This window comes from Acomys minous (genome assembly GCF_964271855.1).
Source record: "Acomys minous genome assembly, chromosome: 16".
Lineage (NCBI taxonomy): Eukaryota > Metazoa > Chordata > Mammalia > Rodentia > Muridae > Acomys > Acomys minous.
The window spans coordinates 13,136,828-13,199,178 of NC_140498.1; the positions used below are offsets into that span (position 1 = coordinate 13,136,828).

Here is a 62,351-nt window from a genome sequence, read left to right on the forward strand (position 1 = left end):
ACGGGGTCTATCAGTGCTCCATGTTCACACGGGGTCTATCAGTGCTCCGTGTTCACAGAGGGTCTATCAGTGCTCCATGTTCACAGAGGGTCTATCAGTGCTCCATGTTTACACGGGGTCTATCGGTGCTCCATATTCACAGAGGGTCTATCAGTGCTCCATGTTCACACGGGGTCTATCAGTGCTCCATGTTCACAGAGGGTCTATCAGTGCTCCATGTTCACACGGGGTCTATCAGTGCTCCATGCTCACAGGGGGTCTATCAGTGCTCCATGTTCACAGAGGGTCTATCAGTGCTCCATGATCACACGGGGTATATCAGTGCTCCATGTTCACAGAGGGTCTATCAGTGCTCCATGTTCACACGGGGTCTATCAGTGCTCCATGTTCACAGAGGGTCTATCAGTGCTCCATGTTCACACGGGGTCTATCAGTGCTCTGTGTTCACAGAGGGTCTATCAGTGCTCCATGTTCACACAGGGTCTATCAGTGCTCCATGTTCACAGAGGGTCTATCAGTGCTCCATGTTCACACGGGGTCTATCAGTGCTCCATGTTCACAGAGGGTCTATCAGTGCTCCATGTTCACAGAGGGTCTATCAGTGCTCCATGTTTACACGGGGTCTATCGGTGCTCCATATTCACAGAGGGTCTATCGGTGCTCCATATTCACACGGGGTCTATCAGTGCTCCATGTTCACAGAGGGTCTATCAGTGCTCCGTGTTCACAAAGGGTCTATCAGTGCTCCATGTTCACAGAGGGTCTATCAGTGCTCCATGATCACACGGGGTCTATCAGTGCTCCATGTTCACAGAGGGTCTATCAGTGCTCCATGTTCACACGGGGTCTATCAGTGCTCCATGTTCACAGAGGGTCTATCAGTGCTCCATGGTCACACGGGGTCTATCAGTGCTCCATGTTCACAGAGGGTCTATCAGTGCTCCATGTTCACACGGGGTCTATCAGTGCTCCATGTTCACAGAGGGTCTATCAGTGCTCCATGTTCACACGGGGTCTATCAGTGCTCCATGCTCACAGGGGTCAATTAGTGCTCCATGTTCACAGAGGGTCTATCAGTGCTCCATGATCACACGGGGTCTATCAGTGCTCCATGTTCACAGAGGGTCTATCAGTGCTCCATGTTCACACGGGGTCTATCAGTGCTCCATGTTCACAGAGGGTCTATCAGTGCTCCATGGTCACACGGGGTCTATCAGTGCTCCATGTTCACAGAGGGTCTATCAGTGCTCCATGTTCACACGGGGTCTATCAGTGCTCCATGTTCACAGAGGGTCTATCAGTGCTCCATGTTCACAGAGGGTCTATCAGTGCTCCATGTTCACAGAGGGTGTATCAGTGCTCCATGTTCACAGAGGGTCTATCAGTGCTCCGTGTTCACAAAGGGTCTATCAGTGCTCCATGTTCACAGAGGGTCTATCAGTGCTCCATGTTCACACGGGGTCTATCAGTGCTCCATGCTCACAGGGGGTCTATTAGTGCTCCATGTTCACAGAGGGTCTATCAGTGCTCCATGATCACACGGGGTCTATCAGTGCTCCATGTTCACAGAGGGTCTATCAGTGCTCCATGTTCACACGGGGTCTATCAGTGCTCCATGTTCACAGAGGGTCTATCAGTGCTCCATGTTCACACGGGGTCTATCAGTGCTCCGTGTTCACAGAGGGTCTATCAGTGCTCCATGGTCACACGGGGTCTATCAGTGCTCCATGTTCACAGAGGGTCTATCAGTGCTCCATGTTCACACGGGGTCTATCAGCGCTCCGTGTTCACAGGGGGTCTAATAGTGCTCCATGTTCACACGGGGTCTATCAGTGCTCCATGTTCACACGGGGTCTATCAGTGCTCGGTGTTCACAGAGGGTCTATCAGTGCTCCATGGTCACACGGGGTCTATCAGTGCTCCATGTTCACAGAGGGTCTATCAGTGCTCCATGTTCACACGGGGTCTATCAGTGCTCCATGTTCACAGAGGGTCTATCAGTGCTCCATATTCACACCGGGTCTATCAGTGCTCTGTGTTCACAGAGCGTCTATCAGTGCTCCGTGTTCACAGAGGGTCTATCAGTGCTCCATGTTCACAGAGGGTCTATCAGTGACCGTGTTCACAGAGGGTCTATCAGTGCTCCATGTTCACAGAGGGTCTATCAGTGCTCCATGTTCACACGGGGTCTATCAGTGCTCCATGTTCACAGAGGGTCTATCAGTGCTCCATGTTCACAGAGGGTCTATCAGTGCTCCATGTTCACAGAGGGTCTATCAGTGCTCCATGTTCACAGAGGGTCTATCAGTGCTCCATGTTCACAGGGGGTCTATCAGTGCTCCATGTTCACAGAGGGTCTATCAGTGCTCCATGTTCACAGAGGGTCTATCAGTGCTCCATGTTCACACGGGGTCTATCAGTGCTCCATGTTCACAGAGGGTCTATCAGTGCTCCATGTTCACAGAGGGTCTATCAGTGCTCCATGTTCACAGAGGGTCTATCAGTGCTCCATGTTCACAGAGGGTGTATCAGTGCTCCATGTTCACAGAGGGTCTATCAGTGCTCCATGTTCACACGGGGTCTATCAGTGCTCCATGTTCACAGAGGGTCTATCAGTGACCGTGTTCACAGAGGGTCTATCAGTGCTCCATGTTCACAGAGGGTCTATTAGTGCTCCATGTTCACACGGGGTCTATCAGTGTTCCATGTTCACAGAGGGTCTATCAGTGCTCCATGTTCACACGGGGTCTATCAGTGCTCCATGTTCACAGAGGGTCTATCAGTGCTCCATGTTCACAGAGGGTCTATCAGTGCTCCATGTTCACAGAGGGTCTATCAGTGCTCCATGTTCACAGAGGGTCTATCAGTGCTCCATGTTCACAGGGGCTCTATCAGGGCTCTATGTTCACCATGTTCATCAGTGGCCAGTTGCAGACTCTTTACCATGTGTAGGTCTTTGTCTCTCAGACTTCAGCGCAGGGACTCACACTGACCTTCTCTCAGGCTCGGTGCATGAGGAGGCCATCTGCTGCTTGAGGACCTGTGGTGAGGGAGCTCACTCCCAGGAGTGAGGAGAAGCAGGACAGCAATCTTTAGGAGAAGGAGCTAATGCAGCCATCCTGATGTGTGTCTGATTTGTTTCCACTCTCTGTATGTGACACAGCATTTACATGTGAAGTGTTACAGGAATGCTATCCCAGAAGTTGAGTTGGCAAGAATGCGTTAAGGCCGAAGGAATTAAAAGGAGCAAAAGAAAGAAACCTGTTTCTTAATTGACCACAACTAGAACCAGCTTTCAACCAGGTGCCTGTATGCTTCATCTCTGCTCTTCAGTTTAGAATATTTGAAGCAATTTACTTTCTTGTAGCTTTGCTTTCTCTTGGGCAGCCTCACTACTTAGGTGGAATTTTATATGGAGTAGCTAGTCCTAATTTTAGGAACATTTGTTCTTCAGTTTCCTAGTTTTTGTATCTCATATTTATAGGCTGTACCTGTGCTTGGTCTGTTGCGAGTGTGTTACACCAGGCTGCAGTTTGGGTAAATAATTATAAATCCACCTTGTAGATGAAATCAGACTATAAACGTGGTATTATTGCCACTTCCTTCCTAAGAGAATGGCCCTTTCCCCATTTATCAAATATTTCTGGGGCTAAAGATAGAAAATAGAAGCCAAATTCATTGCAAGTCAAAATTCTACAATTATTGGTGACCTATCTAAATCATGTATGCCACAATCAGGAAAACACTGTTTTTTAAAACGATGTTCTCTTCCTTTGTAATGCTCCCCAGCTGAAGACACAGTCATTGCCCCAAAGCTCTTGCTCATAGCAAACTTCACTTCTGAAGGATAATTTCCTGTCTAGAACCCGCCACTGCCACTCTGTTCTGATATTTAACTATTTCATCTTCCAGTATCTTCTGCAAATTCCTTCTGCAAACACTTGACATTTTGATCATACACCTCCTTAACTGGCTGGGTCAGAGTGATGCCAGGATATTTTATATTTCTTCTGACTGCTGTAAAGGGTGCTGTTTCCCTGATTTCTTTCTCAGCCCGTCTATCGTTTATATATCGGAGGGGAGGACTACTGAATTTTTGACTTAGTGTTGTATCCGGCCACTTCACTGACAGTGTTTAACAGATGTCAGAGTTCCCGGGTAGAATTTTTGGGGTCATTTGTGTATTTTACCATATCAACAGCAAATAGCAATACTTTGACGCCTTCCTGTTCCAATCGTATCCTTTTGATCTCCTTCAGTGGTCCTATTGCTCTAACTAGAACTTCAAGTGCTGTACTGAATAGATAGGGAAATAGGACACAGCATGGTCTTCTCCCAGATTTTAGTGGAATTGCCTCCGGTTTTTCTCCATTTAGTTTGACATAAGCTATAGGCTGGCCATAAATTGCCTTTATTATGTCAAAGTATGTCTCTTTAATCCTTAGTCTTTCCAATACTTTTTTCACAAAGGCATGTGTGTAGTTGTCGACTTGGTTCAGTCAATATGCTAAGAGTACCCATTATTTCATTTACTTTTGGGGTAGGGGGAGGGCAAGATGGCACAGGCTTCAGGGTTATTTGCAAGTGGGGGAAGTGTTTACAATGTAAAGTCTGAACACAAGCTTCAGAGTCTACTTCTATGAAAGATAACATGTCACAAAAGCTACAGGAAAGTTATATGAACACACACACACACACACACACACACACACACACACACACACACACACAGGTAGAAAGAGAATTCTCTACAGTGAACAAGGTCCTGGACATGCAGTAACTGACTCATGTTGGACCAGATTGTTACTTATGATGGCAATGTTCAGGCTATTGTGAATACTGGCTGTGATTTCCCATTTTAACAAAACTGAGTAGTAAATCAGGCTGTGGTTGTGCTTTCTGTCAGCATCCCTGGCTCCCTTGGTTACGCTCTTCTTTAAAGTCCCAGAGGGAAACTATTAGCCAAATCTGTATCCAGGAATGAGCAGAGTCCAGCCAGGGATGACGTCACTTGCCTCCTGCTCCTTGTGCACTTAACCAGCTTGTCCCTTGCCCCATGTGGCCCAGGCTGCATCTGCATCTGATGGTGAGTAGGACCTGACAGGAGAGTCTGCGGCACACGGGGTGGTCAGAAGATGGTCGGTGCTTTCTCTATGTGGCCTGTTTCATCCTTTATTGTGTGATTTTCATGTGGAGAAAAGAAATTGGCATCATCTTCATCATCCTTCTCCTCTTCCTCCTCCTTCTTCTTCTTCGTTCATTTGTTTGGGTTGGGTTTTGAGACAAGGTACTCTGTGTAACCCTGGCTGTTCTGGAACCCATCTTGTAGACTCAGAGATTTACGGGACTCTACCTCCTGAGTGGTAAAGGTAACAGCATGTCCACCCCTACCTCTCTTTTCCCTAAAGCTTCCTTTTAGTATTTTCTTACTGAGATTTTTTTTCCTAACAAATGAATGAAGCAATATGTGTTCCAACCTTCACTGATATATTTTTGGTGGTTTGGAAACAAGGTCTCTTAACTAGTAGTCTTCTATACACACACACACACACGCACACACACACACACACACACACACACACACACACACACACACACACACACCGGAGTTGCCTTGATTTTATTGGAGAAAGCAGTGCCTGCCTCAGTTTCACCAGTTCCAGGATTGTGGTAGGCATCTGCCACCATATTCACTCTTCCTTGTACATTTTTAAGTGTTCATAGGACAATGCAAAATGCCTTAATCTTATTTTTGTCTCATCATATGAAGCAAAAAGTAGATAGTCAAAATTCAAACATTCAAAAATATATGTTGCAGGAGACATGGTGTTTCTCATAGAACCCAGGCAGGTGCCCCTCTGCCTACACACAAGTTAAGCACTGATACTGTCAGGTTTTGTGTGATGTGAGGCAGATGCCCTGAGACCCTGAGCTTCTCCTCTGTGAAAGAAGAACACATGGTGCCGCCTATGAAAGGACCAGGGTGGTTCAGGGATGCTGCTGGCTTGGGATGATGCTCTGTCCTTTCTCTACCTTCACTGTTAGTGATACAAAGTGTTAACAATGCACCAAGCTGCTCCCATGAAATCAAATAGCACAGCATGGGTAAAGGCAAGCCGGCTGCTAGTCCCATGCCTTGTGCAGACACCACGTTCCTGGCCTCACTGCTGCTGTTGGCCCTCATTTAACAGAGTGCATTGCCCTTTCCAGCACCCCTCCTGCCCCTCACCTGCCTCCAGGCTTCCACTCCACCAACAAACAGTGTTCAGGGCGTCTCTTAGACTGTGGCTCCCTCTCCAGTCTTTATTCACTGTGTGCCCCCAAGCTGGGTCAGTAGGCAAATATAAGGTCAACTTTGAAGAGCTTACACTTTTAAATGCATGTAAGTTTTCTTTCATGAATAAGTCTTTTAAAATGGTAATCTATCATATTTCTTCATCTCAATCTATTTCCTGTCCATATCTCCGCCCATCTGCTCCTGTAGGTCTCAGATTTGTCTTGCATTTATAGGAAAGTACCATGAAAACTACCATGCTCTCTGCTCCATCAGCAGCCCTATAAGGACTTCAGGTTCAGATTTCTTTTTGCAACTTTCTTTTTAGAATCTTGACATAAATATGAAATGTGCCTGAGACTTGAGATCACTGCCTCAAAAGCCCCTCCATTGTTACTCTTGCAAACATCTCAGACACAGGAGATTTTACATCCTTCCTATTGCTTAGGTCTTTCAAATTGTAATATCCACTAGTTCAGAAACTTTTAACAAGTCGTTTCTCTTTAAAAGTATGTGTAGAAGAGACATTCACTGAACCTCATCAGAAAGGCCAGATACATTCTGTCTACTGCTATTTCTTACTATGTTGTTCCTATGTAAACCTTCACACGTAATTCACATTTATGAACTAGTTTCCCATGATATATAGACATGACCCTTGTTTAATGCAATCAAGGTTAATGTGTCCCAGGTTTCCTGTCAGCATCTATCGCAGAGGCAGGCTGTGAGCATGCAGTGCACATCTCAGGGCTGTGTTCTCTCTGCTTCTCAGACTCTATAAAGAAGAGGCTGGCAGTCCATGGAGACGCTGCTGCCACAACCTGGCCTGGCAGCCGGCAGAGACTGTTGACTCCTCTGCTCCCTGCTTAGCATGAGAGCTAAGTGTGGACCCTGTGAAAAGACGAACTTGGAGAAGCAGACATGAGAAAAGGGTGAGGCATCCCACTAACGCTGTCCAACCCGCATTAGATGAGTAAACACATTATATGTATTTTTCTATCTATGTTTTCATATGAACATGTTCATATGAATGTATATTTAAAGAGCATCTATCTATCAAGACAAACATGTATAGGACACTTCAAAGTCCCTGGACTGTGTGCATTTCTCAACTAAGATCTTTTACCATCTTATTTTAAAAACCAGATTCTTCAATGAATGTTAAACTGGAGCATCCATCTCATGATGTGTTAATATTAGAAGCAGCTCTACAATGGTCATGAAGAGTAACTTGTGCGTTCATCAATTTTCTAATAATGTGTTTGCTTGTGTTCTTGTTTGCATTTCACTTTCTTTGGGTTTTGTTGTTTTGTTTGGTCAGTAATTCACTATCTCTGTTAGTAACAAAAAATAATCTTGCAAATTGGAAGAACTTCTTTTTAGAGGGCACGATTTGTCATCAGAAAAGGTTACAAACATGGAGCTCTAATCTGAAGTGTTGTGGCTCTACTCACAAATGTGACTTCTTACTTTATAAAACATTTTTGAATTATACGTATTTTATTATTCTCAGATCTACAGACCCAGAGAACAGTCTCAGCACAGTAGGCTTGTGCACATATCAGTAAACTTTCACTAACCCCAAAGCTTCTTGGTTGCCAGGGGAAAACCCATGAATATCACTTCCTGGATGAGCAACTACACTGGTCTGTCAGATTTCACGCTGGTGGGATTCTTCAGTCAAGCCAAACATCCTGCCCTGCTTGCTGTGGTCATATTTGTGGTTTTCCTGATGGTCTTGTCAGGGAACGCCATCCTAATCCTTCTGATACTCTCTGACACACACCTCCACACTCCCATGTACTTTTTCATCAGCCAGCTGTCCCTCATGGACATGATGTACATTTCTGTCACTGTGCCCAAGATGCTCATGGACCAGGTCCTGGGGAGCCACAAGATCTCAGCTGCTGCCTGTGGGATGCAGATGTTCCTCTACCTGACACTAGGAGGTTCAGAATTTTTCCTTCTGGCTGCCATGTCTTATGACCGCTATGTGGCCATCTGTCACCCACTCCGTTATCCTGTCCTCATAAACCATAGAGTGTGTCTCCTCCTGACATCTGCCTGTTGGTTCCTGGGATCCTTGGATGGTTTCATATTTGCTCCTGTCACCATGACCTTCCCCTTCTGTGGATCCCAGGAGATCCACCACTTCTTCTGTGAGGTCCCCGCTGTGAGGAAGCTGTCCTGCTCAGACACCTGGCTCTCTGAGACCCTGATGTACCTGTGCTGTGTGCTCATGCTCCTCATCCCTGTGACGGTCATCTCCAGCTCCTACTCATCCATCCTCCTCACTGTCCTCAGGATGAACTCGGCAGAGGGCAGGAAGAAGGCCTTGGCCACCTGCTCCTCCCACATGACTGTGGTCCTCCTCTTCTTTGGGGCTGCTATCTATAACTACATGCTCCCTGCCTCCTTCCACACCCCTGAGAAGGACATGGTGGTGTCTGTGTTTTACACAATACTCACGCCTCTGTTGAACCCACTAATCTATAGCCTTAGGAATAAGAATGTCAAAGATGCTATGAAGAAATTGTTGGGTGGGAAATTCTCTTTCAAGAAGCAGTAAAAATAATTTGGAATGGAAGGTTTCTTTTCTTTGTCTCTACACATCTGTTGTTCCAGGTCTCTTGCTGCTGTCTTATTTCATGTCTTATTTCATATTCATCCAGTTTTGAAGAATTCATTATCTGTTCTGAAATTTTCTTCATTAATATACTTCTTGTTCATTCAAACTCTACATATGTTCTGTTAACATTACATTTTATGAAGTTGATAATGGCTATTCAACTTTGTGTGTCAATAGCCTTAGTATTCAAAATTCGTGTCATATTGAGTAATAAATGACCATGAGGTGTTCAACTGATAAAAGATAGAGTGAGTTGAAAGAAAAGTGGGTATCAAAGTTAATAAGAGGTGAAGTGAGATAAATATTGAAATAATCCTGTTTATTTCTGGATAATTTATGTAAATTTGAAATCAGATAAAATTAAAGAACTAGATACAGATCTTCCTCTGTTCAGCTCCTGTCTTATAATATAGTAAAGATAATGGTTAAAGTGTATTTAAATCTAGATAGTACAAGTGGCCCAGAGGGCTTCAAATTGTCAGTGTGGCTCTATTTTCATATAAATGTATCCCCCAAACAAACACTACTCTCCTTTCACAAGAAATAAGGCATAGTTCATTTTAGCCAAAAGCAAGTGACCATGGAACAGGAAATCATGTTTCCTCCAATGACATATTGAAGTTTCATGGAAAGTTCCAAAGTAAAATCAAGTCATATGTCATAACTCCAGCTATTTTCAAATACACTTGTGGAACCATCAGTATGCAGGTTATAGCAAAGTGACAAAATCTCTGCCATGGTTCTCGGATGCTGTCTGGTGACATGGAACACTTTTAGTGTGGAGTTGACTAGCATACTCATAAGCCAATACACTCCAAATGGTTTCACCTGATGGTCACTGGGATGCTGGCTCGGAAATCAAAGTGGACAATGAACAGCTTCTAAGGATGCTAAAGACAGGCTGGGGTAAGTCTGCCTTGAGTCTGTAATGTTCTCATGCTCCATGCTCACAGAGGGTCTATCAGTGCTCCATGTTCACAGAGGGTCTGTCAGTGCTCCATGTTCATAGAGGGTCTATCAGTGCTCCATGTTCACAGAGGTTCTATCAGTGCTCCATGATCACACGGGGTCTATCAGTGCTCCATGTTCACAGAGGATCTATCAGTGCTACATGTTCACAGAGGGTCTATCAGTGCTCCATGTTCACAGAGGGTCTATCAGTGCTCCATGTTAACAGGGGGTCTATCAGTGCTCCATGTTCACAGAGGGTCTATCAGTGCTCCATGTTCACAGGAAGTCTATCAGTGCTCCACGTTCACAGAGGGTCTATCAGTGCTCCATGTTCACAGAGGGTCTATCAGTGCTCCATGTTCACAGAGGGTCTATCAGTGCTCCATGTTCACAGAGGGTCTATCAGTGCTCCATGATCACAGAGGGTCTATCAGTGCTCCATGATCACACGGGGTCTATCAGTGCTCCATGTTCACAGAGGATCTATCAGTGCTCCATGTTCACAGAGGGTCTATCAGTGCTCCATGTTAACAGGAGGTCTATCAGTGCTCCATGTTCACAGAGGGTGTATCAGTACTCGATGTTCACAGAGGGTCTATCAGTGCTCCATGATCACAGAGGGTCTATCAGTGCTCCATGATCACAGAGGGTCTATCAGTGCTCCATGACACAGAGGGTCTATCAGTGCTCCATGTTCACAGAGGATCTATCAGTGCTCCATGTTCACATGAGGTCTATCAGTGCTCCATGTTCACAGAGGGTCTATCAGTGCTACATGTTCACAGAGGATCTATCAGTGCTCCATGTTCACAGGAAGTCTATCAGTGCTCCATGTTCACAGAGGGTCTATCAGTGCTTCATGTTCACAGAGGATCTATCAGTGCTCCATGCTCACAGAGGATCTATCAGTGCTACATGCTCACAGAGGATCTATCAGTGCTCCATGCTCACAGAGGGTCTATCAGTGCTCCATGTTCACAGAGGGTCTATCAGTGCTCCATGTTCACAGAGGGTCTATCAGTGCTCCATGTTCACAGAGGGTCTATCAGTGCTCCATGTTCACAGAGGGTCTATCAGTGCTCCATGTTCACAGGGGCTCTATCAGGGCTCTATGTTCACCATGTTCATCAGTGGCCAGTTGCAGACTCTTTACCATGTGTAGGTCTTTGTCTCTCAGACTTCAGCGCAGGGACTCACACTGACCTTCTCTCAGGCTCAGTGCGTGAGGAAGCCATCTGCTGCTTGAGGACCTGTGGTGAGGGAGCTCACTCCCAGGAGTGAGGAGAGCCAGGACAGCAATCTTTAGGAGAAGCAGCTAGTGCAGCCATCCTGATCTGGGTCTGGTTTGTTTCCACTCTCTGTATGTGACACAGCATTTACATGTGAAGTGTTATAGGAATGCTATCCCAGAAGTTGAGTTGGCAAGAATGCGGTGAGGCCGAAGGAATTAAAAGGAGCAAAAGAGAGAAACCTGTTTCTTAATTGACCACAACTAGAACCAGCTTTCAACCAGGTGCCTGTATGCTTCATCTCTGCTCTTCAGTTTAGAATATTTGAAGCAATTTACTTTCTTGTAGCTTTGCTTTCTCTTGGGCAGCCTCACTACTTAGGTGGAATTTTATATGGAGTAGCTAGTCCTAATTTTAGGAACATTTGTTCTTCAGTTTCCTAGTTTTTGCATCTCATATTTATAGGCTGTAGCTGTGCTTGGTCTGTTGCGAGTGTGTTACACCAGGCTGCAGTTTGGGTAAATAATTATAAATCCACCTTGTAGATGAAATCAGACTATAAACGTGGTATTATTGCCACTTCCTTCCTAAGAGAACAGCCCTTTCCCCATTTATCAAATGTTTCTGGGGCTAAAGATAGAAAATAGAAGCCAAATTCATTGCAAGTCAAAATTCTACAATTATTGTTGACCTATCTAAATCATGTATGCCACAATCAGGAAAACACTGTTTTTTTAAAACGATGTTCTCTTCCTTTGTAATGCTCCCCAGCTGAAGACCCAGTCATTGCCCCAAAGCTCTTTCTCATAGCAAACTTCATTTCTGAAGGATAATTTCCTGTCTAGAACCCGCCACTGCCACTCTGTTCTGATATTTAACTATTTCATCTTCCAGTATCTTCTGCAAATTCCTTCTGCAAACACTTGACATTTTGATCATACACCTCCTTAACTGGCTGGGTCAGAGTGATGCCAGGATATTTTATATTTCTTCTGACTGCTGTAAAGGGTGCTGTTTCCCTGATTTCTTTCTCAGCCCGTCTATCGTTTATATATAGGTGGGGAGGACTACTGAATTTTTGACTTAATGTTGTATCTGCCCACTTCACTGACTGTGTTTATCAGATGTCAGAGTTCCCGGGTAGAATTTTTGGGGTCATTTGTGTATATTACCATATCAACAGCAAATAGCAATACTTTGACGCCTTCCTGTTCCAATCGTATCCTTTTGATCTCCTTCAGTGGTCCTATTGCTCTAACTAGAACTTCAAGTGCTGTACTGAATAGATAGGGAAATAGGACACAGCATGGTCTTCTCCCAGATTTTAGTGGAATTGCCTCCGGTTTTTCTCCATTTAGTTTGACATAAGCTATAGGCTGGCCATAAATTGCCTTTATTATGTCAAAGTATGTCTCTTTAATCCTTAGTCTTTCCAATACTTTTTTCACAAAGGCATGTGTGTAGTTGTCGACTTGGTTCAGTCAATATGCTAAGAGTACCCATTATTTCATTTACTTTTGGGGTAGGGGGAGGGCAAGATGGCACAGGCTTCAGGGTTATTTGCAAGTGGGGGAAGTGTTTACAATGTAAAGTCTGAACACAAGCTTCAGAGTCCACTTCTATGAAAGATAACATGTCACAAAAGCTACAGGAAAGTTATATGAACACACACACACACACACACACACACACACACACACACTGGTAGAAAGAGAATTCTCTACAGTGAACAAGGTCCTGGACATGCAGTAACTGACTCATGTTGGACCAGATTGTTACTTATGATGGCAATGTTCAGGCTATTGTGAATACTGGCTGTGATTTCCCATTTTAACAAAACTGAGTAGTAAATCAGGCTGTGGTTGTGCTTTCTGTCAGCATCCCTGGCTCCCTTGGTTACGCTCTTCTTTAAAGTCCCAGAGGGAAACTATTAGCCAAATCTGTATCCAGGAATGAGCAGAGTCCAGCCAGGGATGACGTCACTTGCCTCCTGCTCCTTGTGCACTTAACCAGCTTGTCCCTTGCCCCATGTGGCTCAGGCTGCATCTGCATCTGATGGTGAGTAGGACCTGACAGGAGAGTCTGCGGCACACGGGGTGGTCAGAAGATGGTCGGTGCTTTCTCTATGTGGCCTGTTTCATCCTTTATTGTGTGATTTTCATGTGGAGAAAAAAATTGGCATCATCTTCATCATCCTTCTCCTCTTCCTCCTCCTTCTTCTTCTTCGTTCATTTGTTTGGGTTGGGTTTTGAGACAAGGTACTCTGTGTAACCCTGGCTGTTCTGGAACCCATCTTGTAGACTCAGAGATTTACGGGACTCTACCTCCTGAGTGGTAAAGGTAACAGCGTGTCCACCCCTACCTCTCTTTTCCCTAAAGCTTCCTTTTAGTATTTTCTTACTGAGATTTTTTTTCCTAACAAATGAATGAAGCAATATGTGTTCCAACCTTCACTGATATATTTTTGGTGGTTTGGAAACAAGGTCTCTTAACTAGTAGTCTTCTATACACACACACACACACGCGCACACACACACACACACACACACACACACACACACACACCGGAGTTGCCTTGATTTTATTGGAGAAAGCAGTGCCTGCCTCAGTTTCACCAGTTCCAGGATTGTGGTAGGCATCTGCCACCATATTCACTCTTCCTTGTACATTTTTAAGTGTTCATAGGACAATGCAAAATGCCTTAATCTTATTTTTGTCTCATCATATGAAGCAAAAAGTAGATAGTCAAAATTCAAACATTCAAAAATATATGTTGCAGGAGACATGGTGTTTCTCATAGAACCCAGGCAGGTGCCCCTCTGCCTACACACAAGTTAAGCACTGATACTGTCAGGTTTTGTGTGATGTGAGGCAGATGCCCTGAGACCCTGAGCTTCTCCTCTGTGAAAGAAGAACACATGGTGCCGCCTATGAAAGGACCAGGGTGGTTCAGGGATGCTGCTGGCTTGGGATGATGCTCTGTCCTTTCTCTACCTTCACTGTTAGTGATACAAAGTGTTAACAATGCACCAAGCTGCTCCCATGAAATCAAATAGCACAGCATGGGTAAAGGCAAGCCGGCTGCTAGTCCCATGCCTTGTGCAGACACCACGTTCCTGGCCTCACTGCTGCTGTTGGCCCTCATTTAACAGAGTGCATTGCCCTTTCCAGCACCCCTCCTGCCCCTCACCTGCCTCCAGGCTTCCACTCCACCAACAAACAGTGTTCAGGGCGTCTCTTAGACTGTGGCTCCCTCTCCAGTCTTTATTCACTGTGTGCCCCCAAGCTGGGTCAGTAGGCAAATATAAGGTCAACTTAGAAGAGCTTACACTTTTAAATGCATGTAAGTTTTCTTTCATGAATAAGTCTTTTAAAATGGTAATCTATCATATTTCTTCATCTCAATCTATTTCCTGTCCATATCTCCGCCCATCTGCTCCTGTAGGTCTCAGATTTGTCTTGCATTTATAGGAAAGTACCATGAAAACTACCATGCTCTCTGCTCCATCAGCAGCCCTATAAGGACTTCAGGTTCAGATTTCTTTTTGCAACTTTCTTTTTAGAATCTTGACATAAATATGAAATGTGCCTGAGACTTGAGATCACTGCCTCAAAAGCCCCTCCATTGTTACTCTTGCAAACATCTCAGACACAGGAGATTTTACATCCTTCCTATTGCTTAGGTCTTTCAAATTGTAATATCCACTAGTTCAGAAACTTTTAACAAGTCGTTTCTCTTTAAAAGTATGTGTAGAAGAGACATTCACTGAACCTCATCAGAAAGGCCGGATACATTCTGTCTACTGCTATTTCTTACTATGTTGTTCCTATGTAAACCTTCACACGTAATTCACATTTATGAACTAGTTTCCCATGATATATAGACATGACCCTTGTTTAATGCAATCAAGGTTAATGTGTCCCTGGTTTCCTATCAGCATCTATCGCAGAGGCAAGCTGTGAGCATGGAGTGCACATCTCAGGGCTGTGTTCTCTCTGCTTCTCAGACTCTATAAAGAAGAGGCTGGCAGTCCATGGAGACGCTGCTGCCACAGCCTGGCCTGGCAGCCGGCAGAGACTGTTGACTCCTCTGCTCCCTGCTTAGCATGAGAGCTAAGTGTGGACCCTGTGAAAAGACGAACTTGGAGAAGCAGACATGAGAAAAGGGTGAGGCATCCCACTAACGCTGTCCAACCCGCGTTAGATGAGTAAACACATTATATGTATTTTTCTATCTACATTTTCATATGAACATGTTCATATGAGTGTATATTTAAAGAGCATCTATCTACCAAGACAAACATGTATAGGACACCTCAAAGTCCCTGGACTGTGTGCATTTCTCAACTAAGATCTTTTACCATCCTATTTTAAAAACCAGATTCTTCAATGAATGTTAAACTGGAGCATCCATCTCATGATGTGTTAATATTAGAAGCAGCTCTACAATGGTCATGAAGAGTAACTTGTCCGTTCATCAATTTTCTAATAATGTGTTTGCTTGTTTTCTTGTTTGCATTTCACTTTCTTTGGGTTTTGTTGTTTTGTTTGGTCAGTAATTCACTATCTCTGTTAGTAACAAAAAATAATCTTGCAAATTGGAAGAACTTCTTTTTAGAGGGCACGATTTGTCATCAGAAAAGGTTACAAACATGGAGCTCTAATCTGAAGTGTTGTGGCTCTACTCACAAATGTGACTTCTTACTTTATAAAAAATTTTTGAATTATACGTATTTTATTATTCTCAGATCTACAGACCCAGAGAACAGTCTCAGCACAGTAGGCTTGTACACATATCAGTAAACTTTCACTAACCCCAAAGCTTCTTGGTTGCCAGGGGAAAACCCATGAATATCACTTCCTGGATGAGCAACTACACTGGTCTGTCAGATTTCACGCTGGTGGGATTCTTCAGTCAAGCCAAACATCCTGCCCTGCTTGCTGTGGTCATATTTGTGGTTTTCCTGATGGCCTTGTCAGGGAATGCCCTCCTAATCCTTCTGATAGTCTCTGACACACACCTCCACACTCCCATGTACTTTTTCATCAGCCAGCTGTCCCTCATGGACATGATGTACATTTCTGTCACTGTGCCCAAGATGCTCATGGACCAGGTCCTGGGGAGCCACAAGATCTCAGCTGCTGCCTGTGGGATGCAGATGTTCCTCTACCTGACACTAGGAGGTTCAGAATTTTTCCTTCTGGCTGCCATGTCTTATGACCGCTATGTGGCCATCTGTCACCCACTCCGTTATCCTGTCCTCATGAACCGTAGAGTGTGTCTCCTCCTGACATCTGTCTGTTGGTTCCTGGGATCCTTGGATGGCTTTATATTTGCTCCTGTCACCATGACCTTCCCCTTCTGTGGGTCCCGGGAGATCCACCACTTCTTCTGTGAGGTCCCCGCTGTGACAAAGCTGTCCTGCTCAGACACCTGGCTCTCTGAGACCCTGATGTACCTGTGCTGTGTGCTCATGCTCCTCATCCCTGTGACGGTCATCTCCAGCTCCTATTCATCCATCCTCCTCACTGTCCTCAGGATGAATTCAGCAGAGGGCAGGAAGAAGGCCTTGGCCACCTGCTCCTCCCACATGACTGTGGTCCTCCTCTTCTTTGGGGCTGCTATCTATAACTACATGCTCCCTGCCTCCTTCCACACCCCTGAGAAGGACATGGTGGTGTCTGTGTTTTACACAATACTCACCCCTTTGTTGAACCCCCTAATCTATAGCCTTAGGAATAAGAATGTCAAAGATGCTATGAAGAAATTGTTGGGTGGGAAATTCTCTTTCAAGAAGCAGTAAAAATAATTTGGAATGGAAGGTTTCTTTTCTTTGTCTCTACACATCTGTTGTTCCAGGTCTCTTGCTGCTGTCTTATTTCATGTCTTATTTCATATTCATCCAGTTTTGAAGAATTCATTATCTGTTCTGAAATTTTCTTCATTAATATACTTCTTGTTCATTCAAACACTCCATATATTCTGTCAACATTGCATTTTATGACGTTGACAATGGCTATTCAATTTTGTGTGTCAATAGCCTTAGTATTCAAATTTCGTGTCATATTGAGTAATAAATGACCATGAGGTGTTCAACTGATAAAAGATAGAGTGAGTTGAAAGAAAAGTGGATATCAAAGTTAATAAGAGGTGAAGTGAGATAAATATTGAAATAATCATGTGTATTTCATGATAATTTATGTAAATTTGAAATCAGATAAAATTAAAGAACTAGATACAGATCTTCCTCTGTTCAGCTCCTGTCTTATAATATAGTAAAGATAATGGTTAAAGTGTATTTAAATCTAGATAGTACAAGTGGCCCAGAGGGCTTCAAATTGTCAGTGTGGCTCTATTTGCATATAAATGTATCCCCCCAAACAAACACTGCTCTCCTTTGACAAGAAATAAGGCATAGTTCATTTTAGCCAAAAGCAAGTGACCATGGAACAGGAAATCATGTTTCCTCCAATGACATGTTCAAGTTTCATGGAAAGTTCCAAAGTAAAATCAAGTCGTATGTCATAACTCCAGGTATTTTCAAATACACTTGTGGAACCATCAGTATGCAGGTTATAGCAAAGTGACAAAATCTCTGCCATGGTTCTCGGATGCTGTCTGGTGACATGGAACACTTTTAGTGTGGAGTTGACTAGCATACTCATAAGCCAATACACTCCAAATGGTTTCACCTGATGGTCACTGGGATGCTGGCTCGGAAATCAAAGTGGACAGTGAACAGCGTCTAAGGAGGCTAAAGACAGGCTGGGGTAAGTCAGCCTTGAATCTGTAATGTTCTCATGCTCCATGCTCACAGAGCGTCTATCAGTGCTCCATGTTCACAGAGGGTCTGTCAGTGCTCCATGTTCTCAGAGGGTCTATCAGTGCTCCATGTTCACAGAGGGTCTATCAGTGCTCCATGTTCACAGAGGGTCTATCAGTGCTCCATGTTCACAGGGGGTCTATTAGTGCTCCATGTTCACAGAGGGTCTATCAGTGCTCCATGATCACAGAGGGTCTATCAGTGCTCCATGTTCACAGAGGGTCTATCAGTGCTCCATGTTCACAGAGGCTCTATCGGTGCTCCATGTTCACAGGGGGTCTATCAGTGCTCCATGTTCACAGAGGGTCTATCAGTGCTCCATGTTCACAGAGGGTCTATCAGTGCTCCATGTTAACAGGGGGTCTATCAGTGCTCCATGTTCACAGGAAGTCTATCAGTGCTCCATGATCACAGAGGGTCTATCAGTGCTCCATGTTCACAGGGGGTCTATCAGTGCTCCATGGTCAGGGGCTCTATCAGGGCTCTATGTTCACCATGTTCATCAGTGGCCAGTTGCAGACTCTTTACCATGTGTAGGTCTTTGTCTCTGAGACTTCAGTGCAGAGACTCACACTGACCTTCTCTCAGGCTCGGTGCATGAGGAAGCCAGCTGCTGCTTGAGGACCTTGGTGAGGGAGCTCACTCCCAGGAGTGAGGAGAACCAGGACAGCAATCTTTAGGAGAAGGAGCTAGTCCAGCCATCCTGATCTGGGTCTGGTTTGTTTCCACTCTCTGTATGTGACACAGCATTTACATGTGAAGTGTTACAGGAATGCTATCCCAGAAGTTGAGTTGGCAAGAATGCGGTGAGGCTGAAGGAATTAAAAGGAGCAAAAGAGAGAAACCTGTTTCTTAATTGACCACAACTAGAACCAGCTTTCAACCAGGTGCCTGTATGCTTCATCTCTGCTCTTCAGTTTAGAATATTTGAAGCAATTTACTTTCTTGTAGCTTTGCTTTCTCTTGGGCAGCCTCACTACTTAGGTGGAATTTTATATGGAGTAGCTAGTCCTAATTTTAGGAACATTTGTTCTTCAGTTTCCTAGTTTTTGCATCTCATATTTATAGACTGTAGCTGTGCTTGGTCTGTTGCGAGTGTGTTACACCAGGCTGCAGTTTGGGTAAATATTTATAAATCCACCTTGTAGATGAAATCAGATTATAAACGTGGTATTATTGACACTTTCTTCCTAAGAGAACAGCCCTTTCCCCATTTATCAAATATTTCTGGGGCTAAAGATAGAAAATGGAAGCCAAATTCATAGCAAGGCAAAATTCTACAATTATTGGTGACCTATCTAAATCATGTATGTCACAATCAGGAAAACACTGTTTTTTAAAAACGATGTTCTCTTCCTTTGTAATGCTCCCCAGCTGAAGACCCAGTCATTGCCCCAAAGCTCTTTCTCATAGCAAACTTCATTTCTGAAGGATAATTTCCTGTCTAGAACCCGCCACTGCCACTCTGTTCTTATATTTAACTATTTCATCTTCCAGTATCTTCTGCAAATTCCTTCTGCAAACACTTGACATTTTGATCATACACCTCCTTAACTGGTTTGGTCAGAGTAATGCCAAGATATTTTATATTTTTTCTGACTTCTGTAAAGGGTGTTGTTTCCCTGATTTCTTTCTCAGCCCGTTTATTGTTTATATATAGGTGGGGAGGACTACTGAATTTTTGACTTAATGTTGTATCCGCCCACTTCACTGACTGTGTTTATCAGATGTCAGAGTTCCCGGGTAGAATTTTTGGGGTCATTTGTGTATTTTACCATATCAACAGCAAATAGCAATACTTTGACGCCTTCCTGTTCCAATCGTATCCTTTTGATCTCCTTCAGTGGTCCTATTGCTCTAACTAGAACTTCAAGTGCTGTACTGAATAGATAGGGAAATAGGACACAGCATGGTCTTCTCCCAGATTTTAGTGGAAATGCTTCTGCTTTTTCTCCATTTAGTTTGACATAAGCTATAGGTTGGCTACAAATTGCCTTTATTATGTCAAAGTATGTCTTTTAATCCCTAGTCTTTCCAATACTTTTTTCACGAAGGCGTGTGTATAGTTGTCGACGTGGTTCAGTCAATATGCTAAGAGTACCCATTATTTCATTTACTTTTGGGGTAGGGGGAGGGCAAGATGGCACAGGCTTCAGGGTTATTTGCAAGTGGGGGAAGTGTTTACAATGTAAAGTCTGAACACAAGCTTCAGAGTCTACTTCTATGAAAGATAACATGTCACAAAAGCTACAGGAAAGTTATATGAACACACACACACACACACACATACACACACTCATGGGTAGAAAGAGAATTCCCTACAGTGAACAAGGTCCTGGACATGCAGTAACTGACTCATGTTGGACCAGATTGCTACTTATGATGGTGATGTTCAGAATATTGTGAATACTGGCTGTGATTTCCCATTTTAACAAAACTGAGTAGTAAATCAGGCTGTGGTTGCACTTTCTGTCAGCATCCCTGGCTCCCTTGGTTACGCTCTTTTTAAAGTCCCAGAGGGAAACTATTAGCCAAATCTGTATCCAGGAATGAGCAGAGTCCAGCCAGGGATGACGTCACTTGCCTCCTGCTCCTTGTGCACTTAACCAGCTTGTCCCTTGCCCCATGTGGCCCAGGCTGCATCTGCATCTGATGGTGAGTAGGACCTGACAGGAGAGTCTGCGGGGCACGGGGTGGTCAGAAAATGGTCGGTGCTTTCTCTATGTGGCCTGTTTCATCCTTTATTGTGTGATTTTCATGTGGAGAAAAGAAATTGGCATCATCTTCATCATCATCTTTATCCTCTTCCTCCTCCTTCTTCTTCTTCGTTCATTTGTTTGGGTTGGATTTTGAGCCAGGGTACTCTGTGTAGCCCTGGCTGTTCTGGAACTCATTTTGTAGCCTCAGAGATTTACTGGACTCTACCTCCTGAGTGGTAAAGGTAACAGCATGTCCACCCCTACCTCTCTTCTCCCTAAAGCTTCCTTTTAGTATTTTCTTACTGAGATTTTTTTTCCTAACAAATGAATGAAGCAATATGTGTTCCAACCTTCACTGATATATTTTTGGTGGTTTTGAAACAAGGTCTCTTAACTATTAGTCCTCTACACACACACACACACACACACACACACACACACACACACACACACACACACACCAGAGTTGTCTTGATTTCATTGGAGAAAGCAGTGCCTGCCTCAGTTTCACCAGTTCCAGGATTGTGGTAGGCATCTGCCACCATATTCACTCTTCCTTGTACATTTTTAAGTGTTCATAGGACAATGCAAAATACCTTAATCTTATTTTTGTCTCATCAGATGAAGCAAAAAGTAGATAGTCAAAATTCAAACATTCAAAAAGATATGTTGCAGGAGACGTGGTGTTTCTCATAGAACCCAGGCAGGTCCCCCTCTGCCTACACACAAGTTAAGCACTGATACTGTCAGTTTTTGTGTGATGTGAGGCAGATGCCCTGAGACCCTGAGCTTCTCCTCTGTGAAAGAAGAATACATGGTGACACCTATCTAAGGACCAGGGTGGGCTCAGGGATGCTGCTGGCTTGGGATGATGCTCTGTCCTTTCTCTACCTTCACTGTTAGTGATACAAAGTGTTAACAATGCACCAAGCTGCTCCCATGAAATCAAATAGCACAGCATGGGTAAGGGCAAGCCGGCTGCTAGTCCCATGCCTTGTGCAGACGCCATGTTCCTGGTCTCACTGCTGCTGTTGGCCCTCATTTAACAGAGTGCATTGCCCTTTCCAGCACCCCTCCTGCCCCTCACCTGCCTCCAGGCTTCCACTCCACCAACAAACAGTGTTCAGGGCGTCTCTTAGACTGTGGCTCCCTCTCCAGTCTTTATTCACTGTGTGCCCCCAAGCTGGGTCAGTAGGCAAAAATAAGGTCAACTTTGAAGAGCTTACACTTTTAAATACATGTAAGTTTTCTTTTATAAATAAGTCTTTTAAAATGGAAATCTATCATATTCCTTCATCTCAATCTATTTCCTGTCCATATCTCCGCCCATCTGCTCCTGTGGGTCTCAGATTTGTCTTGCATTTATAGGAAAGTACCATGAAAACTACCATGCTCTCTGCTCCATCAGCAGCCCTATAAGGACTTCAGGTTCAGATTTCTTTTTGCAACTTTCTTTTTAGAATCTTGACATAAATATGAAATGTGCCTGAGACTTGAGATCACTGCCTCAAAAGCCCCTCCATTGTAACTCTTGCAAACTTCTCAGAAGCAGGAGATTTTACATCCTTCCTATTGCTTAGGTCTTTCAAATTGTAATATCCACTAGTTCAGAAACTTTTAACAAGTCGTTTCTCTTTAAAAGTATGTGTAGAAGAGACATTCACTGAACCTCATCAGAAAGGCCGGATACATTCTGTCTACTGCTATTTCTTACTATGTTGTTCCTATGTAAACCTTCACACGTAATTCACATTTATGAACTAGTTTCCCATGATATATAGACATGACCCTTGTTTAATGCAATCAAGGTGAATGTGTCCCAGGTTTCCTGTCAGCATCTATCGCAGAGGCAGGCTGTGAGCATGGAGTGCACATCTCAGGGCTGTGTTCTCTCTGCTTCTCAGACTCTATAAAGAAGAGGCTGGCAGTCCATGGAGACGCTGCTGCCACAGCCTGGCCTGGCAGCCGGCAGAGACTGTTGACTCCTCTGCTCCCTGCTTAGCATGAGAGCTAAGTGTGGACCCTGTGAAAAGAGGAACTTGAAGAAGCAGACATGAGAAAAGGGTGAGACATCCCACTAACGCTGTCCAACCCGCGTTAGATGAGTAAACACATTATATGTATTTTTCTATCTACGTTTTCATATGAACATGTTCATATGAATGTATATTTAAAGAGCATCTATCTATCAAGACAAACATGTATAGGACACTTCAAAGTCCCTGGACTGTGTGCATTTCTCAACTAAGATCTTTTACCATCTTATTTTAAAAACCAGATTCTTCAGTGAGTGCTAAACTGGAGCATTCATCTTATGATGTGTTAATATTAGAAGCAGCTCTACAATGGTCGTGAAGAGTAACTTGTGTGTTCATCAATTTTCTAAATAATGTGTTTGCTTGTTTTCTTGTTTGCATTTCACTTTCTTTGGGTTTTGTTGTTTTGTTTTGGTCAGTAATTCACTATCTCTGTTAGTAACAAAAAATAATCTTGCAAATTGGAAGAACTTCTTATTAGAGGGCACAATTTGTCATCAGAAAAGGTTACAAACATGGAGCTCTAATCTGAGGTGTTGTGGCTCTACCCACAGATGTGACTTGTTACTTTTAAAAAATTTTTAAATTATAGATATGTTATTATTCTCAGATCTACAGGCCCAGAGAACATTCTCAGCACAGTAGGCTTGTACACACCCCAAAGCTTCTTGGTTGCCTAGGAAACACCCATGGACATCACCCCCTGGATGAGCAACTACACTGGCCTGTCAGATTTCACCCTCGTGGGATTCTTCAGTCAAGCCAAAAACCCTGCCCTGCTTGTTGTGATCATATTTGTGGTTTTCATGATGGCCTTGTCAGGGAATGCCCTCCTAATCCTTCTGATAGTCTCTGACACACACCTCCACACTCCCATGTACTTTTTCATCAGCCAGCTGTCCCTCATGGACATGATGTACATTTCTGTCACTGTGCCCAAGATGCTCATGGACCAGGTCCTGGGGAGCCACAAGATCTCAACTGCTGCCTGTGGGATGCAGATGTTCCTCTACCTGACACTAGGAGGTTCAGAATTTTTCCTTCTGGCTGCCATGTCTTATGACCGCTATGTGGCCATCTGTCACCCACTCCGTTATCCTGTCCTCATGAACCATAGAGTGTGTCTTCTCCTGACATCTGCCTGTTGGTTCCTGGGATCCTTGGATGGCTTCATGCTGACCCCTGTCACCATGACCTTCCCCTTCTGTGGGTCCCGGGAGATCCACCACTTCTTCTGTGAGGTCCCCGCTGTGACAAAGTTGTCCTGCTCTGACACCTGGCTCTCTGAGACCCTAATGTACCTGTGCTGTGTGCTCATGATTTTCATCCCTGTGACTGTCATCTCCAGCTCCTATTCATCCATCCTCCTCACTGTCCTCAGGATGAACTCGGCAGAGGGCAGGAAGAAGGCCTTGGCCACCTGCTCCTCCCACATGACTGTGGTCATCCTGTTCTATGGCGCTGCTGTCTACACCTACATGCTCCCTGCCTCCTTCCACACCCCTGAGAAGGACATGGTGGTGTCTGTGTTTTACACAATACTCACCCCTTTGTTGAACCCCCTAATCTATAGCCTTAGGAATAAGAATGTCAAAGATGCTATGAAGAAATTGTTGGGTGAGAATTCCTCTTTCAAGAAGCAATAAAAATAATTTGGAAGGGAAAGTTTTTTCTCTTTGTCTCTACACATCTGTTGTTCCAGGTCTCTTGCTGCTGTCTTATTTGATGTCTTATTTTATATTCATCCAGTTTTGAAGTATTCGTTATCTGTTCTGAAAATTTCTTCATTAATATACTTCTTGTTCATTCAAACTCTACATATGTTCTGTCAACATTACATTTTATGAAGTTGATAATGGCTATTCAATTTTGTGTGTCAATAGCCTTAGTATTGAAAATTCATGTCATATTGAGTAATAAATGACCATGATGTCTTCAACTGATAAAAGATAAAGTGAGTTGAAAGAAAACTGGCTATCAAAGTTAATAAGAGGTGAAGTGAGATAAATATTGAAATAATCATGTGTATTTCATGTTAATTTATGTAAATCATAAATCAAATAAAAGTAAAAAGCTAGATACAGATCTTCCTCTGTTCAGCTCCTGTCTTATAATATAGTAAAGATAATAGTTAAAGTGTATTTAAATCTAGATAGTACAAGTGGCCCAGAGGGCTTCAAATTGTCAGTGTGGCTCTATTTGCATATAAATGTATCCCCCCAAAACAAACACTGCTCTCATTTCACAAGAAATAAGGCAAAGTTCCTTTTAAGCCAAAAGCAAGTGACCATGGACCAGGAACTCATGTTTCTCCCAATGACATCTTCAAATTTCATGGGAAGTTATAAAACACAATCAAGTCTTATGTCATAACTCCAGGTATTTTTTCAAATACACTTGTGGAACCATCAGTATGCAGGTTATAGCAAAGTGACAAAATCTCTGCCATGGTTTTCAGATGCTTTCTGGTGACATGGAACACTTTTAGTGTGGGGTAAACTAGCATTCTCATAAGCCAATACACTCCGAATGGTTTCACCTGATGGTCACTAGGATGCTGGCTCAGAAACCATAGTGGACAGTGAACAGCTTCTAAGGATGCTAAAGACAGGCTGGGGTAAGTGTGCCTTGAATCTGTAATGTTCTCATGCTCCATGCTCACAGAGAGTCTATAAGTGCTCCATGTTCACAGAGGGTCTATCAGTGCTCCATGTTCACAGGGGGTCTATCAGTGCTCCATGTTCACAGGGGGTCTATCAGTGCTCCATGTTCACAGAGGGTCTATCAGTGCTCCATGTTCACAGAGGGTCTATCAGTGCTCCATGCTCACAGAGGATCTATCAGTGCTCCATGTTCACAGAGGGTCTATCAGTGCTCCATGTTCACAGAGGGTCTATCAGTGCTCCATGTTTACAGAGGGTCTATCAGGGCTCTATGTTCACCATGTTCATCAGTGGCCAGTTGCAGACTCTTTACCATGTGTAGGTCTTTGTCTCTCAGACTTCAGTGCAGGGACTCACACTGACCTTCTCTCAGGCTCAGTGCATGAGGAAGCCAGCTGCTGCTTGAGGACCTGTGGTGAGGGAGCTCACTCCCAGGAGTGAGGAGAGCCAGGACAGCAATCTTTAGGAGAAGGAGCTAGTGCAGCCATCCTGATCTGTGTCTGATTTGTTTCCACTCTCTGTATGTGACACAGCATTTACATGTGAAGTGTTACAGGAATGCTATCCCAGAAGTTGATTTGGCAAGAATGCAGTGAGGCCGAAGGAATTAAAAGGAGCAAATGGGAGAGACAGGTTTCTTTCTTTCTTTTTTTTTTTTTACTTTTATTATTTTTGAAATTTTATTAGTTGGGTGAAGAGGATGATAGACAACAGCACAGCATGCACATAGAAGTCGGAAGGACAATGTATGAGTCAGTGAGAGACAGGTTTCTTAATTGACCACAAGTAGAACCATCTTTCAACCAGTTACCTGTATGCCATGTTATCCTGCATCCTCAATCAGTTTGGGTCCCACGATTCCCCCTCCTTCTCTTCCACAGGGTTCCCTGAGCTCTGAGGAGAGGGACACAATGCACACCTCTGAACTGGTCTCCCTCTCTCTCTCTATGCCTAATGTTTGGCTGTGGGTCTCTGCTTCTGCTCCCAATCTCTCTGATGCTGACTGAACTAGACACCAATCGATGGATATAGCAGTACATTGTTAGGAATCATTTCATTGATTTTTGTTTGGGGGGGGGCATCATGTTTAGTTCTACACAAGGTCTCTGGGTTATCCAGCTCCTGCTTCCTGGTAGTCCAGGCAGTGGCAATGTCGGGCACAGACTCCCTTTTATGGCATGGGCCTCAAATTAAACCAGTCAATGGTTGGCCACTCTCACAAGTTCTAGAAGCCCTCACTAGAGATGCCTTCATAGGTTCTAGTAAGTTTCCACTGTAGTGGTGTTCCACATTGACGCCCAAATGCCCTTCAATCTCAGCTGTCTCTCCCCATACTCTTTCTTCACACCCCATATGATCCTTCCTCATCCCATTCCCAATCACCCTGAGTCCACCGAAAATCTCTTCTATTTCCCCTTCCCAGGGAGAGCCATGCATCCCACTAGAACCTCCCTTGTTACTTAACCTTGCTGAGTCTGTGGGTCACAGCATGGTTATCATTTACGTAACAGCTACTGTGCACTTATAAGTGAGTACATATCTTGTTTGTCTTCCCAGGTCTGGATTACCTCACTCGGGATGATTTTTTTTTTCTAGTTTCCTCCATTTGCCTGCAAATTTTATGATGCCAATTTTTTTTCTAACAGCCAAGTAATTCTCCATTGTGTAAATGTACCATGGTGTTTTCTTTCTTTTTTTTTTTTAATTAATTTATTCATATTACATCTTGATTGTTAGCCCTTCCCCTGTTTCCTCCCATTCCTCCCTCCCTCCCACTTCCCCCCTTCTCCCCTTCCCTATGTCTGTGATTGAGGGAGACTTCTTCCCCCTATGTATGCTCTAAGATTATTGAGTCTCTTCTTGGTAACTTGCTATCCTTCTTCTGAGTGCCACCAGGCCTCCCCATCCAGGGGACATGGTCAGAAAAGGGGCACCAGAGTTCACGTGACTGTTGAGTGGTGTTTTCAATCTACTCATCATGACATCCTCTCATATGGCATAAGTAAAAACTGGTATTACAGTTTGGTTATGCAGTTCAGACTGACTTATAAAGACAGATGCCTTTCATCTGCTCAGACAAAGAGCAGAGAATCATTTTCTTTCTTTTTTTTTATTTTGAGACAGGGTTTCTTTGTGTAGCCTTGGCTGTCCTGGACTCCCTTTGTAGACCAGGCTGGCCTTAAACTCACAACGATCAGCCTGCCTCTGCCTGCCAAATGCTGGGATTAAAGGCGTGCGCCACCACATCCGGCTCAGAGAATCATTTTCAACAAAGGCAGATGCCTTTCACCTGGTCAAACAAAAATCATTTTCAGTTTAATTGTGCACACTGCACATTCCATACATATGTTTATACAAATGTGTATATTACCTGTGAAAGTTTATGTGTTTGAAGGACAAAAGGACCAGACGCCAATGAAGTTCGGAACAGCCCTGACAGGATTCATCCCAAAGGATGCTGAGATGCTGACATGTTTGTTCTAGCCTCCTGCTTGATCCAACTTCAGACTACCTCATTCGAAGCTTGTTTCCAGAACAGCCTTTCAAACTGTTGAGCCAATCAGGACTTCATTTAAGCCTGAATTTTTACAGCATTTAGAACCTGGACAACAAATGTTACAATTAGTTTTCTTACAACCTGACCATTTTTCCAATTTTCTTGGGCCACCAAAAAGAAAGTGCCACCCCCAAACAGCAAGAAACAATTTTAAGAGAACATGATGCCTTCTTTTCTGAGAGGGGGGGTGGGTGGTTTTTGATTCTGTGATAAGGTGATGCTCATAAATGTTTGTCATTGATAAAAGGGGGTTGGTTACAAAGTGTTACAGTTTTAGTCAGGGAAAAAATGAGGCAAAAGACATTAAACTCAGGAATTTCTCTTTCTTCTTCTTTTCTCCTTCTTTCTTATATAGAGTGAGAAGAGTTGAAAAGAAAGAAATGGGGGAAGAAATATGTAAATAACAGAAGAATAATAGGACAAAAGGATAAATTATTGAATCTACTCTTAAACTATAGAGCTATTACTAATACCAAATATTTTTACATTGATATGTATTATTGTATACAAATACAGGTTTAAGGTTTAAATTATTATATAATTAATGCAAATTTAAGGTTTACTTGGATTATTGTATATTGATAAAAATTTAAATGTATTTGATACACATAATGTATATATATTTTAATTCTTTCATAAGGTATGCCTATACAACTCATTTTAAAATGCAATGTAAAGTTCTAGTCTTTTTAAAAAGCTATTACAAACTGTTTGGATGCTTAGGAAATACAAATTAACAATCAGACAATCAAACTCATGGTCATGTCAGACACTAGTATAGTTTATTACAGAAATATTTCCTAGGTTAAACAGATAGTAAATAGCTAGAAATGAGCAATATTTGCCTATTCAGATGTACCATAAAGAAATAGATGTTCTTCAAAAACCTCAGAGACCTACAGAATATGGCATTTTAAAATGTTTTTTATTATTTTAAGGATTCTTTTGACAATAAGACATGTCAGCTCCTACCTCAAAGAAGATGATGAGCATCAAAGCATCTCCTTATGGAGTTTGCTTCAATGTGTCAGACTGCCATTGAGCAAGAAACTGCCCCTGATTCAACTGCTGATAATATGCTATCCAAAATGGACTAACTAGACACAGGGAAGTCAACTGCCAAGCTTTGCAGGAACAAAGTAGGCAGCCCTTCATATTTCCTGCTTCACCAAAAAGCCTGTCAGATATTCTGGACCAGAAGGCTGAAGATGATGCTCCAACAGTTGCTGAGAAACTTGGTTGACTCTCCAGGTAACCAGCTGCCTCTGTTATTTCTATTTTGGAAGCTGCTTGTTCTGCACTTTCTACAGACTCAGTTAATATTTATTCCTTCTCATGTCTCTGATGGGGTTGAAGATGAGAAAGTTATAGTCTCACAACTAACCTTAAGTTGTTTAGGATAAAAATTGTTTTTAAAAAGATATTTTTAGGCCTAAGTAGAATTTTTAGGTTGTTAAATACAAGCTCTGATAGAAAATTGTTTGAGTATAGTACTCTGAACCCACCATGAGCACTTTCTCCTAAGTTGCCAAATACAAATGGACTGGACATTATAGATGTAATTATTACATGATAATTTTCTTATTTGTTTTATAATTGTCCTTATTGCATGTAGTTTATTATTTGAAGAGAAGGAGCCTTTTATTTAGACAGAAAGGGAGAACTGTTGGGGGTTGGTCTGGCGCTATGTGTACAAGTGATAATTTCTGGGTCCCAAGATCTGGCTGCAGTCCAGATGAGAACATTCTCATGCACACCTAAGAACTGTTGTATAAACTTTGCTCACCAATTATCTCTGATTGATTAATAAAGTTGCTGGCAGACAATTAGTAGGCAGAATAGAAGCAGAAGCCCCTGGGCTTGGGCTCTGATGTTGGGACCATGAGGCTTGGACGGGGGTGGGGGGAGGGGGAAGGAGGGAAAAAAAGATGGGGAAAGAGGATGTGGCCTGATGGAGCTTATCCAGCCCAGACAGGACAATTTGGGGAATGCAGATGGGAGATAGCCAGATTATCTTAGAAAATTAGTTTAAATCAAACCTACCCAGTTATTATTTATAAGGCTTGTTTATAAACCAATAGGTCTCTGTCTCAATTATTGGGGAACAGCCAGGTCATAGAAAAGTCCTTTAGAATTTAATAAATATTCAACAACAGTGTTGGATTGCTTTTTGCTTTTTGCTTTTGGTTTTGGTTTTTAGGTTTTTCGAGACAAGGTTTCTCAGTGTATCCTTGGCTGTCCTGGACTCATTTTGTAGACCAGGGTGGCCTCAAACTCACAGTGATCCACCTGCCTCTGCCTCCCAAGTGCTGGGATTAAAGGCGTGCGCCACCACACCCAGCAGCAGTGTTGGATTTTTGTCAAAGGCTTTTATGGGTTCTAATGATGTGATCATGTGGGGTTTTTTTCTTTCAGTTTGTTCATATAATGGATCACATTGATGGATTTTCTAATGTTGAACCATCTTTATCTCTAAGATGAAGCCTACTTGGTCATGGTGGATGATCTTTTTGATGTGTTCTGAGATTCAATTTTGCCAGCATTTTATTGAGCATTTTTGCATCTATGTTTATAAGGGAAATTGGTCAGTAGTTTTCTTTCTTTGTTGAATTTTTGTACGGTTTAGTTATCAGGGTGATTGTGGCCTTGTTAAATTAATTTGGAATGTTTCTGCTGTTTCTACTTTGATGGATAATTTTAACAGTGTTGCTGTTAGCTCTTTGAAAGACTAGTAAAATTCTGTACTAAAATCATTTGACCCTGGGCTGGTTTTGGTTGAGAGACTTTCAATGACTGCTTCTATTCCTTAGGTTTATAGATATATTTATATTGATGACCTGATCTTGACTTAACTTTGGTAAGTGGTATCAATTAAGAAAATTATTTATTTCTTTTTGATTTTCCAATAATGTAGAGTACCTAATGATTCTTGGGATTTCCTCAGGGCCTGTTGTTATGTCCCCTTTTCATTTCTAATATTGTTAGTTCAGACACAGACATAGGGGAGGGAAGGGGAGTAGGGGGAAAGTGGGAGGAAGGGAGGAATGGAAGGATACATGGGATGGGCTAACAACTGAGATGTAATATGAATAAATTAATTAAAAAAGAAAAGAAAAGAAAAGGTCAATGTACCCAGTGGGAAAAAATAGATATTTCACTCCGTCTTTTCATTAGTTTGAAAACTTTTTCATATAATTTGTATATTTTGTTGATTTGTCAAAGAACCAACTCTTTGTTTCATTGGTTGTATGGTTCTCTTTGTTTCTGTTTTATTTATTAATTTCAGCCCTGAGTTTGATTATTTCCTGCTGTCTACTTCTCTTGGGTGTATACAGTTCTTTCTTCTTCTTTTTCTTCTTCTTCTTCTTCTTCTTCTTCTTCTTCTTCTTCTTCTTCTTCTTCTTCTAGAGTATTCAGGTGTGCTGTTAAGTTTCTAGTATAGGATCTCCCAATTTTTCTATAGGTAAGCATTTAGTGATATTATCTTTTCTCTTAGCTTTCAGTGTGCTCCATAACTTTCTTGTATGTTCATTTTCATTGACTTCTAGAAATTCTTTAATTTTGTCCTTTATTTCTGTCTTGACGCAGTTTGCTTTCAGTCGGGAGTTGTTAAGTTTCTGTGAGTTTGTAGGTTTCTATTATTGCTATTGTTGTTAAAAATCAGCTTTAATCCATAGTGGTCTGATAGGAGGTAGAGGGTTTTTTTTTTTTCAATTTTCTTGTATCCATTTAATACTTTGTGACTGAGTATGTGGTCAGTTTTGGAGAAAATGCTGTGAGGTGTTGAGAAGGAGTTATATTCTTTTGAGTTTGGGTAAACTTTTCTGTAGATATCTGTTACATTTGATTTATAATGGCTATTAGCTCCAGTATTTCTCTGTTTAGCTTTTCTGGATGACCTGTCCATTTGTAAGACTGGGATATTGAAGTCTCTTACCGTCAATGTATGATGGTCAATGTATGAATTAAGCTTTAATAATGTTTCTCTTTCAAAGGTGGGTGTCCTTGCATTTGGAGCACAGATGTTAAGAACTGAAAGATTATCTTGGTGGATTTTTTTCCTTGATGAATATGAAGTGTCCTTCCCACTGGTATTGAGTGATATCAATGACCAATGATTGTTAATTCCTGTTTGTTGTTGTTAGTGGTGTGTGGCTGTGGTTGTGTGTGTGTGTGTGTGTGTGTGTGTGTGTGTGTGTGTTCCCCTTTTTTGTTTTTCTGGTATGAGAATGTTTATTTTTTTGTGCTTTCATGGATGTAAGTAACCTTCTTGTGTTGGAGTTTTACTATAGTACCTTCTGTAGGGCTGAATTTGTGGGTAGATATTGTTTAAATTTGACTTTACCATGGAATATCTTGTTTTCTCCATCTATTGTGATTAAAAGTTTTGCTGGGCATAGAAGTTTGGGTTGACATCTGTGGTCTCTTAGAGTCCACAGGACATCTGTCCAGGCCCTTCTGGATCCTCGATTGAGTAAATCTAATAGGTCTGCCTTTATATGTTACTTTCTCTTTTTCCCTTGAAGCTTTTAATATTGTTTCATTTTCTGTATATTTAGTGATTTGATTATTATCTTTTCTTTTCTGGTCCAATCTATTTGATATTCTATAAGGTTCTGGTACTTTTATAGACATCTCCTTCTTTAACTTAATATAATTTTCTTCTATAATCTTTATGAAAATATTTTTTGCTCTTTGAACTGGAATTCATCTCCTTCTATTCCTATTATACTTAGGTTTGGTCTTTCTTGGATGTTTTGTGTCAAGATTTAACATTTTCTTTGACTGATGTATCTATTTCTTCTCTCATATCCTCACCACCTGGGATTCAGTCTTCCATCTCTTATATCCTGTTGGTGATACTTGTGTCTGTAGTTCCTTCTTCCTTACCTAGGGTTCCCATTTCCACATATCCCTCTGCTTGTGTTTTCCTTATTGCTTCTATTTCCATTTTCAGGTCTTTGTTTATTCAACTGTTTTTTTTCTTGGCCTTCTTGGATTTCTTTAAGGGATATATTCATTTGTTCTTCATGGGCCTCTATCATCTTCACATAAGGTCTTTTTTCTTGAGCATCAGCTGTGTTGGAATATTCAGGGCTTGCAGTGGTAGGATAGCTGAGCTCTTGTGGTGTATACTGCCTTGGCTGTTGTTGGCTGTGTTCTTCTTCTGGCATCTAAGTATCTGGGTTTAGGGTGATTATAGGTTTGGGTGCGGCTTGTCTTTGTTGGACGGATATTTTGTTCCTTGGCTTTCGTTTCCTCTCTGGACTTCTGGCCAGTGCAGCCTGTGGTTGAGTAGGGTGTCTCCACCCAAGCTGGGGGCTGGACTTCTGGTGGTCATGGCGGAATCTGGAGAAGCAGGGACAAAAGGCCGGTGTACACTTTGCTCTTTAGAGTTTAGACTATCCTGTGAAAAGCCCAGGTTATCAGGACTATGTTTTAGGTTCTTTTCCCTTATCACAAGCTTGTTATTTCTCCTCTGTCCTTCTAGGACCCCAGGCCATCCTCGGTCAGACAGGATCACTGCCACAGGAAACACTGACAGATCGAGCATCATTCCAGAGTCTTTTGCTTCTTTCCCCTGTGCTGCTGCTTCCTTCTCATCTCCCCTGAGACAGTACAAACCCAAATGCCAAGTTACAAACAAACAGCACAGAATACTGGACAGTGAGGCTCTCATCAGAGGCTTCTAGGTCTATGACTAATTGAAGTCTGGGGAAGGACTCCCACGAGACTTCCCAAAGGTTCCCCAGTTCCCCTGGCACACAGAAGAATTAGCAGCTCTTGATCTGGCCAGAACCCAGCAGTGAGCCATCACAGTGCTCTTAACCTGAACCAGGTGTGGAGCAGAATGTAGCAAGCCTGTTTTCATGGGCTATAAGGTCAAAGGTCAGGCTTCTCAAGACCAGAACTGATTGATATAATGCAAAATGTTATGGGACAGAGCAAGAAGGGTGATGTGGGCTACCTAAGGCTCGCACTGCGGCGCAAAACAGGAGAGTAAAGATGGGAAGGAAAAACACCGTCTCCATGGAGGAAGTTAACTCTGGCCGGTGACAGGTACTAGATTCATAAAGCCAGGGTAGAAACGCTGCAAAGCAAGAACAGGCAAGTTTGGATCTGAGAAAAGAAAGATTGTTCTTCACGTTGAAGTCAGCATCATGTGAAACACACTTCTTCAACAAGAGGCAGAGGTAGGAAGTAAAACAACAAAAATAAGGCCCCAATGCTATACACCAGTGAGTGACTTGACTAGAGAGGTCAAAGCCCATCCTGACCCAGTGAGGATCCTGGGTCCTCCTGTCACACCAGCCAACAGCTAAGGAACGGCAGTGCCGCCTCCCTGCCTTGTTCAGTGACTCCAGGTTTCACACAGACCTGGAAAAAAGCCGGTGGGGTAGCGTGCACCAAGGACCATGCCAGCTTGTAAGTGTTCATTGCTGTTTTTACAGGTGACTGTGAATACTGCCAGTGGGGAAAGACAGCATCGCCCTCCAGAGGTCCCCCTTTGGGGACTGTTGCACTTTGGGCTGGGCATTACTTGAATACTGCTCTTCCTCTTGTGAGGCAGGGGGATGGGGTGCAGGGTGCTGTGCACAGGGCTGCAAATTGGTGTACGGATGCAGTCTACATACAGAAAGATGGCAACCCCCTCTTACCGGGGCACAGGACCATTGTGCTTCTGACCCCACTCCCAGCTCAGGCTCACTCCCTCCCTTAGAAGAAAGTATATGCTGTCTAAACAAACTGCACGTCTCCTCCACTACTTCTGTCCATGCGTCCCTGTCTGATTTCATGGTCCAAGGTGCAAGAGAAAGCCCAGAGTTCCCTAATGTCCCTGACAGCACTTGGATATTTCCTTAGATGGCCTAAGAAAGCAATTTGTGTGCTGCATGGGAGTAGGGAGAGCTTTTACAGGTGCAGTGTTCCCACACACTCACTTCGGGTAGCATCGCTTTTGTCGTTTACAGAAAAGCATTGTGTGGACTCTCTTTGATTATTGATCACTCAGACAAGATTTATTCTACAGGGAAAGCTGAGTATGATGTGTGGTTGACAAGAAATGTGACTTACAAGACAGAAGGAAGAGGGTTGGGGGGGGCTTTCACACTAGGAGGTCCCAGGGGTCTTGCTTCCTTCTTCTTCTTCTTCTTCTTCTTCTTCTTCTCCTCCTCCTCCTCCTCCTCCTCCTTCTTCTTCTTCTTCCTTTCTAGGTGAACCCAGGTCATCAGTGTTAACCTCCTGAAGACTAAACCGTGAGTGCTGGCAGAACACATTTTGTAATCGCTTTGCTAATACACTCTTTGTGCATCCCTTAGTCGCAGTCACTTACCTAGTCACATAATACATCACTAAATTACACTTTGCTGTGCTAAAAGTAAGTATAGAACCCTTCCTTCAACAGTCACTGACTTAGTATGTTATTTATTGCCTGACTGACAGTTAGCTTCAGATCAGCTAACAGCTGCCTGCCATTAATACTTCTTGAACCTTTCAGACCCATACAGGCTGTTTCGTTAGTGGGTTGTTGTTTTTTTTTTAACTAGCCACAGTGACCTGCAACTTGGCATTTTCCATCATAGCTCCTGATGCCCACCTCCCTCCCAGTTGCCTATTTCCGTGTCTGACCCCAACAGCTCTCCTGTGGAAACCTGCCCCAGAGGACAGAGCAGAGGCACCGACCAAGAGACCAAAATTATTTCAGCCAAATGCTTTCTCTGTGATGCTTTTTACTTTACCGTTGCAGATTTTCAGTTGTCGTAAGAAATTTTGAAGGAAAATATGGACCCAAAGAATAAAACTACAGCTGATTTCATCCTGCTGGGACTCTTTCCCAGCTGCAAGTACCCAAACCTCCTCATCTTTCTTATCCTCCTCATCTACGCTCTGGCCTCTGCTGGAAATTCCCTCCTGCTCTTCCTCATCTGGCTGGACCCCCGTCTCCACACCCCCATGTACTTCCTGCTCAGTCAGCTGTCTCTCATTGACCTGGCTTACATCTCCTGCACAGTGCCCAAAGCAGCCACCAACTACTTTACCGGAAGGCAGAGCATCTCCTTCTTTGCCTGTGCCACTCAGATGTTTTCCTTCCTCACCCTCGGCCTCGCTGAGTGCATCTTACTGACACTGATGGCCTATGACCACTACGTGGCTGTCTGTAATCCTCTGAGGTACACCATTCTTATGAGCCCCAAGGTCTGTCTGAAGATGGCCACCTCCACCTGGATCGGAGCAGTTGTCGCAGCCCTTGTTCATACCGTCTACCCCATGAACTTTCCCATCTGTGGCTCCAGGGAGATCAGTCATTACTTCTGCGAGATGCCCGCCATTCTGCGGATGTCTTGTGTGGATACATCGGTCTACGAGATGGTGAAGTTTGTGTCGACCATTATCTTCCTCCTGGCCCCATTCACTCTGATCCTGACCTCCTACGCCCTCATCTTCCTCACCGTCCTCAGGATGAACTCTCCCAAGGGGAGGAATAAAGCCCTGGCCACCTGCTCCTCCCACCTGACTGTGGTGAGTCTCTATTTTGGTCAGGCCATCTTCATCTACATGACGCCCACTTCTTCCCACACGCCTGACCAAGACCAGGTAGGAGCCGTGCTGGGCACCATAGTGACCCCCATGCTCAACCCTCTTATCTACAGCCTGAGAAACAAGGAGGTGATAGGAGCCCTGCACAAGTGCACCGGCAGATGCTGCAACCGGGACAGTGCCGGGTTCCTCCGGTGCTGCTCTCAGAAATGTCCTAGCCTTCATCTTAAACGTGAATCTAAGTCAACTTAAGTCAAACTGGAAATAGAGCTCTGTGAGAAAGGAACATATAAGACTCATATAAACTGGAATTTGCTAGAATGTTCTTGTTCTTAGTCCCATAGCGGTGGCTTCAGTAAACCCTTAGTAAGTGTTACTTATTTGTAAAATCACATGGATTGTGACAATAACATCTGGGCAGAGACAAAGGGTTTTCCTCACTTGTTGAGTCACAAGTCAAGAACCTATTTGCTATCCTACCATTCCCACTTTGATTGGCATTGCTAATTTAAATATCATCCTGTCGCTGTTTCCTTCTCACTTAATCCCTTGAAATCATTTTATGCAATCAAATCCTTCTTTCTTCTAACTGGACACATCACTGACTACATTTAGCAGGAAGAGACATAAATCGCCCTTTCTTGCTACACTTGAAACCCTTTTGTGAGTTGTCAGTGCCGTAGCATTTATATTTATCGAACTAATGAGTGAGCTTATTTCCAGTTAGTGATTATATTCAGTGTGCTTTCTGAGGCTGTGGTGCATGGGATTTTCACACAATCCAGCCGTCTCTAGGTGAAAGAAGCAATAATGAAGCCCCATACCACACACCAGAGACTGAGAATCGCAGGTTCCCCCTCCCCTACAGTCGCAACCTCTTAAAAATAAATGTGGTAAAATAAAAGTTAGATGGTATTTAACCACAGATATAAAAATAGAGAAAATCAATTGTGTTACAGTTGTGAAACCGTGAACAACATTTCAGGCTTAGAAAGTAATAGCAACGTGTGCATGTGACCAGGGACCCTCCCTAAGCATTTTCTCCCTCATCCTTTCCGCTCAGACCATTCGAGGGGGCGTGTGTCACGGTTGAGTTTGCTTTATGTCACAAAAATATACGTTGACAGCCCTTCACCTTCCGGAGGATGATCGCAAGGTGACATGGGATTTACTGTTTGGGGATTTTCATTTTAATTGTGTGTGGTTTTTTTTTTAATAAAGGACTTCAAAGTTATGAGGAAATTAAAACTATGAATTAGGAAATTCTCACTTTAGAAGCCCAGGCACTCGTGCTGTTTTACACCCAAGTCTTAACAGACATCAGCATGACTTCACATCTCTAAACTCTGTTGCGAGGATTTATAAGGACCTTTAAAAGAAGCTAAATATGATGAGCAGCTTGGCCAACATGTGGGCCCCTAGAAAGGGGAGAGGGGCCTGTCTTTGACATGGACTCTGTTGCCTGCTTTTTGATCACTTCTCCCCGGTGGAGGGGGCTGCCTCACCAGCCACAGGGGAAGAAGATGCCCTGAGTCCTAATGCGACTTGATGTGCTGTAGTGAGTTTGTATGGAAGCGCCTCCCCCCACCCCATGTTATCTGAGGACAGGGTATGGGATAGGAGAAGAGAGAGGGAGGATGGGAGCAGGAGGAAGGGAGGGAGGGAGGGCCTATGATTGGGATGTAAAGTGAAGAAGGAAGGAAGGAAGGAAGGAAGGAAGGAAGGAAGGAAGGAAGGAGCTAAATAACTCAGCATTTCAGATATGATAGCTTTCTGTTAAAACGCACTTCTGATTTCCCTTCACAGAACCCCACATTGATGCGATTCTCTGTTTTCTATATATTTTCCATTTCTTTGAAGAAATTAATCTTTGATATCTTTAAGTTCTTCTCAAAATTTTTTTCCAGCTCTACTAAGGTAGGCATGAAGAAGTAACTGCATATATTTACCATGTAGAGTTAGGCTTGATACAAATGCACTTTGTGTGGCAATTCCAGCATTGAAGCATGTAACAGCCTTCATCCCTCGCCCCCACCCCCAGCACTTTTGTGGTCCATATACTTAAGGCAGGTTTAATGTATGACTACTATCCTCCTGATTGAGTATCTCTTATTAGCTTTACACATCCTACTTTTCCTTGCCTCCTAACCTGGCGCCCATGTGTAGTAACTAGCAACTGGATGCCAGGGATTACATACAGAAAGTGAGAGTGGCTCCAAATAGCTTCACTTTCCTTCAAAAAAGACTCAACTTTTTTTCCCTGATGACTATAGGCTTCAAATGACAAACTCTACTTTATGAGTCCACATGACAATATACCCAGCCAGCTGCTGCTACAGGCACTGGTATACACTGGTATATATTCACTAAGTCACTAAAGACAAACCAGTGTGTGAGTAGTTACAGTAAATTTATTTATTTGTGATCACTAAAAGCCAGAGACAACCAATATGACTTTCAACCACTGTACATTTAAACGAACAAAATAGGAGACATGGGCATGGTGGCACACACCTGAAATCCCAAAGCTTGGGGGGGGGAGGGGTCCAGTCAGGAAAAACATGAATCCCAAGTCATCCTTGGCTACATAGCAAGTTCAAAGCTCCCCAGGGATACATGAGACAATGTTTCCATAGTAATAAGACCATAGTCAAGTCAAGCAGTAGTAAAACTGTCCACAGCATTTTAAAATGTGTTTCATTTGGAAGACTGCCATCAGGAGGATACTTTATCATATTCAAATACTGCAAGAGAAGAAGGCATGTTGGAGCATGGAGACCCATCTGAGGAAGAATCTGAGTTAGTCAGGAGGCAGAAGTTGTTGGCCAAGAATGCAAACAGCAAACATTTGTGGCTTCTGTGGGAGTGGGATGGATTTAGGACTGGAGAAATCTTAGCAGCTCCAAGGACATGGTGGCTGCCTTTAATCTCCATATTTGAAACTAGGATGGACAGGGCATCCAGATAGTCGCTTGTGTGAGACAGTGAGTAAAGATGGTGAGTGGGAAGATGAGTTCTGGACAGGTAGGTTGCAAATGCTACCTGAGTTTACAGGAGAAGCTGTTCACTGACCTTCACGTGTTACCTCACCCCCTGGCCACCAACAGAGCCTAGATGCCAACTGTGGTGGTTTGAATAGGTTGCCCTGCCCCCCCCCCCATAGATTCATGTGTTTGAATGCTTGCCCATAGGGAGTGGCACTATTAGGAGGTGTGGCCTTGTTGGAGAAGGTGCCTCACTGTGTAGGTGGGCTTTGAGGTCTCTTATGTTCAGGCTCTGCCCAGTGCAGAAGATAGTCTCCTCCTGCTCTGCCTGCAGGGGTGGGGAGAGGACAGTCTCCTTCTGCTGCCTGTGGGTCAAGATGTAAAACTCATGGCTCCTCCAGTACCGTGTCTGCCTGCATGCTGCCGTGCTTCCCGCCATGATGATAGTGGACTAAAGCTCTGAAACTGTAGGTCAGCCCAAATTAAATGTTTCCCTTTAGTAGAGTTGCCTTGGTCATGGTGTCTCTTTACCTCAATAAAACCCTAAGATACAAACATACAGCAATATGGACAAGACAGTCACGAGTAGCAAGTACTAACACCCTGCCATCTAAGGAGCACATTGCCCCAGATTGTTCAGTAAGGTGTGGGACACTCCAGAAATAGTCCTCTACGTCTCCAGGCTCACTGTGCTAAACTCTGGGGTCACACACTCCAGCTCTCCCTCTCTTGCCCAAACATTTGACTTACATATAAATGACCTCCTCCTCTTCCTCCTCCTCCTCCTCCTCTTCCATCTGTCTCTTGCCCACATGTGCTGTTCTGCAAAGGCCTCACTTCATTCAGTCCTGTCTGTGAATGTTGATACATGCTGAAGATGCTTCCATCATTAAGAATTTCTTTCAGGTACATTGTTAAATCTATTCAGTTCAACCCCCCCTTTCCCTTTGACCTCCTGAGAAGATACTGTGAGAAATTGCCTTGAGTCTTTGAACTCCATCAGCAAAGAAGATATGCAAAGAAAGCCCCGGTGTCTTTAGAAGGCTTCTGTCTTATTTCTGTATCTAAACGTGTATTTCTTTTTTTTGTTTGTTTTTGTTTTGTTTTGTTTTGTTTTTGAGACAGAGTTGCTCTGTGTAGCCTTGACTATCCTGGACCAGGCTGGCCTTGAACTCACAGCAATCCACCTGCCTCTGCTTCCAAGTGCTGAGATTAAAGTCATGCACCACCACCACCCGGCACATATTTCTTTCTTTTTTGCAAGATCTACTGAGAAGGTGTGTTGCTCAGACCTTGAATGAGTGAGAGTTGTTCCAACTCTCTCTACTAACACCCCAGGATGAAATGGTACAAATGGTCAGTAAAATTAATCTGGGGCTAAACTGCACCACAGGTGACACATCAGGACACTATGTTCGCTAAAAACGGTCCTTACATGAAAGCATAAGAGTTGTTCTCCCAACACAGGCACAAATCCAACATATAATCAAAGAAAAACTATGTTTCTCCCAAAAGTTACCAATTCCACAGTAACTGATTCCAACATTATTCAAGTAGGTGAAATAGCAAAGGACTCAAAAGAATGCTGAGACTCTAGACCTAGATGATGCCTACCACCCACCTACTTAGAAATAAAAAATAAATAAATAATCAAAGAAGTGGAATGTGAAACCAGCATTCACTCCTTGAGAAAGAGATAAGGAAACCAATTCTAGTCACAAAAATGTTGCTGAGGCATAAGTTCCACCAGCAAAGTTGAGGGTCTCAACACAGGGAGCATGAAGACACTGAAGAAAGAAATAGTAAAAAGCCCTCAAATCTCAGTGATTTATGTGGGGGGGGGAACAAAAACATTTCCCATTCCCATATCTGTGACCAATGGCAGCATTTCGCCTTAGACTACAACTCAAGTATGAGCCCTCACATCTCTCAATCTAGGCAGTGGCTACCAAGAGAACTCTTCAAGCTACCCATGTGGAGAATGGCAGAAAAGCAAAAGGGAGGCAGGGTTGGTGGTACACAGCAACAGTGCCAGCACTTTGGATGCTTTCGATCTCTCCTTCCATCTCCTGCCTCACTGTCGGCAGTGTTTAGTTCCCACACACGTTGGTGACTGGTTTCTAGGTGTGGTTTGTTTTAGACAATTGAGTATGAAGCAAAGGAAAAAAGGGTCTTTCTGACCTCGGGCCTACAAGCTGAGCCTGTCAACGGGAATTTGTAAGGCTCCGCCTCTCCTTGAGGAGCCATAGGCAGATAATGGGGAGGGAGGGAGCTATATTCCTCAGTGGTGAAGCCACTACTAAGTTGCTTAAGCAAATAACACCCCAAACATGGGTGCAGGCGACCTCAATTAACTGCTGTAAACCACATACAAGCAGAAGACAAAGGGACATGAAACTAGCAGGGAGGCTCGTGGGGAAGAAGTAGGCGTTTGGTGGGAAGGAAAGATGGTAAAAGAGGCTAATAGGGGAGAATATAACCATATATATACACACACACACATATGTGTGCGTGTGTGTGTGTGTGTGTGTATGTGTGTGTGTGTATAATTTCAAAGAGTCATAGAACCCAAATGTGGAAGGTTCAAAAGTAGCCATGATGTCAGCTTTTATAGTCGATGTGTCCATGTCTGTCTAGGAGACTCTCTCTCCAGTGAAGGCTTCCAAGGAGCATTCCTGACCTCTGTCACCTCACATGCCAAACTAAGACCTAAGCATCACTTGCATTCCTGACCTCTGTCATCTCAGAGGCCACACTAAGACCTGAGCATCACTCACTAAAGTCCCTCCCCCTTAATGAGACAGTTATCTTGAAATCCTGAAGGAACACCAGCAGCTATCAGAGGACACAACTAATTGATGTCTGGGGGCCAGATTCCCAGAGGACAACGGCAATAGTGGGGGGAGGGGAAGGGGAGAAGGATGTCCCAGAAGTGTTTATGTAACGAAGGAATCGGTTTCATCAGGCAGCTCCTGTCTCAGATACAGCCTCCCATTTATTCCTCTTCCTGTGATGTCAGAGCCCTGTCGCTGTGTGGTGTGCATCAAGCAAGCTGTCTTCTCCTCTGCGCATCTCAAGCCAATCAACCGTCTGAGTGGGTTTTCCAGAGAAGCCAGACTCCACTCACAGAGGCCACATTTTTCTGAGGTCTTTACTCACTGGATATGGACGGCCTCATAATCTGGTCCTTGCTGAGATGAAGTGAGACACGGTCCCAGGTAAGTCCTTCCAAGGTAGAGTCATTTGTGCCCTGCAGTGACCAATGAGTTTCAGCCACAAAGCCTGAGATGTACAGCTGTGAGTAGGGACAGTGGCTTTACCTGGAGTAGGAGACAGCAGGGGCCAGGCGGGGAGTGAGAGGAAGAAAGGGCCACCCAATGATGTGCTTTCCCGCTGGCCCCACTTCCTGTCCCTCAACAACATCCCAGATGCTCTGCTCCTGAATTGGTTCTCAGTCAAGATCAAGGCGGTGGGAGCAGTGCTGTGGAGGTGACTAGTTTAAATGTACTGGGGCCTGAGAGGGTCATCTTGGGCAACCCTGGTGGTTTATGTTTGAGGTACAACCAATCAACTTCAGAGTGCTATGAGAGTAATCCGCGAAGTGCTTATTAGAGGGCCTCTCATGCTTAGCATGGCAAGCCATGGTCTCTGCTTCAATGGCAACCATCTTTCTTCAGGTTGACATGTCTTCCCTTCCAGAAATGTATTTGAATTTCATAATTCTCTTTAACATCTTTCTGTAACCCTGATCGTATCTGATTGTTCTTCAAGACTAACCTGGCTCAAGAAGAAAGCTAGACAGAGCTCGGCCTGCAACATCCAAGCCTGGTGAGCCAGTCATCAAGGAGAAGACAGCAAACGCTGGCTGTGTGATGCTGACTTAGGACCTGATCACCCAGTGATGAGACAGTACACAGGATAGTCCAAAAGGGTGGAATACTGTTTCCATAGGTGACAGCCACTTTTAACCAGTAGCATCACAAAGGCCATTCACACAGGTAAGCGGTTAAAATAACATCTGAGGGACTCCCAGATTTGTCTCATGGCATTCTTCCTGCACACTTTCCTTCCTCCTATCTTTGTGTCTTTTGGTAATAGATGGTTTTATGCACCAGTCACTATGTGACGGCACTGAGATGCAGACCTGATAAAGTCGGGCTTCTCCCAGGCAGACACATACACAACCGGAAGTGTCTGACATCTGGTACAGCGAGCCAAGCCAGGGCCTGGTGGATGAAGAAGCCAAGCCCCATTCAGTCACTTGGCTACCTAGTCACCTCAAAGCCCATCATCACATGGGAGTGTGCCTCTCTAAGATCAAAGCTAACTTGTCATGGTCTTTAAAACAGCCTGTGTACGCCTTTAATCCCAACACTTGGGAGACAGAGGCAGGGGAATCTCTGTGAGTGAGTTCCATGACAGCCAAGGCTACACAGAGAAACTCTGTCTAGAAGAAACAACAAAACAAAACAAAACCCCACACACACTATGTAATGTGAACTCTAGTGGTTCGGAGACAAAGATAATGATAGTAGGTCAGTGGTAACCATGTATCTTTCTAGTAAGGCCACTAGGATTGGTAGTTGGGTTGTGACAATGTATCTCTCTCTAGTGAGGTGGCCAAGGCTGTGCATCTGAGAGCTCTTCAAGAGTATGTGACAATCTCCAAACCTTCCCAATCCCCTTCCCTCCTTAGCATCATTGTGCTTTGGAGACAAAAGAGCTCTTTAGACTTGCCTTATCCACTCTCTGGAGAGAGAGGATGATTGTACCATCCAGGCCCTAAGGGGGCAGAAGCAGGGCCTGAGTGAGGGTCTGCTAGGACAGCACTGTCCAAGGGGGCTGGGAGCACATTACAACTGATGCTGTCAGGAGATGGCCTGCGACACTGAGCAAAGAGTACCAAGGACCCAAAGAGCAGCCTCCTGAATCACTCATCCTATTACCCCCAATTTTAGAGAGGGGGTCCAAAGTTAAGCATTGAATGTCATTTTAGGTTAGTTCTAGGACATCACACAATTACAATTGGGGTAGTGGCGAGCAAAGCTCACATTGAGCCAGATGGTGTTGTACCTAGGTAAGCAGGTGGGTAGCCACATCGTATGGATGACATTACCCAGAGCCACCAACTGCATGTGTTATCTAACTGGATACCCTAAAACATGTCTCCATCAGGCACACTCAAACTAACAACAACAACAAAATGACCCAGCCAGACACACATTAATAAGATCACCAGCAGAGCCTGAGGCAAATGGTGAGTTCAAGTTTTCTGTACATGATGTTAAAGATTGAACCCAGGGCCTGGAACACGCAAAGCAAGCACTGTGATACACTCCTGGCTCCCGGACATCTCGGTAAACAGTCTAATTACCTTTTTTAGATGTGCTGGCCACACCAGCATGCCACCTTGTGGTCGTATAAATGAATCATTGAGCTACCAAAAGGACAGCATTCAAACAGAGCCTGTTACTAGAAAATTTGTTCGTTTTTTTCTAACTACATCTGAGTAAGAATATCAGAAAAGGTGAGAAAGGAGCAAGAACTGCTCATTAATATTTACCTTTACTTCAAAGACAGTATCTCTGAAATGCAAAGCTCAAGTTCTTGAGGAACAAATTAATTCACACCTGCTAATTTATTTATTTATTTATTTATTTATTTATTTATGTTTTTCTTTTTCTTTCTTTTGTTTTGTTTTGTTTTGTTTTGTTTTGCTTTTCGAGACAGAGTCTCTCTGTATAACCTTGGCTGTCCTGGACTCACTTTGTAGACCAGGTTGGCCTCGAACTCACAGCGATCCGCCTGCCTCTGCCTCCCGAGTGCTGGGATTAAAGGTGTGCACCACCACGCCAGGCTTATTTAGGTTTTTCAAGACAGGGTTTCTCTTGTATTCCTGGCTGTCTTACAGGCCTCAAACTCACAGAGATATGCCTGGCTCTGCCTCTGCCTCTGCCTCCTGAGTACTGAGGTTAAAGATGTGTGCCACTATGCCCAGCTCTACACCTGCTACTTTAATTGACCCACCACGTCATTCTCTTCTGCATGAGGCAGGTGACTGCTGAGCTCAGATCACGCCCATCCTTTCAGGTGGAATGCATTTGTCAGAAATGTAGAAGAAATCCCTAGCATCCTCCAGAACTCTGCGTAGCCCTTGAAGACAGTGACCTGAAAGGGGACAAAGTATCTCTAGCTCCAAATCATGGCTCTCTGGAATCATCTACTGTGTGGTCCATGTATGCATTCTTTTCTGCCCTGACATCCCATGCCAGCTGCCTCACTCTGATCTCCTGCTCCTGAGGTGGAGGCTCCCAATACAAGGCTACATGCACAGCCACCTGTTCAAATCTCAAGAACTTTGAGAAGTACTTACAAACCACCAAATATAACATGAGTGATTGTGTTCTTGTTCTTAAATAATTTAAACACTTAATCATGGTAATTCCTCACCAGGCATTTTTCACCAAAGAATCCAACTCTGCAACTCTGTGTGAATCCAACTCTGCAACTCTGTGTGTGTGTGTGTGTGTGTGTGTGTGTGTGTGTGTGTGTGTGTGTGTGTGTGTGTGTGTGTGTGTTTGCAGATGATCAGGACACCAGAAAAGGGCATCAGATCCTGTAGATTGGGGTGGGGCAGGGGGGTCTTTAGCAGTTGTGGGCTAGCTGCTCTATGTGGTGAACTCAGGTCCTCTGGAAGATCAGAAAGCAGTCTTAACCCCTGACCTTCTCCTCTTCTCTTCAGCCAACTCTCAATGGTACCTCTCTGGTCTTTCCATGCTTGCACTGTCTCACATCAGTATTAATGTCACTTATAAAACATTTAGCTAACCCTGTCCCCAGTCTTTCATACCCAAATGTATTTTCACAAAAGTTGAGTTTTACTCTCAAAATAAAAAGTCTGATCCCAGCTGTCAACTTGGGTTTTCTTTGATTCAGTACTGATTCTCAAAGAATGAACTTCTGATCACATTTCTAGTATCTTCTGTGCACCGCGTAGCTCAACGCTGGGAGTCCGGAACATGAACAGAGGGAACGGGACCTCAGCTGACTTCATTCTCCTGGGGCTTTTCCCAGAGCTGCACTATCTGGGCATCCTCATCACTTCCATTCTTCTGATCTACGTCATCGCGTTCACGGGGAACGCCATCCTGGTGCTCTTGATCTGGGCGGACTCTCGCCTCCACACCCCAATGTACATACTACTCAGCCACCTCTCTCTTATTGACTTGGCCTTAATCTCTACCACTGTCCCTAAGATGGTCATCAACTTTTTCTCCGGAAAGAAAACCATCTCCAAGGTTGCCTGTGGAACCCAAATTTTCTTTTTCTTTGCCCTTGGGGGCAGTGAGTGTCTCCTTCTGACCCTCATGGCTTATGACCGTTATGTGGCTGTCTGCAATCCCTTGAGATATTCAATTATCATGAACCCGAGAGTCTGTCTGTGGATGGCCCTAGTGTCCTGGGGTGGAGGCGCCCTGAATTCTCTCATCAACACCATCTACACCATGACCTTCCCATTCTGTGGCCCCAGGGAAATTCGCCACTTCTTCTGTGAGATGCCAGCTGTCCTGAAGCTCTCTTGTGAGGACCCTTCCTTGTATGAAACAGTGGTGTCCATCATTTGCATCGTGTTTGTTCTTCTCCCCCTGGGACTCATCATGTCCTCCTACCTGCTTATCTTCCTCGCCGTTCTCCGCATGAATTCTCCAGAGGGCAGGAGGAAAGCGCTGGCCACGTGTTCCTCGCACCTGGCAGTGGTGAGCCTCTACTACGGGCCGGCTATGATCATCTACATGACCCCCCACTCTTTCCACACTTCGGAACAGGACGAAATACTCTCCATGATTAACACCATCTTCACCCCGATGCTCAACCCTCTCATCTACAGCCTGAGGAACAAGGAGGTGCTTGGTGCCCTGAGGAAAGTAGTGAGTCGGCGATTCGTTTTAAAGTAGAGCCAGGTATGGTGGTACACCCCTCAACCCCGGCCCTTTGGAGACAGAGGGGGATGGATCTCTGAGAGACTAGGGCACCCTGGTCTACATAGTGAGTTCCAAGCCAACCACAGTTACATGACAGAATTCCTTCTACCCACAGAGATGTGTGGCTCTCGTCCCTCATCAAAGAAACTCCTTCTCTGTGGCAAATGGAGACCATTATAGAAAACCACACTGGTTAAACTGCAGAGAACAGCTGTTGGTGGGGTGCCCAGTTCCATCTACAGCATAGGTCCCACATCTAAGGCTCAGGGAATGCTGCTCTGGAATTATAAGAGTGATCCCACTCTATTCATATACCCTACAACACCATCCACGGTCAACTCATTAATAGATGTTTCATGAGAATGTGCTCTGTAGCTAATGTTGCCATATTCTCAGGAGAAACCTCTTATTTTTCTATAATAGAAATGTACTGAGAGGATGGCTCTGGGGTATGAAGAGTGGTGCATTGTGGGAAATCAGTGATGCAGATGGAAGCTGGCAGTGGACAGTGTTTAGGTGCAATTCGCTGTTGTCCTTCAAGGAGGATTGGCTCCTCAGGAAATGGTCATGTAGTGGATGGTGAATCAGAGAAACTGTGACCACAGCTGGCCAGGCTCGTTAATTTAAATACAGTAAGTGTGAAAAAATGTTGAACTCCTAGCTCCATACCATGTAGCCCCAAACCAAAAAAAACATGGACCAGCTTTGTTTTCATATGATAACCTTCCCAGCTCAACATGTTTAATGAAAGCTAATATGATCTACTATTGTAGGGTCCCCACAAGGAAAATTCCTCAGGTTCTTCCTCCTTATTTCTGTCTTTTTTCCTGCCAGTGTTCTCCACAAAGGAACGGTTAACAAGTATTACTGATCTAACACGTGATGTGAAAAATGGTCTCATTGCTCTGAGTGAGCTCAAGAGGGAGCTTGCCCTGGGCCAGCCTCACCTCTAAGGGCAATGCGTTACCCTGATGGAGAGATGTGCTCTCATCTCCAATATTTCAGGGCTTCACAGTGCAGGGGCAAAAGCCCAAAGCCGCTGACCTGCTGGGATCACGCCTTACTCGTGAGGAGCTCCTCACTCATCGCAGAAGGTCCCAGGGTAGAGGGACCATTCCCTGCCCTTCCTGGGCTGAAGCTGCAGCTGCTGACACCCTGAACAAGGTCTCTCAAACAGGAGGGTGAGATCCCAGGCGGAGTTACACTTCCCTAATAGACTGGTTCACAGTGTGCAGAAGGTTAGCGTCTCAGTGTGGACCACAGGAAGTCCAGGGCTGAATAACCAAACCCTCTGGGTCAGACTGCAGGGCGTCTGCAAGGCTACTGTTTAAGCACCAGGACCTAAGGTGTCCCAAGCTGTGTTAGGGACTTTTTTTTTCTCTTGTTGTGACCAAGTACTTGATAAGATGCAACTTAAGAAAGGACAAGTTTGTTTTAGTTCACTGTCTAAGGGCACAGACCATCATGGAGGAGAAAGCATGGTGCCTGAGAGGAGAAAGAGCGGCTTGCTCACATCTGGGTGGGTAGGAAAGAAGAAGAAAGAGGAAGTTGATGCTTACACAGCTTTCTCTCTTTGTTTTTAGTCAGTCCAGGACCTCATCTCATCATTGGGATGATGTCCAATGTGGCAGGTCCACTTCTAATCTTCTGAAAATGCCTGGAGACACACACAGTGGTACAAAGATGTCCCTCAATAATGTCCCTTAGAAGTCCTAGCCCAATCAAGTTGACAATGAAGATTAACCGTCATATACACCGTGTTTGAAAAGTTGTAGGCCAATAGGTGAGGGAGCTGGTTGCCAAGTTTGACGATCTGAGTTTGAGTCCTGGGACCCACATGGTAGAAGGCGAGAACTGACTGCCACAAAGTGTCCCCTCACCTCCACATATGCTGAGAGAGGGAGAGAGAGGGAGGGGGCAGAGGCAAATAGACACAGAGAGACAGAATAAAGAAATGCTTTAAAGAGTCATTAAAGAGCACAGAACCTCAGTTAAGAGAAATAAAGGGGTTTTTCCCCACTTGGGATGTATTATAACACAATCTAGGTAATACAGCAAATTATTATTACATATTTCAATTTACTAAGAGTAAATTTTAAACATTCTCATTGGATGTGATATTTGGGTTGATAGATAATGACAGTTATCTTGATTAAATCATTTGATATTGTTACATTCCAAAACCATAGAATACTTTTTACCACATAAGCATAGCAACTGTAATTTGATCAATTTTTTAATTAAATTTTTTAAATAAAAGATTTTTTTATATGTCAAATGCATTGGGGTTTTATTTTTTAAGTTGTTCAAGAGTAACAATAGGAAGAAAAGAGGTATGAGTGTTGCATGGCCGCTTTGAGGCAGAACACGCCACTGAGAAGCAGATGGCCAGAAATGAAGCCTTCCAAAGAAAGAACAGGGGGTTGTGTGAGGGCTGAAGTGGAAGACTGAGGTATGAGATTGAGGTGGGAGGTTGAGGTGTGAGGCTGAGGTGTGCAGGCTGAGGTGAGAGGTTGAGGTGGGAGGTTGAGGTGAAAGATTGAGGTGGGAAGTATGATGCTGTAGGGATGAGATGGGAGGGTTGTTGTGGAAAAACAAAGGTGTGAGAGCTGAAGTGGGAAATCTGAGGTGAGAAAACAGGTATGAGGGCTGAGGTATGAGGGCTGAGGTGTGAGGGCTGAGGTGTGAGGGCTGAGGTGGGAAGGCTGAAGTGTGAGGGCTGAGGTGGGAAGGCTGAGGTGAGAAGGCTGAGGTGTGAGGGCTGAGGTATGAGGGCTGAGGTGTGAGGGCTGAGGTGTGAGGGCTGAGGTGGGAAGGCTGAAGTGTGAGGGCTGAGGTGGGAAGGCTGAGGTGAGAAGGCTGAGGTGTGAGGGCTGAGGTGGGAGGGCTGAGGTGGGAGGGCTGAGGTGGGAAGGCTGAGGTGTGAGGGCTGAGGTGGGAAGGCTGAGGTGTGAGGGCTGAGGTGTGAGGGCTGAGGTGGGAAGGCTGAGGTGTAAAGGCTGAGGTGTGAGGGCTGAGGTGGGAAGGCTGAGGTGTGAGGGCTGAGGTGGGAAGGCTGAGGTGTAAATGCTGAGGTGTGAGGGCTGAGGTGGGAAGGCTGAGGTGTGAGGGCTGAGGTGGGAAGGCTGAGGTGAGAAGGCTGAGGTGTGAGGGCTGAGGTGTGAGGGCTGAGGTGGGAAGGCATGTTGTCTGTGAAAGATCACTTAATTATCCATATGGAAAAGTCAACACGTTGGAAGTTTTCTAATTGTAAAGAGTCCCCATGAGGCATGGAACTTTTCCCTGGGTGTCCTTCAGGCCCCTGATGGTACGGATCCCTAAGAGCTCATCAGCAGAGTGTTTATGAAAAGGCTGTGGTGCTCTGAGTGTGTGCTGCGGACTGTCACTGTTTGTCAGAGCTACCCACCAGGCATCACTCCACACCCCAAGCAGAGAGTGTCAGGAGAGTGATAGGGCCTCTGGAGAAGCGTCCTGAACCATCATGGTGGCTCTTTACCCCACTGGGATTTGGTCCTCCTCATCCTTAATTCACGTCTAGAGAATGACTTCATACCAATAAACAAAAATAATTATCTCCACTGTTGCCAGTCAACATAGGGGAGTACCAAAGCTCACTACAATGTCTCAGTTCCTTAGAGGTAATGTAAAGCAAACACATTTTCTGGTAAATTACAATCGTGGATAACGCTGACTAAACACTCTGACATTTTAAATTTCACTTATAACTGACTGAGTGAAAATAATCAGTTTAATATCACTCCATATATTATTACAGCATATAGTATGGTAATTATATTAAGGAAAAAAGTAAAAATACTATTACTGACCATCTCAGAGTTCAGATTTCCTCTATGTTCCATCTGTGGAAAACACAGTTTTTACCTGTAATTATAATAAGGTTTAACATTATGCACTACACTTTCATCATTTTCATCATCCTTACATTTCACCACATAACGTAAACATTTTTAAGGTCATTTTTAAGGTTAATGGTGCTCTGTGGGGTAGACTCAAGAACATGCACATATCAGCTTCTCCATAGCTTGGCAGTGCTTGCTTTTTCCACCTTCTACTGTGATAGTCTAAGCATAGTGGCAGCTATGCGCATGTAACTTTGTCACCCTTGCTCATAACTGCTTTAACATCCGTTCATGGAAATGAAACTATAGGATAAAATGCTTCATTGATCTGTGTTGCTATAAAGTTTAAATATGCACATAAAACTTCCATGTGTACAATCTGGGATTTCAGAGTCCATGAAAACCAAACCCTGGAGGTGACACTTCTGTGAACTTATTGGAGTGATCAGCACACTTGGCTCTCTATAATCTACAAAGGGGTAGGCTGGATGGATCTGTCCAGATCAGCACTAAACTAGGCAGCTGGAGCCAGGGAACTCCAAATGCCCGTCCATTTTCATGGATGAAAAACACTGTATGTTCTCTGTACTTGTATGTGACACAAAAGTGGAAGATAGATTCTATAGGGGACAGCCAGGACTCATGGGAAGAGGAGGGACAGAGTAGGAACGCGCCCAGTGTACAATGTATGTTGTGTGAATGTGTCCTTACACAACACGGCACTGTGTGCACTAAGTACACACAATAACATTTTTCAAAAACATCTTCACTGATGTGAAGCTAGATTCACAAATCACTACAACACTGGATTTTCACATTTCAAAGCCTATCCCTAAAGCAAGCTATGGGGCACGTTATGCCTTGCTTTAAATCCTAGCTCAGCCCCTTGGCCCCAAGAAAGTCATGGGACTGTCCCTGCTGCCTGGAAGCTCACAGATGTGATGATTTGTGTTCCATGGTACTAATATGAAGATGAAAAGTCCTACATCCGAGCCCAACATATCAAGACTATGACGAGTGGAAGATACTTATATTGTCGTGCTGGATAATAACAATAGAAGACTTAAAACACTAATTTTAAAACCACACCAGGCTGTGGTGGGAAACACCTTTAATCACAGCACTCTGGAGGCAGATGCAGGCGGATGGCTGTGAGTTCGAGGCCAGCCTGGTCTACAAAGCGAGTCCAGGGCAACCAAAGCTACACAGAAAAATCTTGTCTCAAAAAACCAAGATAATAATAATAATAATAACAACAACACATTTCTTCTCTTGTGTATGTGAGTAGTACATGTGCATATGCGTGTATGCATCATGTGTGTGTCCTTATGTATACATTATACACATTTGCACATGCATGTGAAGGTCAAAGGTCAACTTCAGATATCATCCCTTCGGTTCTATCCTGTGTTTTGTAAGGCAGGGTCCCTCACTGGCCTAAAGCCCACTTCCTAGCCTGGGCTGGTTGGTCAGGGAGCCCTAAGGAGCCCCTGCCTCTACCACTTCAATGCTAGGACTAAGCACACGCCAACAAGATCAGCTCTGTCACATAAATTCTAGGAGCCACACTCAGTCCTCCATGCTTGCAAGCTAAGCCTTTTTACCAGCTGAGCCATCTCCCTGGCTCTAAAATAGCATGTTAACAAAAATAGTTTGGTCTGTAACAAGATTTAGTTGCTCACCTGTGGAAGAACATTCCAGCGGAGGGTTAATAGAGGATGGTGGACACAGATCTAGAAACCAGGTGGCTCCAAACTGCAACGAGTCCCGTTTTAAGCAAATGGTACCAATAATTTGGGACCTACAGCTATCACCACCTAAACAATCGCATTGTGCCGTGGAATGCTCAGGGAATAAAAACAACAGAAACTGTAGTTTAAGAGCCTACAGGTGACTGACAGCCTCATGGCCACAGCATGCATAAAACATAAAGGACTTAGAACGTAGTGAGGAGAGGAGTTGATCAAAGACAGGGCTGATGGAGGGCAGCCTTGTAAAGGCGACATTTAAACTGTGTGAGCGTTCAATGGCAGGAGACAGGACCTGTTTGGTGACTCTGCCCTATGGCGGATCCAGCAGAGAATACAAACTACGTGAAAGCAAGTCAAGCTGGGCTAGCAGCCATCCTTCCCCACCAGTTCAGTGAGCCTGGAGTGCATTGCAGAGCACGCTGCCACGGTCGCTCCGGGAGCTGGGTCACATGACCTCATGGCAAGCTTCATCTGATGCTTACAGACTAGCGTGGCCTTATGGGTAGGCCATGCTTCCCTGGAGCAGCCCAACCTCGCAGGTCCTTTATAAGTGTTGTTGGGCAAACAAAGCGTGAGGTCACAAATACGGAACAAAAAGGCCTGGGGTGCATCTCAGTTGGGAGAGAGCTTGCCTAGAACGCACAAGACCCTGGTTTCATCCCTCAGTGCCACATGAAACTGGCGTCCATGGGGAATGCCTACAGTCCTAACACTTAGGAGGACGTGGAGGCCGGAGGAGCTGGAGTCAGGGTCAACTCTGGGTATGCAGAAAATGTCAAGGTCAGCCTGGACTACTACGTGAGGTTCAGAGACGGGAGAGGGGACAGCGAGGGAGAACAGCTCCAACCGCACTGTGGGTGTCTGGGTACCTGTGATGAATAAGTGCCAAGGATGAACAGAGGGCTGCTGGGGTACACACGGGCCATGCAGAAGGACCAGGAAGGGAATGGGCTCTGTGCTGACGGCCGACCTGAGCCCAAATCTTGTGCAGGTGACCTGGGCCCTCAACTAGTAAACCCTGCCTGTGTTTTCATGTTTAAAAGCAATGGCTGATCTCTCCCACCCCCCACCCCACCCCCGTCATGTTGTTGTATAAGTAGATGGACGTTGTATAAGCCTCACACAAAATAAGATGTAAAGAAATATCAGCCCACTTCGCATCCTAATTTCTTTCAAGTTGAGAAATAAAACACATTAGAATAAGACACTTTTATTTTAGCTGAAGCCGGGCATGGTTGGAGCGCGCCTTTAATCCCAGTACTTGGGAGACAGAGGCAGGTGGATCTCTGAGGTCAGCCTGATCTACAAAGTGAGTTCCAGGACAGCCAAGGCTACACAGAAGAAACCCTGTCTCAAACACTCAAAATTCATACATACATACATACATACATACATGCATGCATACATGCATACATGCATACATATTATAGCTGAAACCAACTTTAGTTACTATAAGGAAAGGATGGGAGAGGGGGAAAGAGGGAGGGCCGGGGAAGAAAGGAGGACTTGCATGTCTCTAATTGCTCACTGGTGAGCACTATTCCCCAGACACTAAGCTGATGCTCTGCTGATCTGTTCTCATGCGCCCAAGATTTCCTAAGCACTTTATGAATATATATGTGATTTAGAACAATAGCCTGGGGGCCCTGGTGCCCTGAAGGTCCTTCACTACAGGTGTGTGTGTGTGTGTGTGTGTGTGTGTGTGTGTGTGTGTGTGTTGTGTGTGTGTGTGTGTGTGCGTGCGCGCGTGTTTCCTTGGAGTAGTCTTCACTTCTCTAGAACCAAAGAGCTTTATGGCAGATCTTGAGATGAGCACCTGTTTCCAACTCCTCAATATCTAGCTTGTTTCCTTTGTAGGACCATTCAGTTTCCTGCTCAGAAAACATCAGGGAACTCGGGATGCAAAACGGAGGATCTCTAGCCTTCAGATTGATTTGGAAGACTCCCCCCACCCTGCGACGGGCCTCAGATCTGCGCACAGGTGAGGAGCATCTAACCCTCAGCACTGGCTGAGGGAGGTTAAAGAGTCCAGCTCTTCCTTCATCTGCTGTTCTAAAACAAACAGCCCTCTCTGCTCTGGGGTTCTGCTTCCGGGATACCCAGCTGTCGCTGTTCATTGGTCCTGAGCCTCTCTCTGTTCAGGTACTGGTTTTCATGGTCCTGCTCCTTTCTGTGTCTCTTCATAGATAGATAGATAGATAGATAGATAGATAGATAGATAGATAGATAGATAGATAGATATTCCATCTAGTATTTCCACCTAGGTTTAGCTTGATCAGTGTCTATAAGTTATATGTCATGGGATTGAGCTAGTCTGTTCACTGGTGTCCCTTAAATGATCATCAGATAGGCTGTCACGCACTAATTTTGGAGCTGTGAGGTTTTGGAGAGCAACTGTGAGAGCAAGACCTGGCTTTTGGCCAGAACGCACTAGAACGCACCGTTCTGCCATCTCAGAGTCCCAGCTGTCTAGAGCTGTGAAAGGCTCTGACTGTGGTGCTGCTCACAGAAGGCAGAAAAGGAGAGCTAGTGCAGCCATCGGCACCCAGGCAGCATGGACCCGAGGAATCCCGGTGTCGCTGTGAGCTGTGGGGCGTGGAGGAAGCAACCTCTCCTCCCTAGACCTGACCTCCGGCCAGTGACAAAATGTCTCATCATGGCCTTGACAGTCTTCAGAACTGTGGACATACTGTCTTCAAGCCAAGCATCTGCCTGAGCAGTAGCCAGGGACCCTCTAGCAGCTGTGGCTTTCTGGTAGAGGCTGACCTTAAACCCAGAGGGACCTAGCAAACCTCTGTGGCTCTGCAGGTTGAAAGGTTCCGCCTGTTTGGTGTGTGTCTCTCAGGGTTACCCAAATAGTCATCAGCCCAGTTATATCTGGTCACTTGCTTAGAGTTGACTGTGTTAATATCCCCCAGAAGCCTAGGGTGAGAATGTCTGGATGCTACACAGGATGAGAAAGGGCATTGTTTAGAAAGTTTCTCCCGGGCTCGGGAGATAGCTCAGTCAGTAAAAATACTTGTCTTGCAAGTTTGAGACCCTGAGTTTGATCCCCAGAACCCACATAAACACCCAGGCATGGTGGTGTGCTTTTATCCAAGGGGAAGAGGAGGTAGGGGGTAGTAAGCAGCCTACCGAGCCTATGTAATGAGCTCCAGGACACTGAGAGACCCTGACTCAGAAAACATGTTAATAGGATTTATTTTTTGACTCCCACGGTTGTCCTCTGATCTCCACATACATGATCACACACATGCACATGTTCCCATACACACTCACCCTACACATGAACATGGACACAGCTCTTGCGGCTGACTCTTCACCTTTCCTCCTCTGATGATCTGTGGTGGTCACGCCCATCCACACTAGCCCTCTACACGGTAATTCAGCTCCCACGCCGGAAAGGGAACCGGAACACCCTCACACACGTTTGGGGCAGATCCAGCTCACTGCAGACCAGGGCAGAGGAGGAGCGGGCTTACTCTGAACTGTGGGGGTGACTGGCTGGCTGACCATCTGTGGTGAGAGCCTGTCCTGTGCGTGGAGATTGTCAGACACCATACCTGGCTCCTCCCCACTTAATGTCTGCAGCACCCCACTGTTTCATCATGACCACCAAATAGGTCTTCAGACCTGGGCAAAGGTCCCGTAGGGACAAGTAACCCCTGGTTGTAAACATCTGGCTAGAGCAATGGTGCTTACATGTCTGTCGGTAGCTTACTTGGAAGAGGGTTGAGACAGAGTTCTGAGATCCGCCCAGTTTCCCACTTGTCAGGTGTGAGTTGGGGCAGACAAGTGATGGATGGTGCTTATCTGGGGCCCGTGCCCTGGTTTACCCCTGTGGCTACTGGCAGTGGGGGTACCCATCACACCTGTCCAGGAAATCCCTAAGTAGGTTTGTTTGTGCTCAGAATTTTTTTTAAAGCATTCCAAAGATCAAGCTATGCCCTAAGGCCAGTGGAACGGCTGCTTTTAGGAGGGACGCACAGGCCTCGAGAGTGGTGGGGCTGTGAAGACCACTTCACCATGATGACCGACAGAGACTCCTAAGTCCCTTTACTTCCTCTCTGACTTTCAGACTTGGGACGAGGCAGCTCACAGGCTCTCGGTAGGCTTGCCATGTAAGCCCGAATTGCACGGGGAAATGATGCGCACTGCACAGGCTGCGTGACTGACGTCCTGAAAGTGGGGAGTCAGGGTAGCCCAGTCAGGAAAGCTTTTCAACGGTGGCACTCTGGAGTGCACGTGTGTGCTAGCCACAGCCACCATACTGTCCTTGCAGTAAAGGCCAGTAGGATATACTGTGCAGGGAAGGGACTCTAAGGGACATGAGAGGGGGACAAGTTTCACCCTGGGCTTTCGTGGCTCTCCATTCAGACTTCCCATGAGAGGCACTTTGGTCTCTGACCCTCAGCCTCAGTTCAGAGAGAACATGGCAGAAGGAGAGACATCAGGGAAAGAGGGAGGCTCCTGATGGACAATGCAGACTGGGACGGTGTGAGGTGAGCTGCAGAGGGAAATCAGTTCTCTTATCTCCTGGAAAAAGGATGGGAGTCAAAACAACCAAAGCAAACCTTGGGCTAGATACAGCCTGTAGCAGCGCACATATGGGTCACACCCATAATCCCCTTTATTCCTTCTAGCCACTCTGCAGTCTATGGTGCCTACTAGTTCTGCTCTCCACATGCTGAAAGAGACAAGAACAGAAAACCTCATTGCTCCTGGAACAGTATGAAAGAAAAAGAATGCCTTTGAGAAATCGTTCACATGCACACACACACACATACACACACACACACACATACAGATACGCATGTAATGAACACATAGGGAGGAACCTGTTATAGATATTGAAGTTCCCATGCGTACATCAACTCTAAAAACTCACCGAGGGAAGAAAACCCATGTTGGAACAAAGAAGGAAGCATTGCTGGGTCAAGCAGGAGTGTCCAGCTCCCAAAGGGGATGCTGACCTCACGTGACCGTGACACGGAGTAGAAACAGAGCTGCTGGAGCCTCTGTGAGTAAACCTGTTTCCCCATCTACTCCACACATCTTCCCATGGTCCCTTAGCATTGACCCAAATTCTATGGAGAAATATAATAAAAAGGCATAGTCCTCACTTCAGATAGTCTTCAATGTGGGGGGGAGGGGGCATGTCCACTATATTCCATCTTGTTTCAAAGGACAAATCACAGAGACAGGAGCTGCCCATGGGAGGAGCTACAAAGCCCTTTGCAGAGGAGTATTCAGTTGCGATGCAAAATTAAGTTGCTTGTGTAAAAAGAGTCCCCTCCACACCTGTTCTGGAAAAGGCACACCCTCCTTGTTTTCTTGACTCTACACTCAACAGCAACCCTGGGAAGTGATCACAGGGATTCCCCAACTCAGAAAGAAGTATGCATCAGCTGTGCATGTGGCAACAAGATCCATGCCAGCGGCAGTTGATGCTCAGAGGGGTCAGGCCTCCTGCAGACTCTCGCAGGGAAGGCGGGTCACTGCTTAAAGCTGTCATTCTTTGAGATGAGGGCCCTGGAGCCAGCTGAGTATCCTGCACAAGCTACATGGGTGAGAATCTGAGGGGCTTGGTCAGGAAGCTAGCAACTTGTCAACATACTTAACCACAATGCTTCACACTGGATAAAACCTGAAAAGGATGTTCAGCCAGGTCAGAGTACAAATACTGCAGTGTGCGGGCTCCTAGGATTTTAATTTGCCTCAGTGGAGAGGAGGGAAGGGAAAGTAAGGCTTCCAGGTAGAGATTCCCTGGGGTGACTACACCTGCAGGAAGCATTCCTTGATGACTTGAGGGCCTTGGGGCTGTCACCAGTAGATAGGATTGCAACTGGCATCTAGAGGGCATGTAAGGTATGGCACTTGGTGTTCTGTAACACACAGGGCATCACTAACTGCAAAGGGTTATCCAGGCACAAAGGCCAAGGATGCTGAGGCTGACCTGCATCACTTCAGCACAGCCGTCAAGATTCCAGCTTCAGCTGAAAGGCCAAGTTTGTTGCCCATGTTTCATGGCAACCAATGCTCTCCAATAAGACAAAGATAGCAAACCAGGTTCCTTCCAGATATAAAATCTGAGATGTTTGAGACATAAAACAAATGATGCTTACAAAATGCCAAAATCTTCTCATTCCCTTTATGGGAAAGTCTTAAATGCATCTGAAACTTCATTTTTGTTTTAGTACAAGGTCAGCAGATCAGGAGACCACTGACAAGATGGTTTAATACAGTTCCCAAGAGGAGAGAACATACCATACCACGGGGGGGGGGGGGCATATCGGGAAGTACCATGGTCCAACAGGAGTTAGAGGAAGGGAGCAGAAAGTATAGGCAAACTCTTCCTGGCTTGTTATTTTTGGTTTGATACAAGCTCTCCTGTCTCCCAGGCTGGCCTCAGACAAAGATGACCTCGAACTTCTGATCCTCCTGTGTCCCAGTTGCTGGGAATACGGGTATTACAGCTATGTCTGGTTTATGCACACCGCTGCACAGCAAACCCAGGACTTGTGCATGCCAGGCAAGCACTCCACCAACTGCACTCCAGCCCCATTGACTTTTACTGGGTTTTGTTTGTTTGTTTTCCTTTAAGAATGAATGAGCGTGATGGGTAAGCAGTGGTGATTTGGGCTGGCTCTGGGGACAGGCATCATCTCTCGTTGCCCAGAATCTCATCCTAGGATCATCTAAGATAAGAAGCTACATATCCCAGGCTATAAGCCTTGATACTAGAAAACTATGAGCCATAGAATCTAGAACGGATGGTTTGCATATAGATGGCATGCAGGCAGGCAAATTGTTAGGAATTAGCCCTGAAAGACATCATTCACTTTGGCCTCCTGCTGTCTACAACTGTTGGTCCTAACAGTGCTCTTCCGTGCTCTACTCCTGAGACAGGCTTTAGAGCGGGCCCTGGGACTCTGGGACCGTGGAACAGTAGAGCTCTGAACTTGTTTGAATTTGATCTGAGATCCTGTGTGCCCAGCATGGGCAGCCTGGGAAGGGTGAGGTTGAAGCCGTTAGACAGGGGCCCCTTGGCAGAGCTGTAAGAGCAGAAAGCAGCACCACGGAGAGCTGCTTCCTGGCCCTGCTCCTGTCTCCCTGAGGGACCTCTGAGTCCTGGCTCCACCATCAGTAGCGAGAATGCTGAGATTCGGGCTGGGATCTGGCGAGTGGATGTCAACCCAGATCACCCATCAAAGCTCCTGTGAGAATCACTAGCAGGGATGAGACAAGATTCATTTATGAAACTGTTGGATAACAGAAAACAACAGTATGAAGATGGACACATATTGTCAAAAACCCATATAAGCCAATCAGTGTGCTGTGGCTGGTCTTTGCTACTTTGTGGGTTCTTCTTTTTCTCCCCTTTTCTCCCCTCAGTTTCACCCCCTAACACTAGATAGGAGACAAACAAGAATTAAAAAGGAGAGGAAAGAGATCCCTGAATAAATTCAGAGGTCAGAAAGGGGATAACGTTATCATAGACTACTTCCTGCTGGCCAGGGGCACCAAGTTCCACGGAGAGAATTTGAACTTCGTTGTCAGAGTATCTAATTATTTCTCCTCCTCCTCCTCCTCTTCCTCCTCTTCCCCCTCCTCCTCCTTCTTGTTTCTTCTTTGCATATGGCTACTTAACAAACCACAACCAACAATCTACCAACAACCCACACCTCTCTCGGGGCCCTAGAATTTATATCCTCTGAAAAGTCCTCAGAATTCCAAACACTACACAATCGCAGAAGCTATCTGCAGCTGGCAAAATCATGCTGCCACCCAAGCACAGAAAAAAAAAAATCATAGTTGACTACTCCAAATCAGTCCCATATACCCACACCTGAGATTAAAGTAAAAACATATTCCTATCATCTTTCTGTTTTGTTTTGTTTTGTTTTAAAGAAACCAAAATCCCAAAACTCTCACTACAATGCACCAGAGCACAAAAGCCCAAATGTGAGTCTCCTGGTGGCCAGGGCCACAATTAAAATGAGGGGCGGGGCAGGCAGATGACAAAAACATTCCGTTTCAGCTACACCCACAGCTCTCACCTGTAAGAAAAAATGGATCACACACAGACCCTTGCATCAGCAAGAATACTGAACCATATAATTCATACGCATGTGGGTCTAGCCCTCAGGTCAGGCAGAAGTTTGTATAATGCTTTCCTGTGTGCATTTGATCATTTAGAACTGAAAATATCAATAGTTACGTAAACTTCATAAACGAAGGGGGCAGGTTGCGATGTGCTGGGCCTTTCCGTGGCATCTTTGTTTTCTCTGTAGGATGGGAAGTTAAACTTTTAGTCTTTAGGCTTCCTTCTTTCAGAGCACATGGCTGGAGTGGTGTGCTTCCCTCTAACACTGTTTTCACTACAAGCCACGTTCTTTTTTTTTTTTTTTAATAACACATTTTTATTGAAAATTAAAAATAATTCCTATTACATCTCATTTTCTATCCCATCCCATGCATCCTCCCATTCCTCCCTCCCTCCCACTTTCACCCCAATCCTCATTCCCTATGACGGTGGCTGTGGGGGACCTCCTCCCCCTGAATATGGTGCTAAGGTATCAAGTCTTTTCTTGGTAGACCGCTATCCTTCCTCCGAGTGCCATTGGGCCTCCCCAACAAAGGGACATGGCCAAATATGGGGCACCAGAGATCCTGTGAAAGTCAGTCCCCAGTCTCCACTTAGCTGTGGAGAATGTTCTGTCCCTTGGCTAGATCTGGGTAGGGGTTTGATGATGACTGCCCCTTTTGTCCATGGATGGTGCCTTAGATCAAGCAGAATCACTGGGCTCAGATCTAGCCATCATAATGTTCTTCTTGTAGGTTTCTAGGACCCTCTGGGTCCCCCTACTTGCCTATCCTCTATATTTTCCTCATCTAGAGTCTCAATAGGATGTCCTCACCTCTATCCCCGTTTCCTGGTAGGTACAAGCCACGTTCTTACTAGTCGTTTTCCTACGAAACAGTGACCCTAGAAATACGGGCAAGTACATGAATAACAAAGTGTATCTGCTGTCCCTCCGGCTCCAGGCGGGGCCCCTCCAGCTCCCTGAGTGTTTTCTTCTTGCCTCGACCCTTTTCCCTCTCTCTGCCACTGGCGAACTGGCTCCTTCTCCCAACAGCACAGTTCAGCGGGAAATGAGCACTCAACACTGGAACTACTCCGCCACCGGCTTTGTCCTGACAAGCCTTTTTAACAACAGCCAGACACACCTGTTCCTGTTCAGCATGGTGGTGTTGGTCTACATCCTGGCCATGGCTGGCAACACGGCCATGGTCCTTCTGATTTGGATGGACGCCCGACTCCACACACCCATGTATTTCCTCCTCAGCCAGCTGTCCTTTCTGGACATCTT

At 44.7% G+C, this 62,351-nt stretch overlaps 6 protein-coding genes across 6 annotated transcripts in view; all 6 read left to right on the top strand.

The window, feature by feature from the left end:
* Positions 1–7,886: 7,886 nt before the first annotated feature.
* On the top strand, positions 7,887–8,843 carry LOC311586069 (olfactory receptor 2T29-like; the record flags this gene model as incomplete). The annotated part of the gene is made up of 1 exon (XM_084761881.1): positions 7,887–8,843. The coding sequence occupies one exon, from the start codon at positions 7,887–7,889 to the stop codon at positions 8,841–8,843; it is 957 nt and encodes a 318-aa protein (XP_084618007.1).
* A 7,087-nt stretch (positions 8,844–15,930) lies between these two features.
* Positions 15,931–16,887, top strand: LOC311586065 (olfactory receptor 2T29-like; the record flags this gene model as incomplete). The annotated part of the gene is made up of 1 exon (XM_084761878.1): positions 15,931–16,887. One exon carries the CDS (start codon positions 15,931–15,933, stop codon positions 16,885–16,887), a length of 957 nt encoding a protein of 318 aa, XP_084618004.1.
* Positions 16,888–23,331: 6,444 nt separating this feature from the next.
* LOC311586066 (olfactory receptor 2T29-like) lies at positions 23,332–24,288 on the top strand (the record flags this gene model as incomplete). The annotated part of the gene is made up of 1 exon (XM_084761879.1): positions 23,332–24,288. One exon carries the CDS (start codon positions 23,332–23,334, stop codon positions 24,286–24,288), a length of 957 nt encoding a protein of 318 aa, XP_084618005.1.
* Positions 24,289–35,644: 11,356 nt separating this feature from the next.
* LOC311586062 (olfactory receptor 2T27-like) lies at positions 35,645–36,652 on the top strand (the record flags this gene model as incomplete). The annotated part of the gene is made up of 1 exon (XM_084761875.1): positions 35,645–36,652. One exon carries the CDS (start codon positions 35,645–35,647, stop codon positions 36,650–36,652), a length of 1,008 nt encoding a protein of 335 aa, XP_084618001.1.
* A 9,751-nt stretch (positions 36,653–46,403) lies between these two features.
* Positions 46,404–47,339, top strand: LOC311586343 (olfactory receptor 2T2-like; the record flags this gene model as incomplete). Its single annotated transcript, XM_084762305.1, has 1 exon — positions 46,404–47,339. The coding sequence occupies one exon, from the start codon at positions 46,404–46,406 to the stop codon at positions 47,337–47,339; it is 936 nt and encodes a 311-aa protein (XP_084618431.1).
* A 14,794-nt stretch (positions 47,340–62,133) lies between these two features.
* Positions 62,134–62,351, top strand: part of LOC311586070 (olfactory receptor 2T1-like) — a gene marked incomplete at both ends in the record, with an annotated part of 948 nt that continues 730 nt past the window's right edge. Inside the window, one exon of the mRNA XM_084761882.1 lies at positions 62,134–62,351. This exon is cut by the window's right edge and continues 730 nt beyond it. Coding sequence (XP_084618008.1) covers positions 62,134–62,351 — 218 coding nt within the window.